At 44.6% G+C, this 60,948-nt stretch overlaps 1 protein-coding gene across 3 annotated transcripts; it reads left to right on the forward strand.

Moving 5' to 3' along the window:
* The first annotated feature begins 7,357 nt into the window (after positions 1–7,357).
* On the forward strand, positions 7,358–37,663 carry snapc1b (small nuclear RNA activating complex, polypeptide 1b). 3 transcript variants are annotated; one of them, XM_078234235.1, is made up of 10 exons: positions 7,358–7,534; positions 10,413–10,571; positions 15,926–16,085; positions 17,711–17,851; positions 18,667–18,771; positions 19,076–19,231; positions 23,710–23,775; positions 28,116–28,178; positions 30,400–30,526; positions 37,040–37,663. In XM_078234235.1, exons 2-10 carry the CDS (start codon positions 10,444–10,446, stop codon positions 37,075–37,077), a joined length of 984 nt encoding a protein of 327 aa, XP_078090361.1. In that variant the 5' UTR covers positions 7,358–7,534; positions 10,413–10,443; the 3' UTR covers positions 37,078–37,663. The 3 variants fall into 3 exon arrangements, with proteins under 3 accessions (XP_078090361.1, XP_078090362.1, XP_078090363.1); XM_078234236.1 differs by having other exon boundaries at positions 7,392–7,534; positions 10,413–10,707; XM_078234237.1 differs by having other exon boundaries at positions 7,401–7,534; positions 10,413–10,694.
* The last annotated feature ends 23,285 nt before the right edge of the window (positions 37,664–60,948 follow it).

Raw genomic sequence — 60,948 nt, forward strand, 5'->3', positions numbered from 1 at the left:
TTCCCTGGGGTGGGGGGAGGTGGGGGGGGGAGATGGAGAAGGGGAGTGACGTGTCTCCCCGGGGGTGGGGGGGGGGCGGGGATGGAGAAGGGGAGTGACGTGTCTGCCCCTGGGGGAGAGGGGTGATGGAGAAGGGGAGTGATGTGTCTCCCTGGGGGGGCGGGGGGGGAGATGGAGAAGGGGAGTGTTGTGTCTCCCTGGGGGGGCGGGCGGATGGAGAAGGGGAGTGATGTGTCTGCCCCTGGGAGGGGGAGGGGGGAATCCCTCCTCCGGTGGGAGGGAGGGATCGGCCGCAGGCTGGCAGTGACCCCCCCCCAGCCCCACCCCCAGGGGCAGGCACGTCACTCCCCTTCTCCATATCCCCCTCCCATCCACCCCCCCCCGGGAAAGGCAGAGCAAGGCCAAGAACGTGCAGGAGGCTGTCGACGGACTGCAGATCGGAAGGATGGTGGAGGGAGACCAGCGATCAAGCTAGGACGGAGGTGTGCCTCCCAGGGGGGTCCGATCGGGGGGGTGGGGTGGGCTGCCGGGGTGGTTCGCGGGGGGGGGGGTCTGCGAAGGATGGTCGGACAAGGGATTGGCTTCGGCGGTTCCCTTGCTGAATTGGAGTCCCATTCGGACTTTTATTTAGCAGGTCGTTTAATGCGCAGATTCGTTGGTAAAGTTGGCCGCGAGCTTCATTAAGTCGATTTAAATGCATGCAAATGCATTTAAATCGTCGCGCTGGCCGATTTGGGCGCGCGCCAGACCCACGCCCGGATCGGGGCTCGGTAAAGACGCGATCTGCCATGAGTCGGGTGCAGATCGCGTTTTAGGCCCGACGCCCAACTTTACCGCGATTGGGCCCAATCTCTCATATTTCTGTCCCGTCATCCCAGGAATCATCTGGTGAACCTTCTCAGCACTCCCTCTATAGGAAGGACATCCTTCCTCAGATAAAGAGACCACAGCTGCACACAGTATTTCATTGTGACCTCACCAAGGCCCTGTATAAATGCAGCAAGACATCCTTGCTCTTGTACTCGAATCCACTCACTATGAAGGCCAACATATCATTTGCCTTCTTTACCACCTGCATGCTTACCTTCAGTGACTGGTGTACAGGGACAGCCAGGTCTCGTTACATATTCCCTCTCTTAATTTACAGCCACTCAGATAATCAGTCTTCCTGTTTTTGCTACCAAAGTGGATAACCTCATATTTATCCAGATTAGACAGTAATTTGGATTAAAGACCATTGCCTGTTCACTACAGCACATCTGTATCTGTATCACTTCTAAAATTCTGCGCGAGTGGGACTAGCAAACAAGAACAGCAGGGACAAAATGGAATCACCGACAGATAGAATTAGCAATGGATATTATGCTGAGAGAAAACAAAGAATATCAAAGGTAATCATCTCTGATTTGTTATCTGTGCCATGTGCCAATTGGCATAGAATCAAACAAATTAGAGAATTAAATGCATGGCTCACAGAGTGGTGTGGGAAGAGGGGGTTCTGATTCATGGGACACTGGCATGAGTACACAGGAAAATAAGAGTTGTTCCACTGGGATGGGATCTACTTAAACCAGGCTGGGACTGATGAATCTTATAATGAGGGCTGTGGATTGAGAATTAAACTAAAAGAAGGGAGGGAATCTTCAGGTGAAGGGAGATTCAGAAATCCAGAGAAAAAAATCAAGGCACCAGAATAGTGCAGCTATACGAATAAACACAAAGTGGGACAGGAAGGCTGGCGAGTTTGGCAGTAATTATGCATCAGCAAGTAAGGTCTATATCGGAAATAAAAGCAAAACAATGACATTAAAGGCTCTTTATCTGAATCTACCCAAGCATCCGCAATAAGGTAGATGAACTAATGGCACAGATAAAAATAAATGTTTCGATCTAATTGCCATTGCAGAGAGATGGTTACATGGTCACGAAGGTTAGGAAATAAATATTCCAGTATACACAATACTTTGAACAGATAGAGAAAATGGCAAAGGAGGAGGAATAAAGCTGATAATCAAGTTAGATTAAAAGAAGAGGTTTATATGGGTGCAAAGAATAGTAGCAAGTCTGAGGATTGCAAATGTTTTAGAAACCAGCAAAGGACCACCAAAACGTTAGGGAATAAATAGAGTGTAAGAACAAACTAGTCAGGATTTTTTCAAAAAAGTCAGATTTTTTACAAGTGTATAAAAAGGAAGAGAGTTGCTAAAGTAAATGTTGGCCCCTTAGAAGCAGAAACAGGAGAAATTATTATGGGGAATGAGGAAATGGCAGGGACATTAAACAAATACTTTATGCCCGTCTATTCAGTAGAAAGTACAAGTTGCGTACCAGAAACAGAGGGTAATCTAGGTGTTAAACAGGAGTGAGGAAATTAATATCAGCAGAGAAAAAGTACTAAAGTAGTTTCAAGGATTAAAATCTGACACAACCACAAGACCGCAAGGCATACACTCTGGGGTTCCAAGAGAGATAGCTGTCGAGATTGTAGCTGTCATAAGTTCGTAACTTATGAATTTATGACATCTACAATCTCGACAGCTATCTCTCTTGGAACCCCAGAGTGTATGCCTTGCGGTCTTGTGGTTGTGTCAGATTTTAGTCTCTTAAAATCTAACACATCCCTTAAAATCTGACACATCCTGGCTATGACTCTCCAAAATTCCCCAGATTTTAGAATGGTCCTAGCAGATTGGAAGTTAACAATGTGTCACCATTACTCTAGAAAAGAGGAAGAGAGAACAACAGGCCAATTTGCCTGACAACTTTTTTTTGTTGTTAGAAAAATGGTGGAATGTATTATTAAGAAGTCTTAACAATCCATTTAGAAACTCATATGATCAGACAAAGTCACTAAAGAGTAAACATGGTTTTATGAAATGGAAATTATCTTTGACAAATTGTTTGGAATTCTTTTGAGGATGTTACTAGTAGGATGGATAAAGGGGAACCAGTAGATCTGGATTGCCAAAAGGCATTCCCTAATGTGGCTGATTTGGACAGGAGAGAGACGGGCAAACTGTGGTATTTTAAAAGAGAAGCTACAGACCACAAAGGTATGAAACAGACAAGAGATTTTATTGGGAAAGATGCTACTCTTACAGGCTTTCAGGTTAGACTGACTGTAAGGCCGGTTAGACTGACTGTAAGGCCGGTTAGACTGACTGTAAGGCCAGCCCAACTGCTGATGACATCATCAGTATGTCACGTGATCAAACTCTTAAAGAGACCTTGTCCCAACTAGCGACAAACATGAATACACAACACTTTCCCCTGCTGTTACCTCAGAGGCTCCTGCAATGAAACACAGTAAAATGTTAACAATTAAAATTTATAATATTTACAAATTTACATACAGAACAAACAACAGTCAATAAGTTGGACGGTTCGGAGGATGTCGATTTCAGTGTGGTTGTCAGCAAACCTCAGGCATCTGCTTTTTTGTGTTGATGGCAACCTCTGGAGTTTATGGTTGAATTTGGACATTGTCCATTGTTGTCTCCATCAGAGTCGATGTAAGAGTTGCAGGTTGCCTCAGCAGTTAATGTCCTCAACTGGGGTGCTGTCTTTCACAGTTGTTTCAAGTGTTGTCAGGCTCTCAGGTATGACTAGGTCTTCACCTGGCCCAGCTTGTTGCAGACTCTCGTTTGACTCCGTCTTTGGCAACCTTATTCCAGTTGCTAAGAGCTGATTGTCGAGATAAACAGATCATTTTTGATTTGGCAAGTTGATGCTAGTGGGGATTCATTAGGATCAGTACTTCAGACTCACCTATTTACAATCTGTATTAATGGTTTAGACGAAGGGACTGAATGTAATGCATCCAAGTTTTCTGATGATACAAAGCTAGATGGACAAGTAAGCTGTGAGAAAGACACTGCAAATCAAAAGATTAAGGGAGTACTCAAGCAGCTGGCAGATGAAGTACAAGGTCTCACTCCACAAGGCTTGGAAAAATTCACACCTGGAATATCGTGTACTGTTTTGGCCACTGTACCTGAGGAAGAATATACTCATCCTCAAGAAAGTCCAATCATTAGATTGATTCTTGGGTTGTTCCATGAGGGGTAAATGTGTAGAATGGCCTATATTCTGGAATTTAGAAGAATGAAAGATGATCACATTGAAACATTTACAATTCTGAGAGGATAGATGTGATTGCCTCTGGCTGAAACATCTAGAATTTTCTATTGAGAGGGTGGTGGATGGTCAATGGTACATTTTAAGCTGCCATTCATAGATTTATAGACTTCAAGGGAATATGGGGAATTAGGCTAATGGACATAGCGAACCTGCTGGGTTGTAATAGAAATCTGATATCCACCAGGACTGATACTAGCTTTTCAATTTCAGATTTACTTAATTAATTGAATTAAAATTCTTCAGCTGCTGTGGTGGAGTTTGAACTCATGTCTCTGGATCATTATTCCCGGCCTCTGGATTGCTTTTCCAGTAACATAGCTGCCTTGCTCCCATTCCCTTTCATTCTCTGACATCTCCTTAGAAAATATGTCCATGGTCATTAGAACACTATGCAAATATTGGATGAGTTATCGATTGCTGCAGCTGGGATGGGTCTCAAATCCTTTGCAGCAGGTTACACAACTCTCACAGCAAGCACGTAGTCTTTGGACACATTGGCCAGAATTTTACCATCTCTCCCGCCACGGGAATTGGAGCAGGTGAGGGGCAGACCATGGAAAGGTCCATTGACCTTGGGTGGGATTTTACGGCTTTGGGACAAGTGAGGGCGTAAAATTCTTCCTATTATGATTACAGTCTCATAGCTAAAGAATGTATGGCAGCAATTATCAGAAAAATTGCAACACCGGATTCCAGGGAAATTACAACATGGATACTGGTTGTTTCGCCTAACCAGTCAGTGTTAATGTTTATCCTCCGCATGAGCAATAGTCCTAATCCCATGTTCCCACCCTGTTTCTCTAAATCACTTTATCACTCTTTCCTTCAACTATCTGTAGTGCATTGAAAATTGCATTGTGAGTCGACCATACGCGACTCCGGAGTGGAGTCTGGCCCTGTAACTCAGAGGGCTAAGGAAAAGAGGAGGAAGGCAGTGTTAATCGGGGACTCGACAGTAAGGGGGTTGGACAGGCGTTTTTGTGGAGGCAGGCGGGAGTCTCGGATGGTGGTCTGTCTCCCTGGGGCCGGGATCCAGGATGTCGCTGGTCGAGCCCCAGAAATCCTGAGGGAGGAGGGAGAGGAGCCAGAGGTAGCAGTACATATTGGTACCGCTGATGTGGGAAGGAAGGGGGAAGGGGTCATGAAAAGAGAGTATAGGGAATTAGGGAGACAGCTGAGAAGGAGGAAAGCAAAGGTAGTAATCTCAGGATTGCTGCCTGTGCCACGGGAAGGTGAGGGCAGGAATGGAGTGAGGTGGAGAATGAATGTGTGGCTGAGGGACTGGTGCAGGGGGCAGGGATTCAGGTTCCTGGACCATTGGGACCTCTTTAGGGGCAGGTGTGACCTGTACACAAAAAACAGGTGGCACTTGAATCCCAGGGGGACCAATATCCTGGCGGGATGGTTGGCTAAGGCTACTGGGGAGAGTTTAAACTAGATAGGTTGGGGGGAGGGGATCGAGACGAGGTGACTGGGAGCGAGTTGTTGTGATGGGAGACTTTAATTTCCCAAACATAGATTGGAATATCTCAAGGGTAAGGGGATTGGATGGGGAGGAGTTTGTTAGGTGTGTTCAGGAGGGTTTCCTGACACAGCATGTGGACAAGCCTACAAGAGAAGAGGCTGTACTTGATCTGATACTGACCAATGAACCTGGACAGGTGTCAGATCTCTCAGTGGGAGAGCATCTTGGGGCGAGTAGGGGATTTTCACAGTAACTTTATTGCAGCGTTAATGTAAGCCTACTTGTGACACTAATAAATTAACTTAAACATAAACAGTATTGCCGCCAATATCCTGATTTGGAACTCAATCGTCTTTCCTTCACTGTCGCTGGATCACAATCACTTCCTAACAGCACTGTGGGTGTACCTACACCACATGGACTGCAAAGCATTTCAAGAAGTTGGCTCACCACCACCTTTCTAAGAGTAACTAGGGATGGGCAATCAATGCCCGCATCCTCTTGACAAATAAAATAAAAAGTAAAAAATAGCTTTTACAGTTTGTATTCATAGAATCATAGAGTCCCTGCGGTGCAGTAACAGGCCATTTGGCCCATCGAGCCTGCACTGACAACAATTTCACCCAGGGCCTACCCCCATAACCCCATGTATTTACTCTGCTAATCTCCCTGATACCAAAGGGCAATTTCCCATGGCCAATCAACCTAACCCACACATCTTTGGACTGTGGGAAGAAACCGGAGCACCCGGAGGAAACCCACGCAGACACAGGAAGAATATACAAACTCCACGCAGTCACCCATGGCAGGAATTGAACCTGGGTCCCTGGCGCTGTGAGGCCATGATGTGGAGATGCCAGCGTTGGACTGGATAAACACAGTAAGAAGTCTCACAACACCAGGTTAAAGTCCAACAGGTTTATTTGGTAGCACAAGCCACTAGCTTTTGGAGCGCTGCTCCTTCATCAGGTGAGTGGGATTTCAGTTCACAAACAGGGCATATAAAGACACAAACTCAATTTACAAGATAATGGTTGGAATGCGAGTCTTTACAGGTAATCAAGTCTAAAGGTACAGACAATGTGAGTGGAGAGAGGGTTAAGCACAGGTTAAAAAGATGTATATTGTCTCCAGCCAGGACAGTTAGTGAGATTTTGCAAGCCCAGGCAAATCGTGGGGGTTACAGATAGTGTGACATGAACCCAAGATCCTGGTTGAGGCCGTCCTCATGTGTGCGAAACTTGGCTATCAGTTTCTGCTCAGCGACTCTGCGTTGTCGTGTATCGTGAAGGCCGCCTTGGAGAGCACTTACCCGAAGATCAGAGGCTGAATGCCCGTGACCGCTGAAGTGTTCCCCAACAGGAAGAGAACACTCCTGCCTGGTGATTGTCGAGCGGTGTTCATTCATCCGTTGTTGTAGCGTCTGCATGGTCTCCCCAATGTACCATGCCTCGGGACATCCTTTCCTGCAGCTTATCAGGTAGACAACGTTGGCCGAGTCGCAAGAGTATGTACCGTGTACCTGGTGGATGGTGTTCTCACGTGAGCTGTGAGGCAGCAGTGCTAACCACTGTGCTGCCCACACTATTATAATTTATTTTTTAAAAAGTTCTCATTAATGTTTATTTATCCTGCTCCAAATAATCGTTCAGAGTGTGTGGGTTGATTTAAGCACATTGGTTTTGTTTCCCCCTGCTCTTTGCTGAGTGCTCCCTCTGGAGGTCACAAGCGGGGACCGCGCTTCCGGAGTTTGGCCGCTCGGAGGCGCCGTTGTTGGAGGGCGGACGGGGACGGCGGGAGGGAGGCGACGAGCGGGGAGCCTGGGCAGCTGGAGGCTTGAGGCGAAGTTGATGCCGGGGATGTCAGGCCGCACAGCCGGTAACTACGGTCTGCACTGGGATAGAGCGGCCTGTTTTGACTCTGATTTTGGTAAGAGGCTCGGGGAAGCGCCGTTGTGAGTCTGTGTCAGCCGCCATTTCCAGTGGGGAGCTCTTCACCATGTAACCCCCCCAACCCCACCTCAAACAAAACCCTGCCCCAATCTTCAGCCTACACTTCAAACCATTTAAAGATAAAGGTGGAAGCAGCTTTTCCCCAAAATAGAAGCAAAGTGGTGGTTTGCTTTTACAGTATTTGAGCACGATAGACAAAAGCGACCTTTTTGTCGAAGTTTTTCACCTTGCACTCATCAGGACGTTCGCAAGGATACCAGTGTCAGGGAAATCAGTATTAATTACATCACAAAATCATGAGGGCCATTTGACCTGTGGTGTCTGCTCTCCAAATGAGCGTTATGGCTTACTATGAGTTGGTATAAATGTGTTGATTTACCTTGTGTTGTATCCTTGCGAATGCCCACCTGATGGGTGGAAGACCTTTGACCGAAATGAATGCCTCCCAACGGCAGTACAAAAGCAAAATGCTGCAAATCTGAAATAACAGCAGAAAATGGTGTAAGAATTCATCAGATCTGGTAGCACCGGTCAGATGTTGCCAGATCTGTCGAGTTTTTTCACCCTTTTCTGTCTTTATTTCACTGCCCATGATGTGTTTAATTCCCTGCTGTGGCATTTGTGTTGTTTCTATAGGGGACTGGCAATAAATGTGAAGATTTGCTTGGTAATAAACAGGTTTAGCATCGGGAAGGTTAAAGTTTTGCACAAGTTCTGTTCTTTGAAACAGAGATCTTGAAGAAGGGTCTGCATCTGTAATGTTAACTTGTCTGTTCTCTGCACAGCAGTTGAGTGATGAACTTTTCCAACATTTTCTGATTTCCAACATCTGCGTTTTTTAAAAAATCGCTAGCATGCAGGTACAGCAGATAATAAAGAAAGCAAATGGAATGTTGGCATTTATAGCTAAAGGAATAGAATATAAAGTAAGGAAGCATTGTTGCAACTATACAAGGCATTGGTGAGGCCGCACCTGGAGTATTGTGTGCAGTTTTGACCCCCTTATTTGAGGAAAGATGTTATTGCATTGGAGGCAATTCACTCGATTGCATTGGAGGTTCACTAGATTGATTCCAGAGATGAGGGGTTTGTCGTAAGTAGAGAGATTGAACAGTTTAGGCCTATACTCTCTGAAATTTTAGAAGAATGAGGGGAGATCAAATTGAGGTATATAAGATGATAAAAGTAGACGTGGAGCGGATGCTTCCTCTTGTGGGGCATTCTAGGATGAGAGGTCACAGTCTGAGGATAAGAGGTAGCAACTTTAAAACAGAGTTGAAGAGAAACTACTTCTCCCAAAGGGTTGTGAATCTGTGGAATTCGCTGCCCCAAAGTGTGGTGGATGCCGGGACAGTGAGTAAACTTAAGGAGGAGTTAGACAGAGTTTTAATTGGTAATGGGTTGAAGGGTTATGGGGAGAAAGCAGGAAAATGGGGATGAGGAACATATCAGCCATGAACGAATAGCAGAGCAGACTTGATGGGCCGAATGGCCTAATTCTGCTTGTATATCTTCGGAACTTATGAGACCCACGACCTCTCATTGCTCAGTTAAAAATGGAAATCCCTCTAAGGTGCTATTTGCAGACATGGCAGAATGATTATAGTCTATTGATAATTCATGGCTGTTGATATCTTTACATTTTAAATTCATGCCTCTAAAATGAGTGTTCTAATTTCAATATAATCATAGAATCCCAACAGTGTAGAAGGAGGCCATTCAGCCTATCGAATCTGCACTGATTCTGATAGAGCATCTTATCCAGGCCCACCTCTCCTGCCCTATCCCCATAACCCCAAACATTTATCCAGCTAATCCACCTGGCCGACACATCTTGAGAAGCTAAGGGACAATTTAGCATGGCTAATCCACCTCACTTGCACAACTTTGGAGTGTGGGAGGAAATCAGAACACCCGGAAGAAACCCACGCAGACACGGGGAGAACGTACAAAATATTGTTGCTTTCTGCGATAAATAAATGCTGTTGATTGTAAGTTTTAAGTGTTGGCAGGAGGGATCAGGAAAGGTAATGCCATTTGGTTCACTTCCAAACTTGGAATGACTAATATTGAGCTTTCAGCCCAAGTCCCATCACTTGATAACACTGTGCTGTCTGACATGTTAGCTTGTGACTGTACCCAACACAGTCACTGACTGGAGCCCTGCTTAGAAAAAGATCTGAGAATGTGCACAATATCAAAGACCGTGGCCACACCTATGTTTATTTTTTACTTACATTTTACTGAGGTGACAATCCTCGATGTTCAAACTACACCGAGGAAGTGAGGAACAAGTTGGCAGGATAACTGTGTGTAAATTCAACATTTGGCTGATCCATCATATTGAAATAATGGCAGACATTTTCATGTTACTGAGTGGCTGAGCCACACAGAGCAGGAAGGTTCGATTGCAGCCTGCGCCCAGCTAGCGTGCAACAAACTGGGGAGCTGTGAATAGTAAAAACAGGGTATGGGTGAGCCATTTAACTAACAAGGTTGTACGCTGCTAGTCCTTATTGATTTAGCTAACCTTAGCCCCTGGGTTAAGGAGGAGAACAAAAGAAACCTTGGTTACTATCTAGCAACCACTGTGGAAGTGAAACTACTCAGTGGCTCAGTCAGATAATAACTGTGTTATTTTGAAAAGTAGATCAGCCGTGTTTTATGCACACGAAGGGAATGCCATTTGTTTCACTTCCAAACTTGGAATGACTAATGTTGGGATTTCAGCCCAAGTCCCATCACTTGGTCACACTGTGCTGTCTGACATGTTAGCTTGTGACTGTACCCAACACAATTGCTTTATTCTCATCTTGAGACATATCTTATTTAATTTGATCTTTGTTTTCTCATAGACTATCCGTGACTGAAGACATTGCAGTAAACATGTCATTGACAGCTGGTTTGAAGACTGATTTTGAGAGGCTGCTGTTGCGTTTTCAGCAGACTGAAAGCGTGCGCTATGAGGAGTTCTCCGCCATCTGGAGGGACATGAAGTTCTCCACTATCTTTTAGTAAGAACCCTTTATTTTCTTGGACAATTCTCCCCCTCTGAACGGATTGGCCGCTGATGGATCGCAACTTTTGGAAGTGTTGGTTGCCCATCAATATCTTGCCCAAATGACCTTCATTCATGTGTGAGTTGACACAGTGAGTGTTGAGTATATTTAACCATGCAGTGCATCATGCCTGAACCTGTTTCAATTCTCACCTCGAAAATACGTGAGCCCATTCGAGTCACGGTCAGAATACAAAGCAGAAAGCTCGGGGAAAACTCAGCAGGTCTGGCAGCACCAACAATTAAACCTGGCATTAAATAGCTCAACCACAATGATGCTCTGCCTTAACCAAATGGGTGTTCAAGGCAAATCCAAGAGCTAATGTTATCACCAACTGTAGTAGGCATATTCAAGCAACCATCTTCTCAATGGTTTGGAGGTGGCAGTGTTTTATACTTCTTATGTAATTAAAATTTAAGTATAACAAAACCTCAAACTTCACCTAGCGTGAAGTCAGGATTTGACATTCTTATAAATATTGATCTTTACTAAATAAGTATTAATCTGGGTATTTTAAAATGCTTAAAACAAGATGTGAGAGTGTCAAATTTAAAAAGAAATCCATATCTGGTCTTTATTGTTTGTTTACAACAAGTTTTTCCAATCTTAGTAATTTATTTTGATCCTGCTATTTTTAGAATGTTAATCATAGAATCCCTACAGTGCAGAAAGAGGCCATTTGGCCCATCGAGTCTGCACTGACAACAATCCCACTCAGGCCCTATCCCCGTAACCGTACATATTTAACCTGTTAATCTCCCTGAGACTAAGGGGCAATTTAGCATGGCCAGTCAAAACCCACACATCTTTGGACTGTGGGAGGAAACTGGAGCACCTGGAGCAAACCCACGCAGACACTGGGCGAACTCCAAACAAGGTCAGAATTGGACCCGGGTCCCTGACGCTGTGAGGCAGCAATGTTAATCACTGTGCCACCCATTATGAAGCTGAGTAAACTGTGGGTAAGGTTAGTAGGGATCTGTTGAAAGTGAAAGAGAATTAACTGACGTTGGGAGGTTGACATGCATGTCTTAGTTTTATTATGAAGTTAAGACTGTCTCTGAGGTTAGTACTGCTTAAGTAGACTGTTGCCAACTTTGAGGGTTATACTGAAGTTAGTAGAGTGTCATTGAGTTGAGCGGGCACTCCCTGAGGTAGGTAGAGTTACACTGAGGTCAGTAAACTAACACCAATGTTAGGAAAGTGTTATTGGAGCTGATAGTGCTGATGAGACCAATGGTGCCGACAGCTTACCAGCTCTCACCTTTCCTCTTGTCCTGCTGCGAGTGAGCCGAGTGCTGAGACTGGATGCTATCTCTTTGCCAACTGGTGGACCAGTGACCATGGACTTCTGGGGTCAAGCGCTGGTTTCCATGGCAGACTCGGATATCATTCAGCTATTTCTATGGGAATTTATTTTTGCCGGATAACCTGGCAGATCCCCCGAGTTGGTGCTACTTGTACTCTGAATCAGTGTAAATAAATTTACAAGCATTGATCACTAAGATAAAAGCAAATTACTGCAGATGCTGGAATCTGAAACAAAAGCATAAAATGCTGGAAAACCTTCAGCAGGTCTGACAGCATCTGTGGAGAGAGAACAGAACCAACGTTTCGATTCTGGATGATTCTAGGACATTCGCATAATTCTCTCTCCACAGATGCTGTCAGATCTGCTGAGATTTTCTAACATTTTCTGTTTTTTTTGCAAGTATTAATGATGCTCCAATTCTCAGGAACAACAATTTGCATTTATATAGCACCTTTAATATAGTCGCAAGCCCCCTCACTGGAGCATTTTAAATACAATCATTCCTGGGATGGGACCATTGCTGGCAAGGCCAGGATTAATTCCCCATTGCTATACGAACATTATGACACTGAACGAAGGCAGTTGAAAAAGCTTGGTCAAAAGGGTAGGTTTTAATGCAATGCTTAAAGAAGGAAAGCGAGGCAGAGAGTTTTAAGGAGAGAATACCAGTGCCTAGGACCTTGGCAGCAGAAGGCACAGCCTCCCGTGGTGGGTGAATTCAAATCAGGAAAGCGAAATAGGTCAGTACTGAAAGGGCCCAGATATCACTGCTGAGGAGAGCTAGGAGGGGACACGAGAAGTCCTTGGCGGGTCGGATGAAGGAAAACCCCAAGGCTTTTTACTCTTATGTAAGGAATAAAAGAATGACCAGGGTGAGGTTAGGGCCGGTCAATGACAGTAGTGGGAACTTGTGTATGGAGTCAGTAGAGATAGGCGAGGTGATGAATGAATACTTTTCTTCAGTGTTCACCAAGGAGAGGGGCCATGTTTTGAGGAAGAGAAGGTGTTACAGGCTAATAGGCTGGAGGAAATAGATGTTCGGAGGGAGGATGTCCTGGCAGTTTTGAATAAACTGAAGGTCGATAAGTCCCCTGGGCCCTGGTGAAATGTATCCTAGGATTCTTTGGGAGGTAAGGGATGAGATTGCAGAGCCTTTGGCTTTGATCTTTGGGTCCTCGCTGTCCACAGGGATGGTGCCAGAGGACTGGAGAATGGCGAATGTTGTTCCTCTGTTTAAGAAAGGGAATAAAAATGACCCTGGTAATTATAGACCGGTTAGTCTTACTTCGGTGGTTGATAAATTGATGGAAAAGGTTCTTAGAGATGGGATTTACGACCATTTAGAAAGATGCGGATTAATCCGGGATAGTCAGCATGGATTCGTGAAGGGCAAGTCGTGCCTCACAAATTTGATAGAATTATTTGAGGAGGTAACGAAGTGTGTTGATGAAGGTAGGGCAGTTGATGTCATATACATGGATTTTAGTAAGGCGTTTGATAAGGTCCCCCATGGTCGGCTTATGATGAAAGTGAGGAGGTGTGGGATAGAGGGAAAGTTGGCCGATTGGATAGGTAACTGGCTGTCTGATCGAAGACAAAGGGTGGTGGTGGATGGAAAATTTTCGGATTGGAGACAGGTTGCTAGCGGAGTGCCGCAGGGATCAGTGCTTGGTCCTCTGCTCTTTGTGATTTTTATTAATGACTTGGAGGAGGGGGCTGAAGGGTGGATCAGTAAATTTGCTGATGACACCAAGATTGGTGGAGTAGTGGATGAGGTGGAGGGCTATTGTAGGCTGCAAAGAGACATAGATAGGATGCAAAGCTGGGCTGAAAAATGGCAAATGGAGTTTAACCCTGATAAATGTGAGGTGATTAATTTTGGTAGGACTAATTTAAATGTGGATTACAGGGTCAAAGGTAGGGTTCTGAAGACTGTGGAGGAACAGAGAGATCTTGGGGTCCATATCCACAGATCTCTAAAGGTTGCCACTCAAGTGGATAGAGCTGTGAAGAAGGCCTATAGTGTGTTAGCTTTTATTAACAGGAGGTTGGAGTTTAAGAGCCGTGGGGTTATGCTGCAACTGTACAGGACCTTGGTGAGACCACATTTGGAATATTGTGTGCAGTTCTGGTCACCTCACTATAAGAAGGATGTGGAAGCGCTGGAAAGAGTACAGAGGAGATTTACCAGGATGCTGCCTGGTTTGGAGGGTAGGTCTTATGAGGAAAGGTTGAGGGAGCTAGGGCTGTTCTCTCTGGAGTGGAGGAGGGTGAGGGGAGACTTAATAGAGGTTTATAAAATGATGAAGGGGATAGATAGAGTGAACGTTCAAAGACTATTTCCTCGGGTGGATGGAGCTATTACAAGGGGGCATAACTATAGGGTTCGTGGTGGGAGATACAGGAAGGATATCAGAGGTAGGTTCTTTACACAGAGAGTGGTTGGGGTGTGGAATGGACTGCCTGCAGTGATGGTGGAGTCAGACACTTTAGGAACATTTAAGCGGTTATTGGGTAGGCACATGGAGCACACCAGGATGATAGGGAGTGGGATAGCTTGATTTTGGTTTCAGATAAAGCTCGGCACAACATCGTGGGCCGAAGGGCCTGTTCTGTGCTGTACTGTTCTATGTTCTATGATTATAAGATGACACTGAAATATGTTTATTTGTAATTTAGAACATTGTGAGCACCTTCGTATGTCTCTTTTTCCACCATGAATGCCTCGATTGAAGCTGCCTCTGCCTCATTCTCAGGCAGTGCATTCCAGGTCCTAACCACTTGCCCTGTGAAAAAGCTTTCCTCATGTCGCCATTGCTACTTTTGCCAATTACCTTCAATCTGTGATCTCATTCTCGATCATTCCACCAATGGGAACCGTTTTCCCCCATCTATTCTGTCCAGGCCCCTTCATGATTTTGAATACCTCTATCAAATCTCTTCTCAACTTTCTTTTCAAGAAAACAGTCCTAACTTCTCCAATCTATCTACGTTTCTCATCTCTGGGATCATTCTCATGAATGTTTTGTGCATTCTCTCTAATGCCTTGTTTGGCACCCAGAACTGGAGGCAATACTCATGTTGTGGCTGAACTAGCATTCTGTACAAGTTTACCATAACCTCTTGGCCTTCACACTCTATGCCCCTATTAATAAATCCTTGGGATGCTTTATTAAATGCACTCTCAACTTGCTCTGCCACCTTGAATGCACATTTACACTCAGATCCTTGTACATCTGCATTCCTTTACAATTATACCCTTTATTCTCTGTTGTCTCTCTGCGTTCTTCCTGCCAATATGAATAGAAATATCAAATTTCTTCTCCTGTGAAGTTGAATAGGAACAAGTTGTTGGTAAAAAAGACCTAATGATTTTACCTTTTTTTTACTCTGCTGCTCTTTGTGTTAGTGGCTGGTTTAGGACAAAAACACCAAGAGCTTCAGATTTGAATACAATTCCCCCAAAGAGGTGACAAAGGTCAGTGGCAGTGCACCAGGAAATTCCCCTCGCAGCAAACTATGACATTTAAAGTTGTAATATTTCAGTCGTTTCTCAACGGCACAACTCCTTTTCCTCGGGCTAAGAGAAAAACTCCAGCAGCAGCATGGGAATGTTGGTCTCCATGTTAGTTTTAAGCACGATGTGAAGATGCCGGTGTTGGACTGGGGTAAATACAGTAAGAGTTATAACAACACCAGGTTAAAGTCCCAACAGGTTTATTTGGTAGCAAATGCCATTAGCTTTCGGAACGCTGCTCCTTCGTCTGATGGAGTGGATATCTGCTCTGTTATAAACCTGTTGGACTTTAACCTGGTGTTGTTAAAACTCTTACCCAGTTTTAAGCACAGCATCCTGGATTGCTGTGTCCCTCATCTCCTTTGGTGTAGAGATGGCGTTGAATAATATGTAGATTCAATTATTGGTGCATGTACATAACTTTGAAATCCATAGAAGTACGTAAAGAGCTGACATTAAACACCCTTTGTTGTTTTTTAGTGGAAAGATGGGAATAACCGACGGCAGAAAGTTCACCAGGGAAGCATTAGCCCTGGCAAGTCAGTATTTCTTCCCCCCTTACAGTTTTCAGATCCGGTTTGGAGGCTTGTACCTTCTTTACGGACTGTACAATACACAGCTGTGTCAGCCAAAGGAAAAGGTAAGCACAACATTACCCTAAAGTTTGTTGAGTGGTCATTCCTGTTGCTACCTGTTTGCTTATTGCACCATTGTAAATATCACTGGAGACTTGTACTTTTTCCCTTTCTCATGGCCATCAAATGTACTTTAGATTATGAGGGAGAGCAAAACTGGAGACACAAATATCACACGTAATACCAATTCTATTTTACCCAGAGTGTCAACCGTGACTCAGTTGGTAGCACTTACAGTTCTGAGACAAAGGTCCTGGGTTCAGTTCCTATGATGTGGAGATGCCGGCGTTGGACTGGGGTAAACACAGTAAGAAGTTTAACAACACCAGGTTAAAGTCCAACAGGTTTATTTGGTAGCAAAAGCCACACAAGCTTTCGGAGCTCCAAGCCCCTTCTTCAGGTGAGTGGGAATTCTGTGCAGTGTGCAGAATTCCCACTCACCTGAAGAAGGGGCTTGGAGCTTTGAAAGCTTGTGTGGCTTTTGCTACCAAATAAACCTGTTGGACTTTAACCTGGTGTTGTTAAACTTCTTATTCAGTTCCTATCCCAGGGTTGAGGGAGTGCTGCACTAGTGGAATTGCCATGTTACAGATGAGGTGTTAAGCCAAGCCCCCATCTGCCTGTTCGGGTGGAGTTCATTTGCAGAATGTGAGCATCGCTGGCTGGGCCAGCATTTATTGCCCATCCCTAGCTGCCCTCCATTTGTGAGTCAACCACACTGCTGTGGTGCTGGAGTCACATGTAGGCCAGACCAGGTAAAGAAGGCAGATTTCCTAAAGGGCATTAGTGAACCAGATGTGTTTTTATGACAATTGTTTCATGATCATCATTCTTTTTAATTCCAGATTTAAAAAATATATTGTATTCAGATATTACCATCTACCATGATGGGATTTGAACCTCGGTCCCTAGATTTTGTCCTGGGTGTTTGGATTACTAGTCTAACAACAATTTTGTCAGACATACCATATCACTACTTTGAAGAGCCAGGGAAGTTCTCCCTCGTGACTTGGTCAGTAATATCCCTCAATTAACATCACAAAAGAATAGATTATCTGGTCATAGTCACATTGATGTTTATGGGAGTTTGCTGTGTTTCCCACATTACAACAGTGATTAAAGTGTAAAAAGTACTTCATTTGTCTCAAAGCACTTGGAGACATCTGGTGGTCATGAAAATGGGAGTCTTTCTTTGCAGAGACTGGTTACAATATAGTTAGAGGGGTAGTTCCGGCAACAGCATACTTGAGAAAGATGGATAACACAAGGGACAAAGAAATAAAGTGATACATTGATGAGGTTAAATGAAGAAGACTAGGAGGAGGTATGTGTAGAACATAAACATTATTATAGACCAGTTGTACTGAAGGGCTTGTTTCTGAGCTCTGCTTTCTGTGTAGTCCCCTGTAAGTTCAACTGTTATTTTCCATGTAGCTGCACATGGCTTGGTTTTATTTGAATTTTGCCTCCGCACCATTCTAATCTAGTCATGGGCCGAGTATTAGACGTGTCTGTGATGGAAGCCCCAGGTAATTTTCCCCTTCTCGGTGCTTGGGGCCATGATGGAGTTTGAATTTAATACCTTTACAAATATTTATATAATGAACAGTTAAATCTTTATTGCGTGCAGATCAGGGTGGCATTGCAATACTGGGATGAGGTGTCAAGCTGCCAAGAGGAAATGGTGAATGCAGAACATTTTGATGCTGTGTATGTTCTGAGAAAGCTCCTAAATGACAAAGCCTTCCATTTCACAGCAATGCCAACATTGGTGAGTGTTAATTATTGAATCCTAATTCTGCTTCTGTTGAAAATTCAGTACAGCATAGAATCCCTACAGTGCTGGAGGAGGCCATTCGGCCCAATGAGTCTGCATCAACTGCCCAAAAGAGCATCTGACTCAGGCCTTATCCCTGTAACCCCACGCATTTACCGTGGCTAATCCACCTAACCTACACCTAACCTAAATTGCCCCTTAGAGTCCAAAAATGTGTAGGTTAGGGGACCGGCGGGGCAAATGTGTGGGGTTACGGGGATAGGATGGGGCTTGGGCTTAGGTTAGATGTTTTGTCAGAGAGTCGGTGCAGACTCGATGGGCCAAATGGCGCTCTTCTACATGCTAGGAATTCTATGGATGCACATCTTGGGACACTAAGGGGCAATTTAGCATGGCCATTCTACCTATCCTGCATTGGACTGTGGGAGGAAATCGGACGCAGTCTGGGCGAACGTTCAGACTCCACAAACAGTCACCCAAGCCGGGAATCGAACCTGGGATCCTGGCACATCAACATTCAAAGAGCAAATTTCTGTCCCTATTTTAATGGAGGCACATTAAGTTCATCTGTTTATTAAAATAGCAAATGGAGGTGTTTGATAGGGAATTGCTAAACCTTTGTTTATGATGTGTCATTTCCAGGTTACAATGTCATGCTGTAGATACTCGTGTTATAAATATTTTTCACTGATTTCTTTCTCAAACTTGGCAATCAATTTTGTGTGAAAATATTTTAAGTAAGCATAAATTTCCTTTAAAGAAAGAATCGCACTTTACTCCTGAGAACTTGCTTTTATTTTTTTTTCCAGCTCGCTTACAATAAGAAGAGGAGAAAGGTGCTCAATACAGTTAACGAGAACTTTCGAGAGAGGCCTAACCTGGTGTCTGAGCTCATTGCTGTCGATGTTTTGGAGGTAAGACAGTACGAGAGAATGATTTCGGTTGAAAAGCGTTGGAGACTGTTGTAATCTACCACTGTAGGTCTTGTACCTTTTCCTTTGGCTGACACAGCTGTGTATTGTACAGTCCATAAAGAAGGTACAAGCCTGCAAACATGAAACATGGACAATCAGCTGAGGGTGACAGCAAGGGCAAAGTTTGACCGGTTCTAAGGGGGGGAAAAAAAAGCCAGCAGAAGGGATTTTTAAAATATATATTTTGAATGAAATATTTGTATATTAAAATGCTTCCTTTTTCTTAAATCTGTGTCTGTTAAAGGAACTTATGAATATTCATGAACACTACCAAACAATGAAACGTATGATCTCCGCGAACAAAACCCAGCTGGACAAGGCATTAAGTTTAATTCGAGGAGACTTTGTGTCTGAGCTGAAGAACCTAACGGTGGAGTTTCAGCAGTGGCAAGTGAATAAGGTAACATTTATTGTTGATTGTGCAATGCCAGACAATATTTGTGATTCAGTGTAAGGTGCGCTGAAACTGATTTCAAACGAACAAGATATTTCCCCTTTAGACTGAAATTCTAGCTCTGCTTATTTGATTTGATTTACTGTTGTCACATGTATTGGGATACAGTGCAAAGTATTGTTTCTTGCGTGCTACACAGATAAAGCATACCGTTCATAGAATACATAGAGGAGTAGGAAAGGAGAGGGTGCAGAATGTGGTGTTACAGTCAAAGCTAGGGTGTAGAGAAAGACCAACTTGGTGCGAGGTAGGTCCATTCAAAGGTCTGATGGCAGCAGGAAAGAAGCTGCTCTTGAGTTGATTGGTACGTGACCTCAGACTTTTGTATCTTTTTCCTAATGGAAGAAGGTGGAAGAGAGTATGTTGGGGTGCGTGAGGTCCTTGATTATGCTGGCTGCATTTCCAATAACTTTCACATGAGTGAACAAATAGCTAGAAATTCAGGTATAATTTGTCAGTGACTTTAGAAACAATTCTACGACTTTGGGACGCAACCAAGAAAGAAAATTGAATAATTTTGTACTCTTTTGCTCCTCATATTGTACTGTGGAGGGTTGCCAGGGTGACCTTCCTGTCAGGGTCTCTTTGGGACAGGTCATCAGCTTCTTGTAAGACCATCAATACTCATGAGTTTGTCTGATCGCTCATTGATGCATTGTTCGCTGAGCCATCAGACAAACTCATGAGTATTGATGAAAGCCCCAGATTCTGTTGCTGATGCGTATTGAGTGAGTTTATCTCTTCCAGCATTATAGTCAAATGCTGGAGTTGGCTCCTCTGGGTAATGCAGGAAAAATCCCAGACCAGTCGTGCAAGCTGTCTGCTGGCAGATGCATGTGTGGAAATGTCAAATGATGGTAAAACAGGATCAAGCTTGGTTGCTTTTCTGCCTCTGGCCGAATAACCTGCTGGTATTAACTGGGTTGACACATGAAGGGTGACCATTTAAGTGAGTTTAGTGAAGGGCTGCAGCAACTGTTGAAATATCCGCCAGCATGACTTTTGTCTTCAGTGAGAGGTGGTAAATAGTGTGGGTCAGGAAAAGGTTTGCTGACTATTGCACGTGGGTTATGAATCATTGTACAGGCCTTGGATAGGGACCCAGTTAGAACAGACCATATACAGTAATAAATTGCAGGATTAGATTTTTTTATTGTTACAGCTCTTTATATACAGTAAGTTCTCAATAAACAAGTTGAAACACTGTACCATACATGTGCGGCAAACTGCATTCCTAGCTGAATCTACCCACTGCCTCGGAAAAGCAGCCACTGTTTTACTTTCACGTCATTCATAAGGCACTGTCAATATATTTGCTGAGTTCTTGGCATCTGATCTTCAGTCGCTTCCGGCGTCTGGCTCCGTTGCTAGCTTCACTCCTTATGCCGCTCTAAGTCCTGGGCTTCATCTCGTGGTAGAAGGTGGTCAGTAGCTGTTAACTGCACTGACCAACATCTGCTACTTGATGGAGCCTGGCCAATCATTCTAACAGTACTGCACTGTGGTGGGTACAGTACTGTCATTTGTCAAAATAATTTAATTTGTGTATTGCATTTATTTTATATTTAGTGATAAATTTTGTTTTGCAAGTTTTTGATTTGATTCCTTATTGTCGCATATATTAGTATACAGTGAAAAGTATTGTTTCTTGCACGCTACGCAGACAAAGCATACCATTCATAGAGAAGGAAAGGAGAGTACAATCAGAACTAGGGTGTAGGGAAAGGTCAACTTCATATATTGTGGTTCCATTCAAAAGTCTGATGTCTGATCTTGAGTCGATTGGTACGTGATCTCAGACTTTTGTATCTTTTTCGCGACAGAAGAAGGTGGAAGAGAGTATGTCTGGGGTGCGTGAGGTCCTTGATTTTGCTGGCTGTTTTTCTGAGGCAGTGGGAAGATTCAGTTAGGAATGCAGTTTGCTGCCCAAGCATAGTACAGTGTTTCAACTTGTGCATTTTGTTTCAGACAAGAGATGAGCCGAACTCCAGCCTCAACATTGATTCCTGTGGGAACCTATGATTCACTTAATATCATTTCACTTAAAGTTATGATTTTCAGGAATGCAGCCACAGCTTTAAGTGAACACTTAGTGCACTTCATTTTAGCACTTCAAGAATAGAATTATAGTACAACAGTACTTTATTACAGTACAGAAGGAGGCCATTCAGCCCATCAAGTCTGCACTGACTCTCTGTCAGAGCAACTTACCCAGGCCCTATCCCCCTTAACCCCACACATTTACTATGGTTAATCCATCTAACCTACACACCATGGAACACTAAAGTACAATTTAGCATGGCCAATCCACCTAACTTGCACATTTTTGGACTGTGGGAGGAAACAGGAGCACCCAGAGGAAACCTACGCAGACATGGAAAGAACGTGCAAACTGCACATAGCCGTCACCCAAGGCTAGAGTCGAACCCAGGCCTGGGATGCTCTGAGGCAGCAGTGCTAAACACTGTGCCACCCCATGCAGAAGTAGTTCCGCAATATGCCTGGGGTGTTGAATCTTCAAGCTTTATGAAGATACTATTGTGTACATTGAGACTTATTCAGTTCAGAGATTTTGTTGTAGAGTAGCCTGTTAGCACACAATGAAATAAGTTCATAATTTTACAGTGGGGCAAAAAAAATTACCTTGTAGATGCATCATGAGATCAATAATTTGTGTGAAAGTAGTGTCTGGTAAGGCTACGTTCAATTGCTTTTCAGTAAAAATGTTATTGATGAGTTCTTTGTAATTGCAGAGAGCAATCTGTCAGCTGCCCGGAGGTTGTATGAAACGTGGCATTTAAACTAATGAGATTTTGTCAAGTGCTGAAAGCAGTTGAGGCATTAGATGTTAATCTCGATGCTGCCATCAGTGGCTGTGTGTTTGCAATGAAACTTTGATCCATTTCTGCAGAGAAAATTTGAATTGAATGTATTCAGAATGGTCACGGCACTGAAGGAAGCAGTAAAACAAAAGGCAGTAAAACATTGTAGAACTTGTTCTGCGTAGAGTGTTCAGTACCAACAATTTACTTGTGCTCTGGTTGCACAGTTCTCAAATCTTTTGCTGGTGCTAAACGATCCGAAATATTTGAACTGTGTGTCTGATTTATGGAGTTGCTGAGTGTGGTTTTTCTTTTTGCCCCTTTTTCTCCTCTTTCCTGGCGATACTGATGCTTGTGGTGCAATTCCAGTGGCAGGATTTTTCATGTCTCAGCGCTGCCGTCATGTTGGCAACCATTCAAGCATGGAACAGCATTTGGTTCTATCCTTGCCATGCAACTTTTATGCAAATTCCTGGATAAAGAGCAGGAATGAAAACCCTCGGAACTCAGTCACCCTCATCTCCTTTCTCGAATTCTTGAACCCTCCATTCATGCCCTTCATTGCTGAATTTTGCTAGTATCTTCACTTTACTTCTAAGTAGAGGAATACTGCATGGGTGAAAGATTAACATCTCTCACGCGTGTTGTCTGCAGTTGCAGCAGTTCAGGTGCTGACAGCTATTGTGGATCAGTCTGATTTGTAATCCTGGTGAATTTATTGGCCAGTGTCTACTTTCAGCCATTTAATTTACTCAGTAAAAAGGTTATACATTGTCAATGCTTTTTAAAATGACATTACAAGAGCATCAGCATAGTGCTGTCCAGATGTTACATGATTACATGTGCAGAGATTGTAGAAATGAGTTTGCATTGCTTAAGATAGAACGTTGCCAGTCAGTTAAAATGTGTAGATGGCAGTGCCCAATATGGAATTCACTGGTCCTGTATTTTGGATGTGGGAGTGGATTCTGCTTCATTGCACATTTCACCGTGTGTCTTTTCTTTATACATTGATGTTCAAGTCAGTCTGTGTAAAGCTATGTATGAAATTGGAAAGGTATCTAACTTTGGGAGAATTGGAATGTCTTTAGTCTCATGGTCTGGTAACAGACAAGCAGGTGTCAAGATCTGCAAATTCTGAGTTCTGCTGTGACATTTTAGTAATAGTCTGTCAATATTTTACTCGGTGCTGCCTCATCCTTCTATAACCTGGGAAAACAGCTAAATGTTCTGATTGGATGCATCCAATGGGTAGCACAGTGGTTAGCACTGCTGCTTCACGGCGCCAGGGACTCACGTTCGATTCCCGGCATGGGTCACTATCTGTCTGGAGTTTGCACGTGTCTGTGTGGGTTTCCTCCGGGTGCGCCGGTTTTCTCCCACGGTCTGAAAGACGTGCTGGTTAGGTGCATTGACCCGAACAGGTGCCGGACTGTGGTGACCAGGGGAATTTCGCAGTAACCTCATTGAGGTGTTAATGTACGACTAATAAATAAGCTGTCAAATCTTTTACTTTTCCTGACTGGTCAAATATTCAGGCGTTTCAAATTTAGGCTGATTATCTAAAGAAAACAAGTAATACGTTTATCTCAAATTTTTCAGGGCACAAAGTTGACCGAGGAACCAGGAAGCTTGGGCTCCGAACAAGAGGGATCGGAAGAGCAGAAGGTGAGCCGAGTGACACTAAAGCCTGACCTTGATGCTTGGGCTGAGATTTCAGATCCCTCTGATTTCCATTGACAAAAGTGTGCTCAGTATCCCCAGTGGATCTGAGACTATAGAGTATCGATTTCTGGCAATGTCTGGCTTTTGCCAAAGTTTCTTTCTCTCAGTAGAAATGATACAAGGTGAATGAATTATTCATGAACCTTTGCTGAGCTGTATTTGTGGAAATCCTAGTCGTACATTGTCTGTTGTTGAAAGCTGCCCAGTTTTACACATTTGGAAGAAAATACTTTGCAATGTTTATAACTGAGTTTCAAATATTGCAGTATTTTTAATCTTTTATAGCTTGTCAGTAAGCCTGAACTATGTTTGATTCTCCTCAGCTGAATTGTAAATTCATTGACACGGGGTTTTGCTTTGTTTCGCACCTAGGAGTTAAGTATTGCCCGCCGGCATTATATGTCCAATTTAAAATGTTTGAAGACTTTAATTCAGCAGCGATTGTCTTACATCGACTTTTTTAAAATGTTGCTGTTGAATCTTTTATGACCTTTTTGAACTGAGATCAGTCTGGGCTAAAAACAATCCCACCAATATGTAACTGTTAACATACTTGCTTGGCTACAAGTGATTTAAGTAATTCAAAATTAAAACTGAGCTACACAACAAAATGAATTGCAGAAGTAGGCCATATGGCCCATCGAGCCTGCACCGACAACAATCCCATCCATACCCTCCACGTATTTATCTTGTTAATTCCTCTGACACTAAGGGGCAATTTAGCATGGCCAGTGCACCTAAAACCCACACATCTTTGAACCCGTGGGAGGAAACTGGAGCACCCGGAGGAAACCCATGCAGACAGTGGGAGAATGTGCAAACTCCACACAGGCAGTCGCCCAAGGCCGGAATTGAACCCGGGTTCCTGGCGCTGTGAGGCAGCAGTGCTAACCACTGTGCCGCACAAAATGGAAGCTGTTCACAATTCCAGAAGGCAATCTAAGCCAGAATGCTTCTTTTGGTAAATCAAGCAACATAGAAACTGGGTGTAGCTGGTGTGGCACGGTGGTACAGTGGTTGATACTGCTACCTCACAGCGCCAGGGACCCAGGTTGGATTGCTGGCTTGGATCACTGTCTGTATGGAGTCTGCACGTTCTCCCCTGTCTGCGTGGGTTTCCTCCGGATGCTCCGGTTTCCTCCCACAGTCTGAAAGATGTGTTGGTATGTGCATTGGCCATACTAAATTCTCCATCAGTGTACCCAAACAGACACCGGAGTGTGGCGACTAGGGGATTTTCACAGTGTTATTGCAGTGTTAATGTAAGCCTACTTGTGATTAATAAATAAAGTTGTCACAAGGCCAATCACAATCACCATTGACAGGCTTAACTTTTAACTTTTTAATCATCAATGCAAACATCCAACCTCCCCATGGAAGTGGATCAGTTGGCGCGTTGGAGAGATTAGCTGGTTTTGTTCTGTTGCTCTTGATTTTATTAAGTTATCTTTGTTATTATCCTCAAAACATCACACATTCTGCTCCCCAGCCATTGACTCCATTGCTCCCAGTGCCTGGTGCCTGACTGTTTGCAACTTTGGCCTTCTATATGATCCTCAGCAAAGTTCCTCACTCCACATCATCCCACATCACAAAGACTATCTATTCCCATCCATAATATTGTCCGTCTGCATCCCTGCCTTAACCTACTTGCAGCTGAAACTCTCATTGATGTTTTAGTTACCTCCAGTCCTGGCTATTACCTGTTCCCATGGCCAACCTCCCACTTTTCCCTTACATCAACTCAGGTCCTCCAAAACCTGGCTGTCCATGTCTCAACTCGCACCAAGTCTCATTCACCTGTCACCCCTGTGGAGTTTTCAGATTTTAAACTTAGCTTTACAATGTGACCATGGGTTACATTACAGGGTGGTATGGTGAAGAATAGAAGATTGATTTTATATGAGAGAATTAAGATAAATTGTGTATTTCAAATGAGATTTAATACAAAACACTTGCAGTAAAACATTTACAACAAGCCCCATTCATCCATCACCACCGTGCTCACCATCCCACATTGAGTTCCGCTCCATCAATGACTCTATTTTAACCGTCCTCCCCTTGTGCCCCCCTCCACGGCCTTGCCCTTCCCGTCCCCGTCAGCTCCGCTTCCCGATCCATGGCCTCCCCTTCCTGAGCCCATCGTCGCTTCCGTTTACTGACCCCGTCACCTCCCCTTCCCCTTCCCGACCCCGTCGCCGCCTCCCCTTCCCGACCCCGTCGCCGCCTCCCCTTCCCGACCCCGTCGCCGCCTCCCCTTCCCGACCCCGTCGCCGCCTCCCCTTCCCGACCCCGTCGCCGCCTCCCCTTCCCGACCCCGTCGCCGCCTCCCCTTCCCGACCCCGTCGCCGCCTCCCCTTCCCGACCCCGTCGCCGCCTCCCCTTCCCGACCCCGTCGCCGCCTCCCCTTCCCGACCCCGTCGCCGCCTCCCCTTCCCGACCCCGTCGCCGCCTCCCCTTCCCGACCCCGTCGCCGCCTCCCCTTCCCGACCCCGTCGCCGCCTCCCCTTCCCGACCCCGTCGCCGCCTCCCCTTCCCGACCCCGTCGCCGCCTCCCCTTCCCGACCCCGTCGCCGCCTCCCCTTCCCGACCCCGTCGCCGCCTCCCCTTCCCGACCCCGTCGCCGCCTCCCCTTCCCGACCCCGTCGCCGCCTCCCCTTCCCGACCCCGTCGCCGCCTCCCCTTCCCGACCCCGTCGCCGCCTCCCCTTCCCGACCCCGTCGCCGCCTCCCCTTCCCGACCCCGTCGCCGCCTCCCCTTCCCGACCCCGTCGCCGCCTCCCCTTCCCGACCCCGTCGCCGCCTCCCCTTCCCGACCCCGTCGCCGCCTCCCCTTCCCGACCCCGTCGCCGCCTCTTCCAGCCTTGTACATTTATAGAAATATTTATGTTCCACAGAAGTAAATCTGAAACCTAAAGCTTTAATGGATGTAGGGGAGGCGAAATAACAATGTAGTGAACTGAATGTGTATTTGATTTCTATTATTTTTACAATTGGTATTTGTCGAGATTTTGAGGGATTAGGTGATAATCCTGTCACTTGGCAAATATGCAAATAAAATATGTGAATAAATTTGCAGCGGTGGAGAGCTGAGCAAGACCCATAAATTATAAGTACGATATTGCCTCTAGCGTGCTAAATTCTGTTCCGTTTTCCCTGTGGTAAATCTGTAAAGTATTACATTTGCCACAGTATTTGTTTCCAGGCTGTGAGTACATGCTGCAGTGTTGGTTCCCTTGAGACTGGTGGTACGTTTATATTGCAGATGTTTCCGAGTGCTTCTGCAGTACTCACTCAGATTCTGTTCACTGATATTGTGTTGACTGAGCTACAAGTCTGAACTGTCACTTGCACCCTTGCTTTAATACCTTGTTTATACATTAGACTGCCATCCCATCAGCAGGGGCTGGGAAAAGTTCTTGCAGGATTGTTACCATCAGAGGTGGCCTTGCTTTCCTAGATATCTCAGCAAACTATATGCAACCAAGTTCTGAAGATGACTCTGTCACCTTATACTGTTAGAATGTGCATTCTCATTTATCTAATAACCATGTTAATTTGAATAAATGCAAAATATTAACCTTTTAATTGGGGCCAAGATAAATTCACTGGCATGTACACATCCCGTAATCTTTCCTCTCCAACATATAATTATTGTCAAGTGTTCTAAGTTGGTAGATGGTACACTGCTAATTAAGAATCCAAGGTTACCAGGGTGTGCCTTTTGTGGGTAATGTGGGTAAACCACATTAACATGGTTAATGAGAAATCCAGATTTTTGATTCGTAACAAATAATTGAGCAATCTCCGTCATCACTGTGTATGAACTCTGTGTACTGTGCTTGTATCTCTCAATATTATACTCAATGTCTACCTGCTGTTGCAACTAAACTGAGGGATGATCTTATTAACTCCAGCCTTATTAATCAAACCCTTAAGGTTATTATAATACATTTTACAGCAGATGTGAATACACAATGGAAAAACCTATTATAGCTGAACAAAGAAGAACTGTCATTTAACAATAAAAACAGATGGTACCGGGAAAAACTCAGCAGGTCTGGCAGCATCTACAGAAGAGTCATATTGGACTCGGTGTTAACTCTGCTTCTCTCTCCACAGATGCTGTTAGATCTGCTGAGCCTTTCTTACACTTGGTTTTATTCCAGATCTCCGGCGTTAGTTTAGTGTCATTTAACAAAAGTACTTTGCTCAAGTTTGTATTCTTTAAGTATATAGAAGGTAATGTTGAAACTGGTTGAAGTGCGTGTTTGTTTTTCGTAGGGTTCCAATCGTGCACAGACCCTAGCAAAGATAAAATCAAAATCATACAATTCAACAGTGACGGTTAGTATACCAAATACTCATTTTTGTTGAATAACTGGTTGTCTTTTATTACTGATTCTTGCTAAAGAATAATTGCACTGACTAATGTTTAACGTTATTAGATGGGGAACCAATTGCATAATCTTGATGGGTAATGATGTAAACTTTACTTGAGATGTCCTGAGTTTGATTCTAGACCGGGACATTAATGCGTCTTTCTCATGGAAGGCTGGTGGATGTGTAAGTGCATCTCTGAGTGTGGTTTGATCCCTGGTCTTTGCTGAGTTAGCTGATCGCAATCGGCTGAAGCATAGCAGCGCGGTTAACCTCCAGGTCCCTTGGTAAATGAATAGGTTAGCAGGACTCCCACTTGTGAAGTATATCTAATTGACCCCTGTGGTTGTAAGCCTGTGCAAGAACCAGTTGGTTAGGTTCAGATGTGATGAATCTCAGAGTCTAATGAACTTCCTAATGTTCCCCATTAGAGCTTGCACTTGAAAACTGGTCACTAATGGAAGGCACTGGAGGATTACTGTTACTGCCCAGAAACCCTCCACCTCAGTAAAAGTGCCCTTTTTAGGAGACAATTGGAAGCTAGTAAGAAGTCTCACAACACCAGGTTAAAGTCCAACAGGTTTATTTAGTAGCATGAGCTTTCGGAGCGCTGCTCCTTCATCAGGTGAGTGGAGAGTTGGGTTCACAAACAGGGCATATATATTGTGGGCGGCATGGTGGCACAGTGGTTAGCATTGCTGCCTCACAGCTCCAAGGACCTGAGTTCGATTCCTGATTTGGGTCACTATCTAAGTGGAGTTTGCACATTCTCCCCGTGTCTGCGTGAGTTTCCTCCGGGTGTTGCGGTTTCCTCCCACAGTCCAAAGATGTGTGGGTTAGGTTGATTGGCCATGCTGAATTGCCCTTTAGTGTCCGGGATGCGTAGGTTAGAGGGATTAGTAGGTTAAATATGTGGGGTTGCGGGAATAGGGCCTGGATGGGATTGCGGTCAGTGCAGACCTGATGGGCCAAATTGTCTCCTGTAGGGATTCTATGATATATATCTATATTGTCTGTATATGCCCTTTATATATCTATATATATCTATACTGTCTGTATATGCCCTTTATATATCTATATATATCTATACTGTCTATATATGCCCTTTATATATCTATACTGTCTATATATGCCCTATTTGTGAACCCAACTCTCCACTCACCTGATGAATGAGTAGCGCTCTGAAAGCTTATGCTACCAAATAACCTGTTGGACTTTAACCTGGTGTTGTGAGACTTCTTACTGTGCCCAACCCTGTCCAACGCCGGGATCTCCAAAACAATTGGAAGCTAGGCAGGGAAGGAACAATAGTGATGTAAACGGATTTTAAAAGATCATAATCTAAGTTTAATTGTTTCTGGACATAATTTTACCATGTTAGTTAAAGAAATTACACCTTTCCCCCACCTGGATGGTTTCAGTTTTACACAGTGCCATTCATTCAAGGTCACCATGCAAATAGTCTTCAATTATTTGCAGCCCCACTGCTTTTCGTGCAGCAGCATGACTGGAGTACAAGGCAAAGATTTCTACCAAACGTTCACAGACTGTTCCCTACCCAGAAAGATGTATTATTAGCAGGCAGAATTTGGTAGAGTTATACCTGCTTGGTTTAAAAAAGGCACCAATTTAGCTGTATGTCTGCTTATACCTAATCTGTTCAGGCATTGGCCACACTGCTAATGCCATTTTTGTTGTGTTCCGGACGGAACCACAAAGCAGGATTTAGGCCTTTTGAATGTGATAATTAGTGACCCAATACCTGTAAACCACTTCACAAAAATAGCCTCCAATTTCAGACCCCCCCTCCCCCCACTTCTCTCCATTACAGGAGTGCACTCCACAACCTGGGAATGCCTGCTGGAATGTCAAAGGCTAAGTCCAGTCATTTTCAGTTGGGTGACTTGTCAAATTCTAAGATGATATTGACTTATAACTTTTTCTTTTTACATCTCAATCTTCCCCTCTATCTATGTATTGTCGGTTACTGTCTACCTTTGTAGGTTTGGTCTGGCAAGCCCAGTGATGGGTCTGGGGTCAACCGTTTACTTGCGTTTCCATTCTTCATGTTTTGGTGCACTTGTTTAGGATTGAAGTTCTTGGCAGATGTCCTTTTACATTGTCATGAATGTAAAGCAACGTTGCGAGGTTGAATTGTTAAAAGCAAAAGTCACAATTTTGTTTTAAGGCACCGAGATCCCGACGGCATCGCCAAATAAAATTGGAGTCTTCGGAATCGGGGTCTGACTGGGGACGAGGGAAGAAACCCCCAAGAAGCAGGAACTCCTCCGTGAAAATACATGACAGAGAACAAGGTAATTTTTAAAAGCGTGTGTTAAGAAACGTGGATTATTTTCAAGATTGGAGCCCTCTTCAGTGTTCCTCAGGTTGACTTTAGCCAGACCAACCCTTGAGAAGCCTTTCTTGATTTACTTCTAGAAAGCGGCACGGCAGCACAGTGGTTAGCACTGGGTTCAATTCCAGCCCCGGGTCACTATCTGTGTGGAGTTTGCACTTTCTTCCCGTATCTGTGTGGGTTTCCTCCCACACTCCAAAGATGTGCGGGTTAGGTTGATTGGCCATTCTAAATTGACCCTAGTGTCAGGGGGATTAGCAGGGTAAATGTGTGGGGGTATGGGATTGGGTGGGATTGTGGTCGGTACTGACTCGAGTGACCAAATGGTGGCCTCCTGTACCGTAGGAATTCTATAAAAAAGATGGGTATTTGTTTACATGTAACCTCTGCTCCAGTCTGAAATGTAAGCATCCATTTGTCAATGATGTGAATGTGATAGCTTTAACTAACACCGGATAGTAACTAAGATTAAATATTGCAGATGCTGGAAATCAGAATGATGGGTCATGGACCTGAAGCTTGCGTTCTTTCTTTCTCTAATGCTACCTAACCACCTGTTTACTTCCAACATTTTCTGTTTTTATGTCTGAAGCTTGCTGTTTGATATCAGGAACAGTTGTACTGCTTGCATGAAAAATGTCCTACTGGTGTCACAATAATGGAAGATGGTTGATATTTTTTGTTTTATACATGGAGATTATTGAATACCTGAGCAAAAATAATAAATGGTCTTCCTAGTTGGGATGACTTGCTGATCATATACCCTAGTGAAGGGTCACAGAACAAACATAATCATTTTCATGCTTTATTTTTTAACAATTTGATGGCACGCTGGTTCCTTTCTTCTTCTTCACAAGATGGTAGTCCTCAAAAGAAAAGTGATGTTTGAGGGCTAAACAGTTTAAAACTCAACACTGATTACTGCTACCTAAGCTCTGTGATCTGCCCACCAAGTACTGCTGATGATGACAGCAAGTGCCTCTGTCTGTTCTAATTTCGAAATAGATTTCTTGCCGTGGGTTGGATTATTTTCTCACTAGATTTGCCCAAGAAGGCAGAGTGGTTCTGGCATATTTGCTTGTCAGTGTTCCATGGATTTTAGTTGGCTGAACCCCGACTCCAACCTCTGCACACTTGGGTGGTCCCAAAGCCTTGCCTTTTGCTGAGCATAGAACATTACAGCGCAGTACAGGCTCTCGATGTTGCGCCGACCAGTGAAACCAATCTAAAGCCCATCTAACCTACACAATGACCTCCATTGGCTCTGTGGTATAGATAAGTGAAGTGACTGTATTGGACAATAACCTGCTCTTTATGTCAGGCAGGTGGAAGCTACTTTAGGTGGGTTTCTCAGTGGTGTCAGCACATTGGGTCTCTCTGTATGTCGGACCTCACAAACAAATAAAAAAAACCCATGAGTAGTATTTCGAGACTGAGGAACCAGTCATCACTAAGTGTTCTCGTTCTGTTGCTAATGGGTTATTTAGATAGGGTCAAAACAGATGAGAAAGGACATAAATCTGATCTCATCCATTTTTGATGTTGTGTCAGTTAATTGACTCGAGGATGAACCCAAAATGGTTCAAAATGATAATCACTTTTTACATGAAAACGTTCTTCTGGAGACCTGTTTTAACCTTTCACCAGCTTAATAAGGGACAATTACAAATGATTGAAGAACCTATCTATTAGAACTTCTTGCACTATTTCTTGCTTGGCTGTATCTCGTGATGTCGAAATTGCAAAGGACACACTTCCTGCCTATGTGCAGTACCTGTGTTGATGATATAGCCCACATACCTCATGCTGCACGCTGTGCTTAATCTCAATAATAGCCTTTTTCCATTCCCAATGGACCTACTCTGTTTAGTCAGCAAATACAACCTGCAAATAATGTTTGGAATCTTATTGCAGACGGACTGAAAAGTAGCAACTCAGATCCTGAGCACAGGGAATCTGGGTTTGGAAGACCATGACCAGAGCAGCTGCCACCTGACACATAGGCAGATGGATGGAAGGGCAGGCAGGTTCCCCAGACCTCCTCGCCCCAGACTCCTGATCCCCAGGGCCCAGCTTTAGCTTCAACTGCACTTTCCCAGCCCTGAGTCCAAAGATGTGTGGGTTAGGTGGATTGGCCATGCTGTAGTATCTGCGTGGGTTTCCTCTGGGTGCTCCGGTTTCCTCCCACAGTCTGAAAGGCATGCTGGGTTAGGTGCATTGACCTGAACAGGTGCCGGAGTGTGGCGACTAGGGGAATTTCACAGTAACTTCATTGCAGTGTTAATGTAAGCCTTACTTGTGACTAATAAATGAACTTTTGAATTGTCCCTTAGTGTCCCAAGATGTGCTGGTTGGGTGGATTGGCCATGCTAAATTGCCTGTTAGTGTCGGGGGACTAGCTAGGGTAAATGCATGGGGTTAGGGTCTGGGCGGGATTGTGGTTGGCGCAGACTCCTTCGGCACCGTAGAATTCTATGATGGCCCTGAGAACCCTAACAAGCGGCACCAAGTCAACTCAACACCGGCAGAGCCTCATGTAATACCAGATACCTGACCAATGGGGAAAATAGTGCATGAATGGTTGGATGCAATGTAAGATCAGTGCTTCATGTCAGCAACAGGAGGTGGTGTTTTTGCTTATGGTGCCATGGGTCTACATCATTTAACAACCTGAGCAAAATACTGGCATGCTGGAAATATTCAGTAGATCTTGCAGCATATGTGGAAGACAATACAGAGTTAACATTTTGGGTGAATAACTACGGTTGACAGGACCCTCAGTCATGTCTGTTCTATTTTCCACACATCTGGTCTCACCCCTTCCCACTTGTCCTCTCCTCTGAGAACCACAACAGGGTTTCCCTTGTTCTCTCTTTCCACCCTACCGGTCTCCACATGCAGCAGATCAAATTCTAGCATTTCCTCTATGTCCAGCATGAAACCACCACCAAGCACATCTTCCCCTCCTTTAGTATTCCAAAAGGCCATTCATTTCAACAATTTCCAATCAGAAGCTGTGTCCCCATTTTTCAGGTAGCAGTTGTTGGCAGTGATGCTGCTTGTTCCTGTTTAAATCTCCTGTCAGCCCATCTTTTTGTCTCTTTACTTTGTCCATTACCAGCTAATTTTACCTTCCAATCATCATCCCTTTTGTCATTTATTCTCTCTCCCTTCCTTCCTGCCATCATATCACAGATCTCCCCCATTTGTTCTTTCCTCCCATCAATTGACAGCACTTCATAAACTTGATACCTCGTCTCTCTTCGCACTCTGGAACTTGGCTGTCTCTCCTAAACAAATATTTAGCTACTTTTAAAGCCTGCTATGAATTCTGCTACCACTGGTTTCTGATTGGATATACTGTGTGCTAACAACAAAACCTCAGACAGCCCTCTTAACCTCTTCCTTTTGGTGACAGAATTATAGGGTGCTGATTTATTTCAATACTGTTTGAAATCGCACCCTGATCTAATAGTATAGACTTTTTGAGAGGATGCGATATTTTAGGGACTTGGTTTATACACATTAACATCTTGTGGTATCCATTCTCATTTCACGCATTAAGATTTTGTGACTGAATAACATACTGTCATGGTCATTGAAGATTCCATTAAAGTAATTCTGTCATCACGCAACATGCAGCTGAGAGACGTAGAATGGTTACCTTGGAAACTAGGAGCAGAAACCTCAGCATTCCAGTAACAAGTACAGACCCTCGTAAAGATTTAGAATGTTGCTTGACTGGGGAAGGAGCAGGAGAGCAAACATCTATTGTATCGTTGTTATACATTCACCATTCTTCCCAGCTTCATTTCCTCCCCACTCCATCAAAAAAAAATTAGTTTTTAGGCTGTTACCTAGCTATTTCTCTCTCATTCAGCACCAGAGAGTCCTGGTTCCCTGTGAAACACTGTGCGGGCTTCATACATCTAGGGCAGAATTTTCCTGTCCTTCCTGCTACGGGAATCGCAGTGGGCGGGACACGGACCATGCAAAGGTCTGCTGACCTTGGGTGGGATTTTCTGGCTTTAGCGCAAGCGCAGCTGGTAAGACCCGCCCCCAGTATCTGATGCTATCCCCAGCTGAAGGGTTGAATAGAATTTTTGTCATTGCCTTTAGTATGTGGAATATGTCATGAATCTTCTCGCAATCTTCTGGATCTGGGAAAGTTGTTGAATAAACCAGATTGCCACTTGGGCTATAGACCAGGGAGCTGGTTTATTGCCAATAACAGACAAGCAGTGGCAGGAGTAATTTACGGAACTTAACTGTTCATTGTTGAATACAAAAAATGAATAAACCAGGCGCTTAAAGAAAGAAGAACGATCTTGCCTTTATGTGGCACCATTCACAACAAGATGCTCAAAGTGCTTCACAGCCAGTGAAATACTTTTGAAATGCAGCCGTTGTTGTGATGCAGAGAATTGCGGCAGAGGGTTTTCACAGTGAGGTCCCACAACTGGATCATCTGTTTTTTCCCTTATGTTCGTTGGAATAAATATTGATCAAGATACTGAGGAAAACTTGCTGCCTTTTTCCTCCCAAATAATGCCACAGGATCTTGTACATCTATCTGAGAGACAGATAGGGCTTTGGCTTTACTTTTCATCTGAAAGTTGGCACCTCTGACAGTGCAGCACCTCCCTTAGTTCTGCACTGAAGTCTTAACCAGGGTTAAGTGCTCAAGTGTCTGATGGAGCTTGAACTCACAACCTTCTGTGTCACTGCAGTTGACTTTTGTAGTTGCACTGGACAAAAGGTAATCACAATAACTATTCTGTTTCTTGGAAAAAGAAGTATTTATTATTAAAAAAAAGTTTAATAATAAATAGAGGGTTTACAACCCACAGACCTGAACCGTTAACTGTTTTTGTCTCTCCGCAGATGCTACCTAACCTGCTGAATCTTACCAACATTTTTTGTTTTTGTTTATCATTGACAGTGGTTATTGTTCTAATTTGCTCCGAGTTTGTACAAGGACAGTTCTGTTGTCCAGCTTGGGACCTTATAGGGATGTGGGATATAACCTGGGAAAACACAAAATTAACTTCCTCATGCTCCATAACCCTCTAAAAATTAAAGTAACGTATTTAGCGTTTTCAACTGACCAGCCCGTCCTGGCTTCCCCAAGCTCCTAATTGCTCTTCCTTCCGCATTTTTCCATCTGCCTAAAAAAACAATTACTCCAAACTTCTTCACCTTCCCCAGATTCCTTCACTCTTTCCCAAATGCCACTTCAGAATTTTTGCCATTCGTGACGGATGGCACAATATACTGTGAGCAAGAATTCCAAATCTCCTGTTTGGAGGCAAGGCCTTAAGAACATGAACAAAGAAAATTACAGTGCAGGAACAGGCCCTTCGGCCCTCCAAACCTGCACCGACCATGCTGCCCGATTTAATTAAACCCCCTACCCTTCCGGGGACCATATCCCTCTATTCCCATCCTATTCATGTACTTGTCAAGACGCCATTTAAAAGTCACTACCGTATCCGCTTCCAAAACCTCCCCCGGCAACAAGTTCCAGGCACCCACTACTCTCTGTAAAAAATCTGCCTCGTACATCTTTTAAACCTTGCCCCTCGCACCTTAAACCAATGCCCCCTAGTAATTGACTCTTCCACCCTGGGAAAACGCTTCTGGCTATCCACTCTGTCCATGCCTCTCATAACCTTGTAGCCTTCTATCAGGTCGCCCTTTAACTTCCGCCGTTCCAGTGAGAACAAACCAAGTTTCTCCAACCTCTCCTCCCAGCTAATGCCCTCCATACCAGGCAACATCCTGGTAAATCTTTTCTATACCCTCTCCAAAGCCTCCACGTCCTTCTGGTAGTGTGGCGACCAGAATTGAACACTATTCCAAGTGTGGCCTAACTAAGTGTTAACGACACTAATTTTGGTCCATTATTTCGGACAGTGACCCTAGAACTGGCTGTCGCATGGAATGTGGACATGTGACTTGGATGATTTTTTTTGTCCCATCTCGGTTACACACCATTCCTGGCAGGGAGAGAGACAGTTGGCAAACCTGCTCCCAGGCTGCCACTGTGGCACCAGTCATCAAGAGGTTTATGTGAGCAGATGGGACTGTCTTTTCCTCATGCTTGGTGCACTGTTGTGCTGCTCTTTTCAATTAGTTGCTGAAGCTTTAATGACCTCTGCTTTAACTGTACAGCTTGATGCCAGCATTTTCATGACTGGGGGCAGAAGCCCTTAGAATGAACTTGTTTATTTCCCAGGCAACGACAAATTTTTAGGGATATGTGGTTTTGGATTTATGTACGACTGACAATCAAGCTCAGGAGGACAGCACACAGACTGTTCGGCCACTGCTGAGACTACTTAGGCAATAACCTTTACAATAATCAATGCAACAACTAGACATAGGAGTCAGTCGATCAGTTGATTGCATTTAGCTTGATTGGTTTAGTTGAATTACAGCTGCCTGATACTAATATTCCGTTTGTTTGTAGATCCCCCACCACCCAAGAGGAGACGACGAAAACGTTGAAATGGATGTAGAATAATTTGAGCTGCTGCACTGTAACCTCTGCAGTTCCAGTGATGTGGCCAAAAATGAAGCTAACCCCTGTTGCAACCGCATGGATCAAAGCCTGTGAGCAGTGGGTTGTCTGATTTCAGTAATGCACATTAAAATGCAACTGTTACTTTTGACTGAGAATGTAAATGGAAATACTGTTTTCTTGTGTTTTCTTGTATTACGGATACCCTGTTGTTATTTAGCAACGAGCCTCGAATTGTGTCTGAGTAGTGAATTGTGAAAAGGTCCCTGGGTCGATTGTAAACCCACTGATATGCATTCTTCTGTTTAATGTTATACATAGTAAAGTACAATTTGGTTTACTTATGATTTCTGATCATATTAGATTTTCACCATTTAGGTAACCTTTTGAGAAAGTATTATTATTCTTCATCTGTTTCTGTGGTATTATACTTATTAATGCATTGATACGGATTGGTCAATACAAGGCTTTTAGAAACTATTTTAGATGTGTATGACTTTGTTTTTAGGATGTTTCAAGTCAAAGTCTCCAAATTGACACTTGAAAACTAAAATATAAATTGAGTTGACTCTGTATGGTCTCTTTGTTGTGGCCCTGCATCTTTGTCCATGTGAGTATTATTCCATCCTACACGTGCAATGCTATGCTCAGCTGTAATACCTTCTCTTATTATTATTGCTCGGCAGATGTAGGTGGGCAAACTCACTCTGGCTGACATAGTTCTTTAATTATCAGTATCGGCAGCTAATATTTTTAAATTGGTGTCTTTTTTTTAAAACCGTATTCTGTCATACAATTTGTCATCTGTGAGTCAATGTGTCAAATGAGATTTTGCAATAAAAGACAATTTTCAAAAGCTTAGTCAAAATTCAGATTAGGATTGCACATTTTTAGACATTGAACCTATATTCAAGATGCACAATGAGCTAGTAACATTGAGATAATGTAAGTAGCACCCATTGTCCAATGCTGTTATAATCCCATTGTCTCACTGGATTCCAGTAAAAATGTGATTGATGTCATGGCAGAGAGCAGCTATTGCTATGCTTGTAGTGCATCTTTAACAGTGATATGGTCAAACGGTTTTTATGCCCTGTCATGTATCCATCATCCCACATCTCCACCTGGGTTTCATTTTGATATGTTGGATGGTGCAGCACAATAATTGACAACAGGAGCAAAACCAGGTGCCTCTCAAATGTGGCTCTGTTGGTTGCTGAAAGTGCGAAGACTTGGAGCAGTTGTAGGAGGATATTGAAGAATTTCCACAGCTCAAGGGACGCTCCAGTAATCCTGGTTCCAGCAGTGATGGTTAAACCTGCACTGGGTTTTTCAGTTAACAAGGGACAATGTTTCAGAAGGCAGCACTTTGTGGGTGATAATTGTGCAGTTGAGCTGCTGACTGCTACGGGTTAATGCAAAAGGTTGAGGTGTACCTCTAGGGCCTCTTGGTCCTGGCATTAACATGAAGGTCTGGTTTGAGTAAGGTAACAGGTTATAATGATACAGCATCTTTATCTTCCCGAATGCACTTTGCAGAGACAGAAATGGACACCGGACCAAAGTAGTATGACCAAAAGCTTCTGTAAAGGAAGAAAGGGAGGAGAAATTGGGGGTGGGAATTGCAGAATGTAGGCTTGGATGAAGATGAATCTGGCAATAGTGAGGCCAGAGTTGGAAGAATGGAAAATTTGGGAATGGGTTGATTATGGGTGGGGCCATCAGTAAAGATTGCACATGGATGAGCATTATAAATTTGAGGTAATGGATGGGCGACTATGCCAATAAGGACAGGGTGAGTGCCTCCCTTATCGCTTCTGAATGTGCCCACCCTTTTACATAACATGTCTAAAGAATTTTCCAAAATAATGTTTAATTCTTCTGTTACATCCTCATGACACCCTTCAATATTCTGGGCGCTTTCTACTGTATGGTCAAGGATACTTATTGTTCTTTGTCCTCACTTTTAGCTTCCATTATGTTTTACCCCTATTGTAAATTAATGTACTTTTCACAGCCCTATTTCTTTCACCACCTTGTTTTGTGTCAGTAGCTATTTGGAACCGAATCTGATTATTTTCCCACAGAGCTATGATCCTGAAAATAGCCTTGCTTTATCCTCTTTGAAATGTTCCCTGAAAGTGTTCTATCAATCTTGAACTGAAATATGTCTCACTGTTGCACCTTTGTGAGAGGTCTTGTGTTGCTGTAGGAAACACCCCACCTCTGAGCCAAAAACTCTGGGTTCAGATCCCACTACCAAGAATTGATGGCCATGGTGGATGCATTCAATAATGGCTAAATTGGCTATCAACCCGTAAATCCTTCCAGTACGCCCATGATTGCCCTCCCACCACCACAATCATCTTCCTTTGTGCCAGGTATGACTCCAAACAGCGGAGAGTTTTCCCCTAATTCCCATTGACTCCAGTTTTACTAGGGTTTCTTGATGCTACATCCGGTCAAATGTTACCTTTATATCCATATTTGATACGATTTATTATTATTTACGTATTAACATACAGTGAAAAGTATTGTTTCTTGCATGCTATAGTGACAAAGCATACCGTTCATAGATGAGGAAAGGAGAGAGTGCAGAATGTAGTGTTAGTCATAGCTAGGGTGTAGCGAAAGATCAACTTAATGCAAGTTAAGTCCATTCAAAAGTCTGACAGCAGCAGGGAAGAAGCTGTTCTTGAGTCGCTTGGTACGTAATGGTTGTACGTATCCAGGGCCGTGACTCTCATCTCACCTTTTGAGTTCAGCTGTTTTGTCCATGTTTGAACCAAGGCTATAATGTGGTTGCGAGCTGATTGGCCCTGGCGGAATTCAAGTGAGCAAGTTATTGCTGAGTAAGTGCTGCTTCACAGCACATACAAAATACTGACATGAAAGAAATCTGCACGTACAAATTAACATTTTCACATATTTTAGTTGATTTCATATTTTAATACAATCACTTTCCTGATGATTGAGAGTAAGACTGATGGAATGGTAATTGGCCAGGCTGAATTTGTCCTGCTTTTTGTGGACAGCACGTTTCTGAGCAACTTTCCACATTGCCAGGTAGATGTCATTGTTGCAGTTGACTGGAGCAGCTTGGCTAGCGGCACGCCAAGTTGTGGAGCCAAGTATTCAATACTATTGTTGGAATGTTGTCAGGGCCCATAAGTAAGGGCAGTACTCAATGCTTTCAGCTGGGTCTTGATGTCACGTGGACTGAATTGAATTAGCTGAAGACAGGCATCTTTGATGCGGGGGATCTCAGGAGGAGGCTGAGATGAATCATCCACTCGGCTCTTCTGGCTGAAGATTGTTGCGAATGTTTCAGCCTAATTTTTTCGCACTAATGTGCTGGGCTCCCCATCATTGAGGATCAAGATATTTGTAGAACTACTTTCTCCAGTGAGTTGTTTAATTGTCCACCACCATTCACGACGAGATATGGCAGGAGTGTAGATCTCAGATCTGATCCGTTGGTTGTGTGCTTTGTATGAATCTTGCATGTTTCAATGAGATCACCTCTCGTGCTTCTAAATTCCAGAGAATATAGGCCCAATGTACTCAGCTGCACATCATAGGGCAACCCTCTCAACCCAGCAACTAATCTAACAAACATTGGGTACTGCCTCTAATCCATCCTTAAATATGATGGCCAAAACTGCATAGTGCATCAGGTGTGGGTCTCACTAAAGCCACGTACAACCTAAGCAAAACTTCCTTAATCCTTATTTGTGTACTCTAATCACCTTGCCCTCTTTTTAGGATGTTGCCCTCTTTTTAGGGTTCACCTGATGCACTATGCAGTTTTGGCCATCATATTTAAGGATGGATTAGAGGCAGTACCCAATGTTTGCTAGATTAGTTGCTGGGTTGAGAGGGTTGCCCTATGATGTGCAGCTGAGTACATTGGGCCTATATTCTCTGGAATTTAGAAGCATGAGAGGTGATCTCATTGAAACATGCAAGATTCATACAAAGCACACAACCAACGGATCAGATCTGAGATCTACACTCCTGCCATATCTCGTCGTGAATGGTGGTGGACAATTAAACAACTCACTGGAGAAAGTAGTTCTACAAATATCTTGATCCTCAATGATGGGGGAGCCCAGCACATTAGTGCGAAAAAATTAGGCTGAAACATTCACCTTGCAATAAAGACTAACATGCTATTTGCCTTCTCAATTGCTTGCTCTACCTGCACACTAGCCTACTTTGGCCCTTGTATGCACAAGTCTCTCTGACCATCAACAAATACAAGTTCCACACTTTAAAAAAAACTGATTTACTATTCTTTTGATAGAAGTGAATAACTTCACACTTCCCTACATTTTACTCCATCTGCCAGCTTGTTTCCCATTCACTTAACCTGCAATGTCCTCACAGTTTACATTCTCAAAATAATGTTTTATTGCAGCAAATTTATAAACCTTACTCTCTGTGTCTTTGTCAAAGTCATTGGTATGGATTATAAGTGGTTGTGGTTCCAACACAGATCCTTTCAGCACTCCACAAGTCTCAGCCTGCCAACTTGAATATGCCGCATTCATCCTTACTCTTTGCTTCCTCTATGCAAGCTAATATATTGTCCCCCAAATCCCTGGGCCCGTATCTTTGACTGTAACCCATTGTATGGCACCTTGTCGAATGCCTTTTGGAAATCCAAGCACGCCGCATCTACTGGCTCCTCTTTATTTACCTTACCAGTTACATGCTCGGAAACTTGAATAAATTTACCATGTTGACTTTGATCATAGAATTTGCCTTCAATGAGCTTTCATTTTAGTTACCCCCTCTTGGGTGGAATCTAATTAAATGTCTTCTGGAAGTTGACATAAATTACATGCATTCACCAGTCTACTAGAGCATTGTTTACCCTCCAGCAATGAATTATGTTTGTTAGGCATGACCTACACAGGATTACACAGGGAGAACAGATCATGTAACCCAATCAGTCCCTGCTGGTTTCCACTCATCTTTTCTCAATATCTTAAATATCTAAATGGTCTATAAAATCCATGTAGGTTCACCAGAAGCTCACTAAGGTGTTTAAGAAAATTGTGGTGCAGATGTGAGCGGCTCCGTATGTATGCAAGGGGCAGCTAGATGAAATGAAAGGTACCATTTATTCAAGGTTACGTTTAGTTCCTGTATAGGCACGGGGCAGATTCCGGTCTCAAATATATCTGAACTCACAGAAACACACGTTAAAATGTCAAGTCACCCTAGAGAGAGAATAGCTTTTGTTTTTCAGTTTTGAAAACTAAGACAGGAGCATCCAGCATTGACTAAATCTGTGTTTTAATGGGAAGGTAAAGGGAATCATTGTGACTGCAACAACAGCCTGCAGAAATTGCCCAGTGAAATGAATCATAGAATCTAGAGTGCAGAAGAAGGCCATTTGGCCCAGATCGAGTCTGCACCAACCACAATCCCACCCAGACCCTATCCCCATAACCCCATGCATTTACCCTAGCTAGTCTCTCTGACACTAAGGGTTAATTTAGCATAGCCAATCCACATAACACGCACATCTTTGGACAGTGGGAGGAAACTGGAGCACCCAGAGGAAACCCACGCTGACACAGGGAGAATGTGTAAGCTCCACACAGACAGTCACCCAAGGTTGGAATTCAACACGGGTCCCTGGCGCTGTGAGGCAGCAGTGCTAACCACTGTGCCGCCCATGGTGCAGTTACAGGTTCCCACCACTGGATGAGTTTTTTTCCCTCAGGAATTTGAGATGATGACAACAGAAAACGCTGGAAACAATTCCGCATGTCAGGTAGCTTGGAATGTGTGGACCCCAACACACTGTTCATGAAAACAACATGCAGCTCTCAGTGCATGTCCAGGAAGGCAGTTTGGGAACTCCTGCTGTCAATGGCGTGTTTGACACTGGAACAGAAATAAATGGCAGGTCTGAAGTTTGCCCAACAATGCCACCAAATCATTTTAATGGGGAGGTCCACACATTCCACTCTGCCTGATATGCTGGATCGTTTCCAGTGTGTTTACTGTGTTCATTTGGATGGCTCGGTGGCACAGTGTTTAGCATTGCAGCCTCACAGTGCCAGGGACCTAGGTTGGATTCCCGCCTTGGGTCACTGTCTGTGTGGAGTTTGCACATTCTCCCTGTGTCTGCGTGGATTTCTTCTGGGTGCTCCGGTTTCCTCCCATAGTCCAAAGATGCGTGGGTTAGGTCGATTGACCATGCTAAATTCCCCTCTTAGTGTCCTGGGGTGTGTAGATTAGAGGGATTAGCGGGTAAATGTGTGGGGTTATGGTAATTGGGCCTGAGTGGGATTGCATTGGTGCAGGCTAGATGGGCCGAATGGCCTCCTTCTGCACTGTAGTGATTCTATGAATCGCTTCATCCTCTCAAACTTGGGTTTAGAATCAAAGGAAAGCTTGCATTTAATGCCTTTCATACCCCTCCCTCGAACATCCCAAAGCTCGTTACGGCCATGGATGTAACGCTGTCACTTTTGGTTTGAGCTGGAGGGGGAAAGGCTGTGTTCTCTGCTGGGAAGTAAGGCGTTAAATGACCACCCCCAAATGCAGGCCGGTTGCTGGTGTTCATCGCCAGAGAACATCAGTGGAGAGAAGGAAGGGATTGGCGCTGACTGCAGCGGGAGGAGGAGTTGGGGATGTTGCAGGCATCGCAGTGTTGCTGCGGGGAGCTGGAAGCTGGGCTGTTAGCCTGGGCTCCTCCGACTGAGGGATTTCCATCGGGAGCAGCGGGCGAACTCACTCACTCTCTCTGTGCCAGACGTGCCCAGATTATGGCGACAGACAGTAAGTGAGCAATGCACAAAACATCCAGTGTCACACACAAAGCTGTTAGCTGGGAAAGATCCATCAGGACGCGATTAAAAAGCAAGTGGGATAGGTGGTGGATTCTAGGGAACACTTTGGAGATTTGCAGAGACTATTAGAGAAAGATTATGAAGCGGTTGTCCATTTAATTCCATGTGAATTAACCAGAGCTTGCAATAGAAACAATGCAACTGTTGGGAAGAGATTGTTTAGTTTGGGGAGGTGGTTTAGGAATGGGGTTTGGTTAATCATTTGATTTAATATTGGGCAAATTATTGAGGGCTGGAGACCCAATTGCTTTATGTTGAAGCTGTGGGCGATAAGGCAGAATGAGTTGTGTGCTGGGGTGACCTCAGAGCAGGAATAAATGGCAGGGTTTTCATTATTGCATTGCAGAGGTACTGGGGGATAGTTGGTGAATTCAGAATTTTAATTTTGTGTGTGTGTATACCTCACCTGCATTCTGTGGCCTGGCTCTGCCCGTTTAAAAGGTACTGTTGGAAGGGGCTTTGTTGGCTACAGTCACTTAAAATAAAGTTATCGAGGAGTGCAAAGTTAAAGTGATCCCAACTTTGTTTTCAACCGATCTCAGTACATTGGGTGGCTGGGCGGTGTACACCAACCTGCCTGATTTAAATCACTGAAGGATTTGAAATCTTCAGCAGCCGCTCACTGGAGGGAGGGACATGGCATCTCACCACCTTACTAATGAAATGAAAAAAATCCAGAGTGGCTGCGGTGCAGTCTATCCAGATTTAGCATTCATCTGTCTGAGTAAACTGCAGGTGACTAAAGCTGCCTTTGTGTTTCTGTCAAACATGTTGATGAACTCGTTTTGCGATGGTCACTTTTCCCCTGCAATCTGTCAGGTAGAATCATAGAAGCCCTACAGTGCAGAAGGAGACCATTTGGCCCATTGAGCCTGCACCAACAACACTCCCACCCAGGCCCTATCCCGGTAAGCCCACATATTTACCCCGCTAATCCCACTAACCTATGCATCCCGCGACACTAAGGGTCAATTTAGCATGGCCAATCCACCTAACCCGCATATCTTTGGACTGTGGGAGAAAACCGGAGCACCCGGAGGAAACCCACGCAGACACGGGGAGAATGTGCAAACTCCACACAGCCACCCGAGGCCGGAATTGAACCCGGGTTTCTGGCGCTGTGAGGCAGCAATGCTAACCACTGTGCTACCGTGAGAGCGGTAAAGCTAATCGCTACATTTTGATTTGATTTATTATTGCCACATGTATTGGGATACAGTGAAAAGTATTGTTTCTTGCGCGCTATACAGACGAAACACACCTTTCATAGAGTACATAGGGGAGAAGGAAAGGAGAATACAGTGTTACAACCATAGCTATGGTGTAAAAAAAAATCCGCTTAATATATGGTAGGTCCATTCAAAAGTCTGATGGCAGCAGGGAAGAAGCTGTTCTTGGGTCGGTTGGTACGTGATCTCAGACTTTAGTATCTTTTTCCCGACGGAAGGAGGTGACAGACAGTATGTCTGGGGTGCTTGGAGTCCTTGATTATGCTGGCTGCTTTTCCGAGGCAGCGGGACAGATGCATTGAAGGGAAGTTAGATTAGTGCATGAGGTTGAAATGCATAGAAGGAAATGTTCAGAGGATGAGAGGAAGTAAATAGAGTGGGAAGAGGCACATTTGCAGCATAAACAGATGGCCTTTTCCTGTGCTGTAAAATGATGTTGTTCTATACAGCATTGAGAAAGAGGTACTTGAAGCATCACTGTTGAAGCAAGAGGCCTTTCGGACATTTCAAAGGCTTGATGCAGGAACTGCTCATCCAAAGCGGGGCTGTTTTGCTGTTTACCATCTTGGCAATTCCAAAACACAGGATCCGAGGGAGAAAATTCCACAGCCTGGGACACAGTGGCTGAAGGAACAACGGGTAAATGTCAGAGCAGAATGAGAGTTATGTCAGTGGTGGAGAAGGAAGGTGAGAGCGGGGATATACTGTTGGATAAGATTATGGAGACAGGCAAAGACAAACTCTTTTGAAGTTAAAAATGAAAATCGTGGTCAATTCTCTGGGGAATGAAAAGCCAATGCAGCTTGTGGTTATTTTTGCTTTATGAAGCATGAACATGCAGCAAGGAAAGGAAAGTCCAACCTCAAGACTGTAATGGTGCAGATTAGAATCCCTACAGTGCAGAAGGAGGCCATTCAGCCCATTGAGTCTGCACTGACTCTCTTACCCAGGCCCCCTTTCCTGCCCTATCCCCATAACCCCACACATTTACCATGGCTAACCCATCTAACCTACACATCTTGGGACAACAAGGGGTAATTTAACATGGTCAATCCACGTCAACCCCTCCACCCCTCTGCAGCCCCTCCACCCCTCTGCAGCACCTCTGCCCCCCGTGGACCCTCAGCCCCCCATGACCCCTCTGTCCCCCCCCGCAGCCCCTCTGTCCCCCCCGCAGTCTCTCTGTCCCCCCCGCAGTCCCTCTGTCCCCCCCACAGTCCCTCTGTCCCCCCCGCGGCTCCTCTATCCCCCCCGCGGCCCCTCTGTCCCCCCCGCGGCCCCTCTGTCCCCCCCCACGGCCCCTCTGTCCCCCCCGCGGCCCCTCTGTCCCCCCCGCAGCCCTCTGTCCCCCCCGCGGCCCCTCTGCCCCCCCATGGCCTCTCTACCCCCCCCCCCACAGCCTCTCTGCCCCCCCACGGCCCCTGTGCCCCCCCGCAATCCCCTCTGCCCCCCTGCGATCCCCTCTTTTGGAGCGCTCTTTCATCTGATAAAGGAGCAGCGCTCTGAAAGCTCATGATCCCAAATAAACATGTTGGACTTTAACCTGGTGTTGTGAGACTTCTTACTGTCCACAATCTTGATTTGAAGGCTGGGCATTTCAAGTTCGATGGAGCACATCATATTCGGTCTTCAAGGCCTGGGGTCGAGTGAAGTCTCTGATCATTGGTCTTGCGTTACTATGTACTCTGCGTTCATTGAGAAGAGCTGGAGGCAGACAGATGCAACGGGGCTTTGCCACCTGCTGGGGCCTAGGTTTCTCTTTACTGGGGTTTCGGGGCAATGACATGGCGGAGGTGCCAAGGTGTTGATGAAACTCTTGTAGGAATGTTGCTCGATGATCCTGTCGTGGCTTTGGCCTTTTCAAGTTCCATGGATGGTTATATTATCCTGCAGTTCATCATTAATATTTGTGATGATTCTCCTGATTTTGTGATATTGTCCTTTATCCTGGCACTGATGTATGAGCATGAGGCATTTGTCACCTATTATCCTGTTACACTGAAAATCAGGACTTGTTAATCCTGGACTGCACCCTCTAGCCTTGTGTTGATCCTGTATTGTGCTTTTTTAAATATTGATAAGAGCAATCCTGTAACTGAACTCTTGAGGCGAATTTGACCAATTATCCTGTTTAGAGTCATTCTCCAGTTCTGTTAATCCTTGAATGTATCCCCTGTAATTTCATGTTTTAATTGATCCTGTTCTGTGATTGATCGCATTGACAGGGGCAATCCTGCAAGTGAGCACGGTAGTGAATTTTTGCATATTATTCTGTTGTTCTGATGTCCTGGTGAATCCAGGGGCATCCATCAGTCCTTGGTGGAATGCATTCCACAATGTGCTTTTCGTTTCTGAGGTGTGTGTTGTGTAAGTTGTAACTGTGCAATTTTTATCTGTCTTCCGCATATGTTTAAGGTGATTGGGGAGAGATACAAAAGGGTCTAGAGGGGCAAATTGTTCACTCAGAGGGTGGTGAGTGTCTGGAACGAGCTGTCCAGAGGCAGTAGTGGAGGCGGGTACAATTTTGTCTTTCAAAAAGCATTTAGACAATTACATGGGTAAGATGGGTATAGAGGGATATGGGACAAATTGGGACTAGCTTAGTGGTTAAAAACTGGGCAGCATGGACAAGTTGGGCCGAAGGGCCTGTTTCCTTCCAAGCTGTAAACCTCTATGACTCTATTCTCTCCTTGTGATCCCAATATGGACTTTTTTTGCCTGATAACCTTTATTACAATTGTGATTAAAATGAGTAATGCCATTGCAGGGAAGATGGACAAGTGGTTTCATATGAAGGTAGTGGGAAGGGCCCTACGAGTCCTCACAGCAGGTGAAGAAAACCCCCCCGAAGACTTATGGGTTCACGAATTTCTTTGCCCATGTTTTCCTTGTCAGACTGTAGATTCTGACTGAACACCTTTACACTGCATCCCAGTGTGGCTTCAGAACTGGGACTGTTCTGATCTTTTCAGTCCAGCAGCTGGAAGGGAAATGCTCTAAAGGAGACCACTATCTACTGCCTTCATCAATCTCACCAAAGTATTTGACCATGTGAGCAGAGGGGGTCTATTTAAGTTGCTGGAGAAAACTAGCTGTCCTCTGAAGTTACCCAATGTGATCTCCTCTTTCCATGCCAACATGGTGGATAAGGTCAGCTCTGACAGAGCAACATCAAAACACTCTGACATCCGCAGTGGGGTCAGACAGGGTTGTGTTCTGGTATAGACGTCCTTTGGCATATTCTTCTCTTTGCTGCTGTCACAATGCCCTTCGGGCCATCTACAGAGGATGATATTTGCATACCAGAACAGTCTTTCTCACCTGAGATCCAAGACAAAGTTGTACCAAATCCTCATTAGAGAGCTGCACTCTGACAACGAGGCTGCAGTAAACTTCCAAATTTCTAAAACTTCCTTTCCTTTTTTGACATTGTTCTCTCTCAAGTCTGTAAAGAGTTTTGTTTGACCATTAACATCAGGATGTTGCCATACTACCATCCCAGAGCTAAGACCTCACTGCATTGCTAATTTATACAATCTTTAAAACTGAATAAAGACATTACAATGACTGAAACCATTACTGACCATGACTCACACATGAGGAACTTCCTGGCATTCAGAGCAGCTGCAATCTTGTTATCCCTGAAGATGTACTAACAGCCTTGTGCTTGCAGAGACCAAGTTCTAAAGGAGTTGTACAAAGTAATTTTACATTTCTAAGGCAGGCTTTGGCCAATGGAGAACAAATGACCCTGAAACCCCTGGTAAACTTATTAATGGCTGAAACATTAACAATCTCATGATTCCAGCCCAGGAATAAACATCCTTTGTCCAAACCAAGGGGGATAAGTCAGAGTTATGTCACAGGATTCACCCGTGCCCCCAAACTGCTTGAACCTGTAATATTGCCTTGTGAAGCTAAAAGACGCAGTCTGCCTTCGTCCATCAACCGGACAGCAGCAGAACCAGAGCTCTGTCCAGGTTTAAATCACCTGGCCATCATCTACATGGTTTCTGGATTAAATTCTGAACTTAACCAGTGACTACGACATCTTTAACTCATCTCCACATGCTACTGCCACCATAGAAGTCATTATTATTGGAAAGGTGGATCACCCAATATCAGCTTAAACCTGTTAATCTCTCTGATGGAATACACCATTGGACTTTTGATTCCGGACTCTTATTTTGTCTGTGGTCTTTGCCCTGTACCTCTATCTTTCCCTTATCCTTTGTTTAATGAATATATCGAGGATTATGTTGTGACACCTACTCCCCATGTTTGAGCGTGTAAAATAAACCAGCCCTCTGAGTTCACCCTATCGTGAGTTTGCTGTGGGGTTACAAATGGAGGATCTGATCACACTAAACCTGAAGGGTTGGTGAAAATCAAAAATTTAAAGATCACCTTTCTGTGTGGGAAGGGGAGAATTGAGGGCTGTTTTAAATTTAAGCCCCCTCAGGTCCATAATATCACCATCTATCAGCATTGCCAGTGTGACACTGGAGGCCGTTGATAGCTTCAGGTAGCAACTCACCAAGGCTTCTTCAACAGCACCTTCCAAACCCACAACTTCTTCCATCTAGAAGGACAAGGGCAGCAGACAGGTGGGAACACCACCACCTGCAAGTTCCCTTCCAAGTCACTCTCTGTCCTGACTTGGGATTATATCGCTGTTCCGTCACTGTCGCTGGATCAAAATCCTGGAATTCACTCCCTAACAGCACTACGGGTGTATCTCGGAGACTGCAACGGTTCAAGACGGCAGCTCACCACTACCACCTGAAGAGCAGCTAGGGATGGGCAGTAAAAATGCTGGTCTAGCTAGCGACACCCGCAACCCACAAAATAATTATAAACAAAACATACCCTGGGCTCCACAATCGTCAGCAATCTGTCACTAGATGCTGAAGTCAACATAAGCATTGCAAAAGCTGGAGCAGTTCTGTCCATGCTGAGTAAGAGAACAGGAGTAGACCATTCAGCCATCGAGCCTGCTGCAGCATTCAGAATGATCATGACTGATCATCCACTTCAGTGCCTTTCCCCACACTATCCCCTTATCCCTTTATGTCATTGGGGACAATCAGGAACAACAATCTAATGAGAAATGCCAAGTCGACCAAACCTACATTCTTAACGCAGTGATGAGATGTGGACATCAGATACCCGAATAAATAGACACTTTCCACCTTCACTGTTTCAAGCATATCTTCAGCATCTCTTGGCAGTACATGGTCACCAACTCCAAGGTCCAGGAGGATGTTAACTCCATCAGCATACAATCATCACACACAAGATGTCTGTGCTGGCTCTGCCACGTCCATCAGATAGATGACGGCCGTATACCCAAAGACTTTCTGTACGGTGAACTGGCCACTGGGTCACAATCTCCAGTGCGTCCGTACCTCTGCTACAAGGACACCTGCAAGAGAGATATGAAGATGTCAGACATTGTCACTGACAACTGGGGGACAGTTGCTGAGGACTGCGAGTTCTGACCGAGAGGGCATTGGAAGAGACAAACAGAAATGAGAAGCTGGGCTGGCTATGAAGGGGATGGAGGAAACAATGAATCCTACATCTCCTTGGCCCACTACTTCCTCCTCAGAGCTGCCGCTCGGGTCTCCTGAGCCACATCGGATGGTTCTTAACACGGGGTTGAGTTGACCAACCACGGGGTTGAGTTGACCAAACACGGGGTTGAGTTGACCAAACACGGGGTTGAGTTGACCACCACTATGAAGATGGAAGGCTGCCGCCAGCGTTGTGTACTGCTTTGTAGAGCACATTGTACAAGATGCAATATAAAGCTCTTTAAGATGCACTGCTTCAGAAAATCTATCATTTCAAACTCATCTCACTGAAAAACGAGAAACATTCATATTGGTTAAGCATGTCAACTTTGTTTATGGAGATGACAGTTGGTACAGGGCGGTTTATTCCTGAACACCACTTCCATTCAGAAATGTGCTAAAGGACTGGGAGGAAATACCTTCATTCTCCCCACAGTCTGACCTGGACACTAACTCAAATCAAACTGTTCAGAAACATCACAACTGTAAAAGGGGCAAGGAACGCTGATTGCTGGAATCCAAACATCCTTAATGTTTACAGTTTTACCATACAAAGTTCAAAGGCTGAAAACCCATGTACAATTGCTGTGATTTTGCACCCACCTTCACTGCTAGTGCGAGTCAGTTTTAGTTTTGCCTGGTGCCACTCCTGGCATGCCCTCCTGCACTCTCCATTGAACCAGGGTTGATCCCCTGGCTTGATGGTAATGGTTGAGTGGGGGATATGCCGGGCCATGAGGTTGCAGATTGTGCTGGAGTTCAATTCCGCTGCTGTTGATGGCTCACAGTGCCTCATGGATGCCCAGTCTTGAATTGCTAGATTGGTTCGGTGATTACTTCGGTGGTTGGTAAATTGATGGAAAAGGTCCTTAGGGATGGGATTTATGACCATTTAGAAAGATGCGGATTAATCCGGGATAGTCAGCACGGATTCGTGAAGGGCAAGTCGTGCCTCACAAATTTGATAGAATTTTTTGAGGAGGTAACTAAGTGTGTTGATGAAGGTAGGGCAGTTGATGTCATATACATGGATTTTAGTAAGGCGTTTGATAAGGTCCCCCATGATCGGCTTATGATGAAAGTGAGGAGGTGTGGGATACAGGGAAAGTTGGCCGATTGGATAGGTAACTGGCTGTCTGATCGAAGACAGAGGGTGGTGGTGGATGGAAAATTTTCGGATTGGAGGCAGGTTGCTAGTGGAGTGCCACAGGGATCAGTGCTTGGTCCTCTGCTCTTTGTGATTTTTATTAATGACTTAGAGGAGGGGGCTGAAGGGTGGATCAGTAAATTTGCTGATGACACCAAGATTGGTGGAGTAGTGGATGAGGTGGAGGGCTGTTGTAGGCTGCAAAGAGACATAGATAGGATGCAAAGCTGGGCTGAAAAATGGCAAATGGAGTTTAACCCTGATAAATGTGAGGTGATTAATTTTGGTAGGACTAATTTAAATGTGGATTACAGGGTCAAAGGTAGGGTTCTGAAGACTGTGGAGGAACAGAGAGATCTTGGGGTCCATATCCACAGATCTCTAAAGGTTGCCACTCAAGTGGATAGAGCTGTGAAGAAGGCCTATAGTGTGTTAGCTTTTATTAACAGGGGGTTGGAGTTTAAGAGCCGTGGGGTTATGCTGCAACTGTACAGGACCTTGGTGAGACCACATTTGGAATATTGTGTGCAGTTCTGGTCACCTCACTATAAGAAGGATGTGGAAGCGCTGGAAAGAGTGCAGAGGAGATTTACCAGGATGCTGCCTGGTTTGGAGGGTAGGTCTTATGAGGAAAGATTGAGGGAGCTAGGGCTGTTCTCTCTGGAGCGGAGGAGGCTGAGGGGAGACTTAATAGAGGTTTATAAAATGATGAAGGGGATAGATAGAGTGAACGTTCAAAGACTATTTCCTCGGGTGGATGGAGCTATTACAAGGGGCATAACTATAGGGTTCGTGGTGGGAGATATAGGAAGGATATCAGAGGTAGGTTCTTTACGCAGAGAGTGGTTGGGGTGTGGAATGGACTGCCTGCAGTGATGGTGGAGTCAGACACTTTAGGAACATTTAAGTGGTTATTGGATAGGCACATGGAGCACACCAGGATGATAGGGAGTGGGATAGCTTGATCTTGGTTTCAGATAAAGCTCGGCACAACATCGTGGGCCGAAGGGCCTGTTCTGTGCTGTACTGTTCTATGTTCTATGTTCTATGGTTCGAAGTCTGTCCCATTTAGCACGGTGATAGTGCCACACAACACAATGGAGGTTATCCTCAATGTGAACATAGAACATAGAACAGTACAGCACAGAACAGGCCCTTCGGCCCACGATGTTGTGCCGAGCTTTATCTGAAACCAAGATCAAGCTATCCCACTCCCTATCATCCTGGTGTGCTCCATGTGCCTATCCAATAACCGCTTAAATGAAGACAGGACTTTGTCTCCACAAGGACTGTGCAGTGGTCACTCTTACCGATACTGGCATGGACAGATGCATCTGCAGCCGGCAGATTGGTAAGGATGAGGTCAAGTATGTTTTTCCTCTTGTTGGTTCCTTCACCACCTGCTGCAGACCCAGTCTAGCAGTTATATCCTTTAGGACCCAACCAGCTCGATCAGAACTGCTGCTGCCGAGCCGCTCTTCGTGGTGGATATTGAAATGCCCCACCCAGAGTACACTTTTCACCCTTGCCACCCTCACTGCATCCTCCATGTGTTGTTCAACATGGAGGAGTACTGATTCATCAGCCGACGGAGGACGGTACATGGTAACCAGTAAGAGGTTTCCTTGCCCATGTTTAACCTGAAGCCGTGAGACTTCATGGGGTCCAGAGTCGATGTTAAAGACTCCCAGGGCAACTCCCTCCTGACTGTATATCACTGTGCTGCCACCTCTGATGGTCTGTCCTGCTGGTGGGACAGAACATATCCAGGGATGGTAATGGTGGTGTCTGCGGTGTTATCTGCAAGGTATGATTCTGTGAGAATAACTGTCAGGCTGTTGCTTTACTAGTCTATGAGACAGCTCTCCCAATTTTGGCACTAGCCCCCACTGGCCTCCTCCAGTGGTCCCCAGCATCTCAGATGCCAGTCTCCAGCCAATTTGATTCACTCCACGTGCTATCAAGAAACAGTTGGAGGTATTGGATACTGCAAAGGCAATGGGCCCTGATAACATTCCGGCAATAGTACTGAAGACTTGTGCCCCAGAACTTGCCGCTCCCCTAGCCAAGCTCTTCCAGCATAATTACAATACTGGCATCCACCCAACAATGTGGAAAATTGCCCAAGTACGTCCTGTGCACAGAAAGCAGGACAAATCCAACCTGGCCAATTACTGCCTGATCAGTCTACTCTCGATCATCAGTAAAGTGATGGAAGGGGTCATCAAGAGTGCTATCAAGCAGCACCTGCACAGCAATAACCTGCTCAGTGACGCCCAGTTTGGGTTTGCCAGGGTCACTCAGCTCCTGACCTCATTACAGCCTCGGTTCAAACATGGACGAAAGAGCTGAATTCCAGAGGTGAGGTGAGAGTGACAGCCCTTGACATCAAGGCCACATTCGACTGAGCGTGGCATCAAGGAGCCCTAACAAAACTGGAATCAATGAATATCAGGGGGCAAACACTCCGCTGGTTGGAGTCATACCTGGCACAAAGGAAGATGGTTGTGGTTGTGGAGGGTCAGTCATCTCAGCTCCAGGACATCACTGCAGAAGCCCCTCAGTGTAATGTCCGAGGCCCAACCATCTTCAGCTGCTTCATCAATGACCTTCCCTCCATCATAAGGTCAGAAGTGGGGATGTTTGCTGATGACTGCACAATGTTGAGCATCATTCACAACTCCTCAGATACTGAAGCCGTCCATGTTCAAATGCAACAAGGTGGGACAATACCCAGGCTTCAGCTGACAACTGGTTGATATGATTCTCATCCCCATTCTCCTGCCTTCTTCCCGTAACCCCGGATCCCCTTATTGATCAAGAACTTATCTATCTCTGTCTTAAAGACACTCAATGACCTGGCCCCCTCTGTGGCAATGAATTCCACAGATTCACCACCCCCGGTTGAAGTAATTAATTTCAATTTTCAACTCTATAGTGGTAAAATAGATGGGATCGCCATTTCTAACTTTCACGTTCTTAGATCATGCACCAGTTAGCTTGTGGCTGTGAAGGGGTTTCTGTTTGCTCAGTTGCTGTCTGTAAGTTCAGTTGTCAAGGACTTGTGCGCTGGTGGTAAATGCTTTAGTTTTGAAAATTTGCCTGGGAGGCTATCTGACAGCGCAGTTATGTAAATACTCCATTCAAATGCATCGGTCACAAGGTATCTGTGCCCAAAGATGTCAGTCCGAATTCAGGATAAAACTGCTTCAGGGCAAAGTGTGGTTGGTCTATTTTGCTTTAATCAAAGACCAACTGGAAAGATTTGAAACATATAAGTTCTTGAACATATAAGTTCTGTCGGGAGACATTGTCTCTGGCAAGGAAAGCCCTGCTCCTCATGAACGGGGAACCGGCTTTGGAGAGGAAAGGGGGAGGTTAGAGAGGAAAGGGGGAAGTTAGAGAGGAAACCTCAAGATCCCTGCCATCTCAGTATCAATTCCTGTGAGTTAATCTTGCTCATATCTATTCTCATCTTAATTCTCCTTTTCTTGCTGATGTGTCCGGAATCTTTAGATTTATATTTAAATGATATTATGTCCAGTTTCCTTTTATTGTCTTGGTATTTTCTTTTGAGGTGTCCTCTTCACCTTCCTAACCTTTTCCCTAAGCTCACAATAGCTCCTTTACCACCCTTTATTTTATAGTTTAGGTATTTTGCTGTTGCCATTTTAAAAGTATGGAATCAAATTTATCATCATCTCTTTATTTTTGAACTCTATTGCATTCCCCACTAATCACTGTTTCCTGTCAATATTTTTCTCCAGTTCAACTTCTTTCTCTTCTTCTCTATCCCTCTCTCTCTCTCTCTCTATTCCTCTCCTGAAAGTATTTCTTCAGTCTTTGTGAGTTTGTTTGGGATTTACATATCTGCCTTAAAGCTGCAGTGCCTCTCTGAAAGGATGAAATATTGTGCCCTGTAGATCTTGCCTCTTTAAGTTGAACATTTGCTGGTTCAAACAGACTCCAGGGGTGGAGTTTCACCGGCTCTCCCGGCCCATCGATGCACGGAGCGAGCTGGGAAAATCGGGCGACTGCCGAGAATTCAGGATTACGCCCAATTTCTCGGCTCTCGCGATTTTATGAGAGCCGGACTTCCGGCGAGGTCAGCTTCTCGCCGGAAATGGGTGAGAGGATGAATAATTTATTTAAATATATTTAAATCGCAATTTACATGTCTTTACTGAGCCTGGCGCTCAATTGTCCGGGCTTGCTTGCCTTTATAGCCTTGCCGGGAGATGTTCTCTCTGGCAAGGAAAACACCTGTTCCCCAGGAATGGAGAACAGTCGTGTTGGCCTCGCCGATGGAATCGGAGGCCATTGAGACCTCCCGGGGAGTCCGAGCACAAAGGGAGGGTGCCCTTGGGCGGTGCCAGCCTGGCACCTGTACAATGCCCAACAGGCACCTTGGCACTGTCCACTGGATAGTAGCAGGGGGTGAGGCCAATGGGGCAGGGCCCATTGGAGGTGGGACCCATTGGGGAGTGGGGCTTATGGGGGTGCGGGGTGATCTGGGGGCCTACTGTGCACTCTGCAATGGGATTGGTTCGAGGGGTGCCCCGCTGAGCGCTATGCAATGGGATCGAATTGGTGGGGGCAGCGGGGGCTAGATTTCCATGCATTGTGGGGCTCGAGATCAGCCACGGGCCCCCACAATTGCGGTGGGGGGAGGAGCTGGTTGAGACTGCCTGCAGTAACAGGGGCTTGACAGCTCTCTCTATCTCTCTCTCAGACTCCTGCTGCTGCTATTGAGCATGTGCAGAATCAGAGATCTGCACATGCGCAGTAGCTCCCTCTCCAGGCTGGCTGGCCCACTTCCTCCAGTAGCTGGAAACAGTCTACACCATTTTTCCAATGACTAAATGCGTAAGATTGGGTGTGAAAACTCAGCCAGAAAATGGATCAGGAACTCTCCAATTTTCATATTAGCTAGACACTTACCCCAGGACCTAATCTGGGCTGACATTTCAGTGCCGTGCCGAAGAATGCTACATTGGATGAGGTGCTGTCTTTCAGATGAAATGTTAAACTGTTCTCACACCCCCCACTGCCAGTTCAGGTCAATATAGATGACACACAGAATCCCTACAGTGCAGGAACAGGCCATTCGGCCCATAATGTCTGCACCGACCACAATCCCACCCTCCTATCCCCGTACCTCCACGTATCGATCCTGGTCGTCCCCCTGACACTAAGTGATAATTTAACCTGGCCAATCCACCTAAACCGCACATCTTTGGACTGTGGGAGGAAACCGGAGCACCCGGAGGAAACCCACGCAAACACAGGGAGAACGTGCAGACTCTGCACAGATAGTGACCCGAGGCTGGAATTGAACCCGGGTCCCTGGCACTGTGAGGCAGCAGTGCTAACCACTGTGCCACCGCGCCGCCCCTGATCTGGTTTGATGATCTGGTTTGAAGAAAAGCAGGAAAATTCTGATGTCCCGGACACATTTATCCCTCATCCAACAGTACCAACACAAATCATTGTATTTTATCACTGTTTGTGGGTCAGGATGAACAGTCTTGATTTGCCTACAGAACAGTTCCGATGTATTTCTTTAGCTGTGAAGCAGTTAGGATCATCCTGAGGATGCTTTAGAAGTACAAGCTCTTGCTTAATCGCTTGATTGCAAAGTTGTCGTGAGATGAGAATCATTTCCTTCAATTCTATCAGGAGAGGTTACAGGAAAAAGACTACATGATTCAGGTCAGAAAAATCAATTGAGTTAAATCTGCTTAGAAGTGTGAATGGGAGCTGTCTAATGAGAGTGGGAATTGTGCCAATTATCCCACAGCAAACCTCGTTTATAAATGCAAAATTCAACCCATGACTTGCATCTATTGGTTGTTAAGATGATTGTCATTGTGTAACTTAGTGTTTTTATCTGACCAATTAGCCTTTAAAGCAACTGCCTGCCATTCTTAGGAATTAAGAATATATAAACAAGGACAGTGTTTCATTTGTATTAAGAGTGGCACAGTGGTTAGCACTGCTGCCTCACAGTGCCAGGGATCCAGGTTCGATTCCCAGCTTGGGTCACTGTCTATGTGGAGTTTGCATGTTTGCTCTTTGTCTGCATAGGTTTCCTTGGGGTGCTCTGGTTTCCGTCCAAAGATGTGCGAGTTCGGTGGATTGCCATGCTAAATTGCCCCTCAGTGTCAGAGAGATTAGCAGGGTAAATATATGGGGTTACAGAGAAAGGGCCTGGGTGGGATTGTGGTTGATGCAGACTTGATGGGCCAAACGGCCTCCTTCTGCACCGTCGGGATTCTAATGCCGAAGGAGCAGAGAGCTTAATCAAGTTCTGTCACCTTGTGCTTATGTAATTTTTAATTTCATCTCAAGTTTCAAAATAAGAAAGTTAAAGTTTATTTATTAGTCACAAATAGGCTTACATTAACACTGCAATGAAGTTACTGTGAAAATCCCCTAGCTGCCGCACTCCGGCACCTGTTTGGGTACACTAGGGAGAATTTAGCAAGGCCAGTCCACCTAATCAGCACGTCTTTGGACTCTGGGAGGAAACCGGAGCACCCGGAGGAAACCCATGCAGATACGGGGAGAACGTGCAGATTCCGCACAGTGACCTAAGCCAGGAATCAAACCTGGGTACCTGGTGCTGTGAGGCAGCAGTGCTAACCACTGTGCCGCACACAATGAAAAGGACCTAAATTGGCTTACTGAATTAATAACTTGTGAACTGCTTTTAGACTTCAAGTACAGTTAGATTGCAATATCCTGACAATTTGACCCTTTGATAAACTATGTTATTTAATAAATATTTAATTCATATTTAATATTGGTATAACTGTTACATTCATATTTAATATTAAGTGCACTTAATAGTTCAATTTCTTTTTGTATTTTCCCAAAATTATTAATCTTCTGAAGTGGCAGGATGTAGTTAGTATTCAGTTAACAGGCTTGCACTAAAAGCAAGGTTTGTTTTCTCCACATCATACCCCAGGCATTAACTACATAAGACTAACTTCCAGATCATAGGGAACGTGGGAACACTCTGCAAGCTAGTTTCTGTGGTGGGGTCCGGGTGCTCCAGTTTCCTCCCACAGTCAAAAGATGTGCGGGTTAGGTTAATTGGCCATGCTAAGTTGACCCGAGTGTCAGCGGGATTAGCAAGATAAATGAAGGTTACGGGAATAGAGCCTGGGTGGGATTGTGGTCAGTACAGACTCGATGGGCCAAATGGCCTCCTTCTGTATTGTAGTGATTCTATGATTTTAAGTCAGGATCGTAACACATGCCTGCTTGCTCCAGTTAAGCAATGACTCCGAAATCCATTAGAGAAGCATCAAGGGAGGAGGGAATTTTGAATAAAATTTGAACAAAATACCTTCTGTAAGGAAGAGGCAAGTTCAAAAAATGAAAGTTGCTTGTGAGGGACCTGACCATGAAATGATCAGAAGAAATGGAAGATCTACTTTGGATTGGGTAAGACCGTGGTACAAGCACCATAATGATAAGAAGTGTGAAGTTATCCACTTCTGTTAAAAAAAGAGAAGGCAAAGTATTTCGTAAATGGTGAGAGTTTGGGAAGTGTTGATGTCTGAAAGGGTTAATAATCACACAAATATGAAAATCACATAAGCTGCTTTGAGAAAAACCAGAGGTCTTTCTAAAAATCCTCACAGATAAGCATCAAGGCCCTTAGTCTGAGAGAATTTATTAATTCAGACACATGGATATGAGAGGAGAGAGTGATATCCACAGACGCACACACAAAAGGGAAAAGCTGGAAAATCTCAGCAGGTCTGGCAGCATCTGTAAGAAGAGAAAAGAGCTGACGTTTCGACACCAGATGACCCTTTGTCAAAGCAGCTTTGACAAAGGGTCATCTGGACTCGAAATGTCAGCTCTTTTCTTTCCTTTCAGCTGCTGCCAGACCTACTGAGATTTTTCAGCATTTTCTCTTTTGGTTTCAGATTCCAGCATCCGCAGTAATTTGCTTTTATATATTATCTTGACATAGACACAAACTGAGACAGCAATGATAACTTGTAACAATGATACATTAGGTGAGCTCGCATGTTTAAGTCTTCACACTGATTGGATATTATAACTAAGCAGGCGTGTAATGATTGTGATTGGTTTTAATATCTGTATCCTATGCATGGTGTAGCCTTAATCAATAACTGTGAATGGATAGAGATAACTCCTAAACCTTGATTGGCATACATTAATTACTTTTAATCGATTTTGAAACTGTAACTGCTTGTATATTCCTGAATTCTGTACTCTGGCTAGTTACAGACTGTGACCTATGACTTTCCAGGGTCCTTGCTAGAGCTTAAATTAAAACAGCTGTTTAAGAGAAGTCCGTGACTTGGTCTCGTTACTTGAAGGGAACGAAATTCCGACTAATTAAAAGGCTGAACATCAAAGCCCACAACAATGTCTAAAGAAGATTCAGGTGTCCTTGTTCATGAGCCGTAAGTGCAGCAAGCAATTGTCTTCTTATCTAAAAAAAGATACACTTGTCAGAGAGGGATTACAATGGCAGTTCACTAGATTAATCCCTGGGATGGAGGGATTGTCTTGACGAGAGATTGCTGAGTCTGTGTTCTCTAGCGATTCAAAGAGGGAGAGGGGATCATTTTGAAACTTTCAAAATTCTTACAGGGTAGGTGTAGATGGGGAGTTTCCCCTGGCTGGTGAGCCGAGAATCAGGGGTTCACATTCTCAGAATGAGGAGCAGGCAATTTAAGACTGAAAAACAAGAAACTACAAAAGGCCATGAATGCAGCCCAATCCGTCACGCAAACCAGCCTCCCATCCATTGACTCTACACTTCCCGCTGCCTCAGCAAAGCAGCCAGCTTAATTAAGGACCCCATGCACCCTGGACATTCTCTCTTCCAACTTCTTCCGTCAAGAAAAAGATACAAAAGTCTGAGGTCACGTACCAACCGACTCAAGAACAGCTTCTTCCCTGCTGCCGTCAGACTTTTGAATGGACTTACCTTGCATTAAGTTGATCTTTCTCTACACCCTAGCTATGACTGTAACGCTAC

Source organism: Mustelus asterias, chromosome 18 (genome assembly GCF_964213995.1).
Source record: "Mustelus asterias chromosome 18, sMusAst1.hap1.1, whole genome shotgun sequence".
Lineage (NCBI taxonomy): Eukaryota > Metazoa > Chordata > Chondrichthyes > Carcharhiniformes > Triakidae > Mustelus > Mustelus asterias.

Coding starts and splice junctions, on each gene's coding strand:
- snapc1b (XM_078234235.1), top strand. CDS start 10,444: ATGTCATTGACAGCTGGTTTGAAGACTGATTTTGAGAGGCTGCTGTTG. Junction 16,086..17,710: donor TGTGTCAGCCAAAGGAAAAG/GTAAGCACAACA, acceptor TATTGCGTGCAG/ATCAGGGTGGCATTGCAATA. Junction 23,776..28,115: donor AGGGATCGGAAGAGCAGAAG/GTGAGCCGAGTG, acceptor TGTTTTTCGTAG/GGTTCCAATCGTGCACAGAC.